This window comes from Apodemus sylvaticus, chromosome 16 (assembly GCF_947179515.1).
Source record: "Apodemus sylvaticus chromosome 16, mApoSyl1.1, whole genome shotgun sequence".
In the NCBI taxonomy this organism is placed as follows: Eukaryota; Metazoa; Chordata; class Mammalia; order Rodentia; family Muridae; genus Apodemus; species Apodemus sylvaticus.
In genome coordinates, this window is record NC_067487.1 from 40,690,766 (window position 1) to 40,753,897 (window position 63,132).

At 43.6% G+C, this 63,132-nt stretch overlaps 2 protein-coding genes across 3 annotated transcripts; one reads left to right on the forward strand and one right to left on the reverse strand.

Moving 5' to 3' along the window:
- The first annotated feature begins 13,856 nt into the window (after nt 1-13,856).
- Nim1k (NIM1 serine/threonine protein kinase) lies at nt 13,857-28,046 on the forward strand. Its single transcript, XM_052159587.1, has 3 exons — nt 13,857-14,284; nt 25,110-25,378; nt 27,228-28,046. Exons 1-3 carry the CDS (start codon nt 13,993-13,995, stop codon nt 27,975-27,977), a joined length of 1,311 nt encoding a protein of 436 aa, XP_052015547.1. The 5' UTR covers nt 13,857-13,992; the 3' UTR covers nt 27,978-28,046.
- Nucleotides 28,047-32,531: 4,485 nt separating this feature from the next.
- Hmgcs1 (3-hydroxy-3-methylglutaryl-CoA synthase 1) lies at nt 32,532-51,411 on the reverse strand. 2 transcript variants are annotated; one of them, XM_052159757.1, is made up of 11 exons: nt 51,289-51,411; nt 46,512-46,570; nt 40,984-41,441; nt 40,477-40,602; nt 39,772-39,936; nt 38,275-38,440; nt 37,116-37,286; nt 36,466-36,572; nt 35,474-35,599; nt 35,147-35,310; nt 32,532-34,267 (listed from the first exon to the last, which is right to left on the reverse strand). In XM_052159757.1, the coding sequence occupies exons 3-11, from the start codon at nt 41,429-41,431 to the stop codon at nt 34,178-34,180; spliced, it is 1,563 nt and encodes a 520-aa protein (XP_052015717.1). In that variant the 5' UTR covers nt 41,432-41,441; nt 46,512-46,570; nt 51,289-51,411; the 3' UTR covers nt 32,532-34,177. The 2 variants fall into 2 exon arrangements, with proteins under 2 accessions (XP_052015717.1, XP_052015718.1); XM_052159758.1 differs by lacking the exon at nt 46,512-46,570.
- Nucleotides 51,412-63,132: the final 11,721 nt, after the last annotated feature.

Consider the following 63,132-nt stretch of genomic DNA (forward strand, 5'->3'; position numbering starts at 1 on the left):
GCTGCAAGGTTCTTACAGAGCACTCCTTAGCGTTTACTCTTCTAATTCCAAAACAGCGAGGGGTGGGGAAGAGGGCAGGAGGGAGGCAGTGACCCCCCTGAGATTCCCATCAGAGCACCTCACCCCCCCCCCATCCCCACCCGACTCCCGAGCCTGCCCCGGAGGCTTGCCGGAACCTTCCGGAAAATGCTTTCGCATTTAAATAATGATCAGTCTCCAGGGCTCTGCGCTCTGCTCCTGCACCGCCCTGTGAGATGAGAGATCCTCATTATCTACTTTCATTTGCCTCCTTGGGGACATTTTTTTCAGTCAGAAATACAGGTCAATTAGCAGGCTCCGCGGAACAGTGTAATTCTTAAGAGCTGGCTGGGAAGCCTCCTGGCTCCCTGGCTGGCGGCTTCTAAACTGTCTCTCCAGCAGCGCAATCGCTACTTCCCTACTTCCGTCAGCCCCCTGTTAGGGACCACTCTTTTTACATTTGCCTTCTCTTTCCTGCCACCGAAGCCTCAGCATAGCTGCCTATGCCCAGAAGTTGGAGAAATAAAGATAGACAGACACAGCTCTTTCTTCTTCAGTTTTTGGTTATTGTCAGTTTTGTTTTTGTTTGTTTGTTTGACATGGCTTGGTTTGTTTTCTGAGACGAGGTCTGATTTTGTAGCTCAGGCTGGCCTGGAACTTTGCGCCTCAGCCTCCTAAGTCAGGATCCTGACACGGGTCCTAGCATCTGAACTCCAACCCTCTGCGAGAGCAGCAAGGACTCTGAACCCCCTCTCTACCCCCTTCAGAATCTTTTCAAAGAGCAGTTCATTTTGCTCTTTGCAAGTAAAGCATGCCTAGGCTAGGGATGTAGCTCTGTAGGTAGAGTGTCTGCCTAACATTACAGGAAAGCCAGGGTTCGATCCCCGGCACTGGTTACATCAATTAGCAATGGTAGCACTTGGGAGGTGTAGGTAGGAGGATCACGTGTGCTTCTCCAGGCCATGATTAACTTCTTCGGTGGCTTGGCATCATTTGCTGCCTTCTTGAAGTTATAAAGGGCAGCTTGGTTCGGATATACTTCCTCTCTGTGTGGAGTTCAGCGCGGCTGCCTATACCGCTGTGAGTTCTGGGATGTCCTGTATCCTCGGGTTTTCCTATACTCACAGGTATATCCTAGGATGATGAATATTCTTTTCTCGATTCCTTAATTGAACAGTGATTTAAAACTATAGAATCTTTGGTGGATATGAGCAGAACAGCTTGCCTGTTTCTCTGCGGACATCGGGACTAATTTTCTGTGAGATGAATTGAGAGAACGTCCTATATGGCAGTGGATGAGGGCTCCCCCCCCCCCATGTTTGCTCGTGGCCTTTTCTGAGAGGGAACTGGGCTATGCACATCGTGAACAGGTACAAATAGCCTCTGCGTGGGAAGAACGGGGATTTATATGACTGAAAATCTCTTCCTTCATTCTCCAAGATCTGTAGCAACCACAGGATGTGTCATTTATTCGAGAACTTTTATTATTTCGTTCCTTTCTTCTCTTCTTCCCTCCCCTCTTCTTCCATCTTTTGATAAAGCCTTCCAAAGTTGCCTAGTCAGGCCTTGAGCTTCTGTTCATCCTGTGTCTGCCCCATGAGTAGTTGGGATTTCAGGCCCGTACAAATAAACCTAATTTCAGCCTCTGGGAAAGACACAAATTGCTGGGGATGTAGTTCAGTGGGTAGGCCTGTTCCCTAACATGTGAGAGGCCCTGGCTCAGTACCCAGCACCACAGCTAGGCCGCCTTCCCCTGTCACGTCATCAGTCTGAGGTACAGGTGACAGGACCAGAGTTTCAAGGTTGTTCTCGGCCACTTGGCAAGGTCCTGGTCTGCATGGACCCTGTGTACCAACAACCAAATACACAAAATTATATTAAAAATAATTAAAACAATGAGTTATTATACTTGAACCTAGACATTAGCACATATAATAACATGTACAAATAGATGGAGAAAATGGAACTACAAAGGAGGGAAAATTTATAGGTATCACCACAGTTAACAGAAATTTAAAGCAACTTCTGGTAAGTTACAATGTGGATTTTAAGTTCCTGAGAACATTAAAAAAAAAAAACCCTACAAATTTGTAGTTAAAAGAAATAAAGAGCTATCCACCACACCAAAAACCAAACCAAACCAAACCAGGGTTATGGGTTATGAGTATATATAGTTTTTTGTTGTTTTATTGAGACAGGATTTCACTATATAGCCCTGGCTTTCCCTGAACTCACTTTAAGGCCAGGCTAGCCTTTAACTCACAGAGATCCACCCACCTCTACCTCTCCCATGCTGAAATTAAAGGCCTGCTCCACTACCACCCAGCTCATAAAGAATATTTTAAAAGGCTTATCTTTCCCCATCCAATTGACGTGGACCTTGGTAGAAGAGACAGTGTGTGAGTGAGTTTCTGTCTTCTATTTTGATCTATGTATCCCCTTGTCTATCCTTAAAACTGTGTGCTGGCTAGTTCTTAGTCAACCAGAGAGACTAGAGGTATTAGAGAAAAGGGAACCTCAATTTTAAAAGTGCCCCCATCAGATCGGCCTATGGGCATATTTTTGGATTAGTGATTGATATGGGTGAGCCCATCCTACAAGGGGAGGTGTCACTCCTAGGTGGCATTAATAAAAGCAGGCTGAAGGACAGGCCAGAAAGCACCACTCTGCCATGGCCTTCACTACAATTCCTGCCTCCAGGTCCCTCCTGACTTCCTGCTCTGCCTTCCCCTAGGTAATGGACTCTAAGCTATGAGATCAAATAAACCCTCTCCTCCCTAAGTTCCTTTTGGTCATGGTGTTTTATTACTGTAATCAAAACCCAACTGAGACACCCTGTGGAAATTAGAGCAGTTCTTGGGCAGGAAGTCTAAATAAGGGAGACATGGTGGCAACCCTTAAGAAGGGTATGATCCGATTGGAGAGATGGCTTGACGTTGTGAGTCATGACTTTACAAGCAGTGAGGGGAACCATCCTCCTGGTGTCAGGTGTTCGAGGTACAAAAGAGAAGGTTGGTTTGGGATGAGTGGGAAAACTCCCGAAAGCGGTAACCCAGAAATCAGGCCCACAGAGCCAGCAGCTGCTGCGGAGAGAGGTGACAGCTCTCAGTGTGTTTAAGAATGCGGAGAGCTGCGTTGGGGTGCAGGTGAGTGACGGGGTAATTAGAGGAGGTGACCTCAGAGGGGACACATGGGGAAGAGTCTTGGACAACACTTTAAGCTTTTACCACGAAGAAGATAGAAAGCTATGGAAGCATTTTAAGAAGTGACCTGATTTGATGTCTTCTAGAAACATCTTTCTGGATCCTTTGAAATTTCTAGAGGGTCATGAACATGCAGGGAAAGAAAGAGACCCATGTTTCTGTACAATTTCTAGATCTAAATGTATTTATTTTGTGTGTTATGTATGTGGGAGCTGTCAAGTTTGCTGACAAGTGACAAGTGACTGAGTCACCTCAACAGTGGGTAAAAGAACCAACCAAAAGCTGGTAGTGGCTTGGGCTTGGTGGCAAGTAGCTGTTTTCTGGGTGTTCTCTGACAGGCCAGTGGGACTGGCTGACAGGCTAGATAGGAAATGGGGGGAAGAGAAAAGTCGATGTCTATGGCTCAGTAGAAGGAGGTGCTGCCATTCACCAAATGGGGAAAGTTGGGAGAAGAACAAGTCTGAGGAAATAAAACAACCAACCAAACAAAAAACAGAAGTAATCCAAGTATAGATCCTACTCCCTGCTCTCCAGGCAAGCGCTCCTAAGGAAGACCTAGTGTATGGTGCGAATTAAGGCGGATGCGTCATCCGAGTTGTCAGTAAGATGTTCTCAGGATGGAGCCAGAAGCACTGTGGTGATGGGTGGGCTGTCACCCAGGAAACGGGTCTGCTCTCAAGGACTTGGGAGGGGGCTTGACCCACTCGAACGACAGGGAAAGTATAGAGTCAAAGACCAGATGCTTGCTGGTACATAGATCTCAAGCACCATCAATTAGTAGCGGAGGGAACCGTGAGGATGGGTTGGAGCGGAGGGAATGAGCCATCACACCGCATCAGGGAGACTCCGGGAGGGCAGAATGAGTCACTGAGGTCGTGGGTCTTCCACATCTGGCAGAGGACTTGCTGAGACGATGGAAAAAGGAAATAGAAAGGAAGAAGGAAGATAGGAGAAACCGCCAGGGACAGGGGTCAAGGGTAGTGTTTCTAGCACGTGCCACATATTAGCTAAAAGCCAGGTGATAATCTTTCTTTTTTTTGGTAAAAGGAAGTAAAATGGTAAACTCTCCATTGCCTGGCCTCACCTTTTCTGATAATACCTATCTCTATAAAATTGTCTTAATTAAACTTTTATTTGTTGATTGGGTGTTGGAGCAAGTACTTGCATGCTGTGATGCAGGTGTGGAGGTTAGAGGAGAAATTGTGGAAGTCGGTTCTCTCCTTTTACCAAGTGGGTCCTAGGGATGAAACTTGGGTCATTAGGTTTGGGGACAAGGGTGGAGTCACCTCGCCAACTCATGTGTAAGAAGTAAGTCATTATGGTTTATTCCTGGTGTGAGGTGCCTTTAGAGCACATTAGACAATCACAGTTAGAAGTCCTGGGATCCTGTCTTCCCTAGCTCTCAACATATCTAGACCCTCTCAGGTCATCCTAGGGCTGAAAAGTTTCAGGCAATCTGATATGTGACTAGACCCAGGAGCCAGAAAAAAGAGGGAATCTCAAATCCCGTGATACAGATTAGAACAGACTTCAAACCCAGAATCAATAGGATGGGGAATTTGAAGACGGGACAGAAGAACCCAGCCAATTCTTCTGAATTCAGAGGGCAGGGATGCCACTAGGAGTATAAAAACGAATGCTTTGTACAAAATCAGCGGGGGCGGGGGGGGGGCTGCGATGTGTTCGCTTGCTTACCTTTTTCTCTAGGCTGACAGCCGACTTTGCAAGGTCACAAAGCAAAGGCTTTGCTGTCCACACTCTTGAATCTTCCCACTCTCATTATGAAATGAGAAATACTGTCTCTCACAGCTTGAGAACCTTCCCTCTCAAGCTTCCTGACACCTCAGAATGCATTCGAGCCTGCCTTCTGATTGTTTAGAGCAGAAAAACACGACTGGGCTACACAGGGTTCCCGCATGCGCAGTGTGGGGTCTCTGCTTTTACTAATGATCCTTGTGAATGCCTCAAAGGTCCAGAAGGGGGCAATGTGACATTAGGCCTTTTATGTCTCACCAATGGTTTGGACGTTCTCTAACATTACTAAATCCAGAATCCCGTAAGGTCTGGGCTCGAGCGAGGTCTGAGACGTCGTGGGTCCAGTGTTCTCTCACTTGGCCAGTAAAAACCCTGAGAGAGGAAGGACCCGGTCCAGAACAGAAGCCGAGGCCTGCCCTAATTCTGACCCTAAATTTAACATCACACGCCCCTCTTCGGCGGTTTGATTTGGAAGAACTACCTTCAAAGTAGTGTTCCTCAGCTTGCATCATCCACTGGGAACGTTTAATGAAAGGACACATTTACAACCCTCTCTTTAAGACCTACAGTATTTTTTATAAGTGAGTAAAAACAGTAATTTTGTATTAAAGATACAGAGAGAGAGAGAGAGAGAAAACGCAAAGCTTTAAATTCCTTTCCCCTAAAGCTTGTACACTATAAAGCAAAAACTCACTGACCAAGTACAGATAAAATTTAAAGTCAATGGAATTTGCATCATTACCAAAATTTACAGTCTTACAGGGAAAGTAAGATGGCTGGCCCGGCAGGATGGCTCAGTGGGTAAGGACACTTGCTGTGTCCTGAATTCAACCCCCCAAACCCATGTAGGAGAGATCTGAATTCCCAAAATCATTCTCTGCTCTCCACATATGTCCACTCATACATATCCTGTGATAAACAAAATTGTGAAAAAAACATTTAAATCAATAAATTGATGATATTGTTTTGTTGAAACTAGCTTTTTTCTCAGAAGTTATAATGGCATTCTTTTCTTCTTTCTTTCTTTCTTTCTTTCTTTCTTTCTTTCTTTCTTTCTTTCTTTCTTCCTTTCTTTCTTTCTTTCTTTCTTTCTTTTTCTTTCTTTCTTTCTTTTTGAAATAAAGGTATAAATATTTGAATTATCCTGCAGTCCTAGGTAATTGAATTTTGAAGTCTCTGCAATTGGTTGTCTGTCCTTGGCCCCCCATCTTTTGTCTATTGTCTTTCTCTATCCAGCCCCCCCCCCATCTATCTCTGTATAAACAGAAACATAGATGTAGACAGATACAAATATTTTAATGATAGAAGTAGTTAATAGGTGTTGTAAAATGATGGACAATATGGAATCTGAAGTCAAAAATCAAGGCATCTCCTTGTATAACCATCAGGTTGCTTAAAGAAAATGGAATCTGAGGCGGTCGGCTTCCTGCCTCCCATGTTTAGGGAGAGGGGATATGTGCGCGTTTTTTGAGATAGAGGCTTGTTATGTAGACCAGACTGTTACAACTGACCAACTTACAATGCTTCTGCCTCAGCCTCTTGGGTGCTGGAACTGTAGGTGTGCAGCACTAAGCCCCACCTTTCTGCTTTCCCTTGCTATGATAAAATACTTGTGGTAAGTAAATTAATAGGAGAAAAACATTATTTTGGTTCACAGTTTTGGGAGGAGTTTCGATCCATGATTGCTTGTCTGTGTGGCTTTGGGCCCGTGGTACTGCACAGTAAGTACATCATGGTGGTGTCTGATCCTCTCTGTGTAGCTCTGACAGCCACAGGATCCGGCTTCCATCTTGGTCATGTCTATTACACTATTATGCCCACATTCCAGCCAGCCTGAGGTAGAAAAAACGTAAGAGAGCCGGGCGGTGGTGGCGCACCCCTTTTATCCCAGCACTTGGGAGGCAGAGGCAAGCGGATTTCTGAGTTCAAGGCCAGCCTGGTCTACAAAGTGAGCCGCAGGACAGTCAGGGCTATACAGAAAAACCTTGTCTCAGAAAACAAAACAAAACAAACAAAACAAAACAAACAAAAACCTAAGAGGATGGGGCATGCCTCTCACTCTCTTTAAGGCAGTAGCTTAGCAATCACATTTCTTACTTCTGCTCAGAGTCCAGACTAAAACTCAGGCACACAGCCAAACCCAGCTACAGTGGAAATTGGAAAGAGCAGTCTTCAGCCGTATAGCAGCGTGCCCACCCAAAGTGTCTATGTTCTAAGACAGTGGTTTTCAAAACTGGCTGCACATTGAGTCACTCGGAAACCCTAAGACAAAGAGCGACTGCAGGAATAACTTGCCCGGCGTGCCCAAGGCCCTGGATTTCATCTCCAGCTCTGGCCTCAAGGGTGTGGCCTGTTCTGTGTGTAGGGAGTCTCATCAAAGTCTCAAATGCACCTGAACTTTCTGATAATGGAAGTCTTTGCTCTGCAGTACTCTTTCCTCACACAGAGCAGTAACCCTACAGTCTGTGGACAATAAACTTGCCTTAGTTTGGTTCAAATAGAACTAAATTCCCTAATCCTGTTATTCCTGTTGTTCTCTCTGTCTTTCCAGAAGATATCCCACTAGGATCAAGTGATTCCACAGAATACAAAAAAGAGAACAGTTTGGGCTTTGATGTGCAAACATTTGAATCCCCTAAAAATAAACTGTGAGTTGCAAATAAGTATGAGTGTTCCCACACTGCTTCCTAAATTAGCCCTTTCTGGGGACATGGAGAATGTTTTTCTGCCCAGGGCTTACCTGCTTGTGGTTCAGTGCCTGGCTGGTTCAGGTTCATGATATATCTTCATATCAACCCCACCCCCCCTGCTTGTTTGAAGGCAATTGCTGTCTTAAAAAGATGCTAGGAGGGTTTATGTTTTGGAAATGAAATTAAAAAAATTATATGCAGCATCCAGGAGCCTGAAATACTTCCGTTGGATCGTGGCCTTTTCTATTCTTGTTTGAAATGCTTAGTTAATAGCTGACTTAGACACTCAGTTCTCGCCCTCAAGAAGTCAACAGTGGAAAACTCAAAGGCAACTTTGTTAACTTCAGTTCTCCTTTGATTTTATTTATTTAATCCATGAAAGGGGACTGAAGAGTGTTCACTTCAGAGTGTTGTCAGGGTATCCATTCCTGGGGGATATGTCAGAGGCTGAGGTGAGGGGTTTGAGGCTGAGGTGAGGGGTGAGAGGCTGAGGTGAGGGGTGAAAGACTGAGGTGAGAGGTCAGAGGCTGAGGTGAGAGGCCAGAGGCTGAGGTGAGGGGTGAGAGGTTGAGGTGAGGGGTGAGAGACTGAGGTGAGGGGTGAGAGGCTGAGGTGAAAGGTCAGAGGCTGAGGTGAGAAGTCAGAGGCTGAGGTGAGAGGCGAGAGGCTGAGGTGAGGGGTGAGAGGTTGAGGTGAGGGGTGAGAGGCTGAGGTGAGAGGTCAGAGGCTGAGGTGACTTCCTCCAGCTCTCTCCATCTCATGTTTTTCCAAGACAATGTCTCTTACTAAACTTGGTTAACTCTCTTTGGTTGGCTCTCTGTTTTGGTTAACTGGCTGGCCAGAAGACCTCCAGGGTCTCTTTCTCTGCATCCCCTTGCTAGGGGCATCCAGCCTTTGCTCAGAGGCTGGTAGTCCAGGCTTCGTGTCCTCACGCTTTACCCACTGACTCATCTCCACCGGCCCTATACAATATAATTTTTAAACAGTAGCTAAATTTTGCTCTGTCAAAGAATAGAATCTCGGTCTGTGATCTCGATAGTCGTGGGACTCTCTCCTGTGGTAGAACTCAATACTGAAGAGAGCGATGTAGGCGCAGCCGACTGAGCGGACTGGCCACGGACTGTGAATGTGGGTGGATCCGGTAAGACCTGGGATGAGCATCCTGGGAGAGCAAGTAGGGAAGCAGCGGTGTTACAGAGAAGCAACGTTGCACTCACACGGAAACAGTTTATACTGATTTTACATTTGCTTCAGAGCGTCCTCACTGCTCCCCTAGGGGAATCTCAGTGCATATGTTGGGAAACAGAACCTCAGGCCAAAATAACATTGGCTCAAATGATTTCTAAATGCTGAAATAAACTTCCAGGTGGACTATATTTGTTAACGATCTCGGTGAGGGTGTAATGTGTCTGAGAAGGCTTACAACCACAGTCTGACATCACCCAATCTCCTTGCCACATATAGAATAAATAAATAAATAAACACCCAGATTTTCCTTTAAGCAAGCCTGACCCTGCCAACCAACAAAAGAATTGTCTCAAAGCTTTCCTCAGAAGTTTTGAAATGGAGACAAAGAGAACAAAGACAAGATGGCTTCCTTTGATATTATTTTCACAGTGTGTTTCAAGTCAAGAAAATAAATTACTAAGGAAGCTCTGTTTTCTTTCATCTTATTTAACGCATCACTGTGCGGCAGCAGCAAGCTAATAATTAAGGGGCATTCTGCCTCCTCCTCGGATACTTTGATGTGTGATGACTGACTCCATGGATTTGTCTGGTTGAGTTTCTAAGCTCTTATTAGCATCCATAAAAACTGGCCAAAATCAAAGGGGTGAAAGGCAAGAACAGCGGAAATGACCTGCATCTGAAAAATGGGAGACTTCATCCGAAATTAATCAGGTCTTAACTCCATTAGTGTGTCTAATTTTTCAACATGATCTAGCTTGGTGTATGGGGATACTAGTAAAATGCAGTCAGGATATTACTGCTGGTAGTGGTTCTTTAAAGACTTATTTATGTATTATCTGTAAGTACACTGTAGCTGTCTTCAGACACTCCAGAAGAGGGCATCAGATTTTGTTTCAGACGTTTGTGAGCCACTATGTAGTTGCTGGGATTTGAACTCAGGACCTTCGGAAGAGCAGTCAGTGCTTTTAACCACTGTGGCATCTCTCCAGCCCAGTAGCAGTTCTTTAAACTCTCCGTAGGATTTCTATTGACAAGGACCCAGTGTAAGTCTGGGGGTGTGTGGATGGGACAAAACTTTGCAAAGTGAATATGAATTTTCTCTGGACATATACAGCTACGAAGATTTACGATTCCTATGCTCTCTCTCACTCAGATTTTCATTCAAGTAGAGTGATGAGAGTGTGTGGAGTTTCTCTTCATTCATAACTGTTTTAGAAAAGACCAGAATTTATTGGCATTTCAAGTGTGATGTATGCTTGTCACTGTTGAGACTGTGAAAGTGTGACAGGAAATTCTAATAATTGGATGTTGGGACTTCTGATTTGATTATTCAGACTCTTTTCTACTCTGTTGTTCATCTCTTTTAGATTAAAAAAAAAAATCTTCAAGTAAATACTTTACCAAAAGAGCTCTTGCTTGCTGAGTGGTTTTTTGTTGTTGTTGTTGTTGTTGGTGGTGGTGGTGGTGGTGGTGGTGGTGGTGGTGGTGGTTTTGTGTGTGTGTGTGTATATGTGTATGTGTGTGTGTGTGTGTGTGTGTGTGTGTGTGTGTGTGTGTGTATGTGTGTGTGTGTATCCATCTCTCCGTGTGTATGCATGTGTGTCTGTGGCACTGGCATCCAAGGATTGTGCAGTGGCAGCCAAAGAGCTTTTTGCATTGCACAATCTCCAAATGTAGGTTTTGGGAGGCTGTTTTCTCCTGAGTTAGACCAACCAAAGAAAATCCCCTGCCTGGAGGTTTAAATGGACGGTCCACTCCTTTCCAGAAATTGCAAGTCCAGGAAGATGAAGGAACAGGACTGCATAAACGACTTTTTTCTAATGTTCTCTCCTGCACCCAGGGTCCTTCCTGAGCTGTCACAGGAAGGCAGAGGGCATTGCAGCCTAGCTTTGGAGAAATGAAGGCTTGGTTCTAGCTCTCTTTCACACTCAAGTTAATTAGGTTAGTGACGCCCCCATGATTTTGGCTCTGTAACCTTCAGCCTAACCACTGAGATACGCACCCCGTGTGTTATGCTCTTTTTTATTTATTTATGTGATTTATTTTGAAATAGCAAAATGTTCATTTCCCATCTAATTGGATTATTAGCATTACCAATAAGTTTCACATCATCTTCCATACAAACCTCACCTTATTCTTGTAAATTTGTAAAAAAGCATCTTTATCCGATTTAAATAGAAGAGTGACTGTTTCCCTGGCTGTTAAGAGAATCCATTTAAGACCACATCACTAGAAATCTAGCTTGAGGGTAAACCACTCTACCTCGGTCAGCAACCATATCTGACCTCTCTTCCATGTGGAGCTGTCCCTAGGAGGCACCAAAAGTTAATTAGGTTAGTGACGTTAAAACACCATTGTAATTTTAGGGCCTGAGTGGAGCTCAAGATACAGGGCCCAAATTGAGAGCTTTGGGGAGCCAGGGAAGCAGATGATGAGTAATGGCGTGGCCAGCATTTGTGTAGGAGCCAAGGTGGAGCAGGGGCCTGGAGTCCTGAGGTCTTGGGAAGAGTGGAGCTCTAGGAATGAACAAGGACAAGGAGATGCCTCTATAAGGAGTCCCGCCACACTTCCCCACTGGGCGATAGAATCGCCGTGAAGATTTTCATCTACACCAGAGGGTGGGGTCAAGAGTCCTAACACGCGGTAGAGCATACACCAAGCTTTGGAAAGAATGTGTTGGAGTTAAGTTTTCTGCGATAAATGAAAGTAAATGTTGGGCTAGTGTTATTAATGTGTAAATAAAAAGATATGTACCTCTGCTAAATCATACCAGAGTCAAACATTGGATAATTTGGTGCTTAGTTGATTTCTTCTTCAACAAATTTATCAGATGAGTGCCGGGCATGGTGAAGGACCCTGGGGCGCACACAGAACAAAGCACACCTTCTTTATTTAGCTCTGGTAAAATAGGCCACTGTCAAGAGCAGCTGGGAGAGGGGAGCCAGGCCAGGAGAGCACAGGCAAGGGTCTTCATGGGGACACCAAGCTGTAAGTGACTCACCGCACCCCAGCCAGCCCTCTCATTTGCATAGGTTAAGCTAAAGTTTCTTTCAGAATTACAGTGAACATTACTCCTGTCTCTCCTGAGCTCTGTTTTGCAAACCTGATGACACCTAGTGTCACCTGACCTTCGCTTAGCCAGACATACGGAGATAGGTTTCAGGGTGTCTGTGAACTCTCTAACACTGGATATGCAAATTGTGTGGCTGTGCTCTTTCCTGGTCATAGATTTTGTTATCCTCTCAAAGGAGCCTGTGAGCCCAGGACAATTACTAATTAATGTCTTAAGTTTCCCTAATCTAATAAAGGAACTTTTGCCTTAACATTTAAAAAAAAAAAAAAAAACAATGGAATCACTCTACTTTAGAGCTCGGTTAGTTCCTGCTATGTGGCCCCTTTTAAGCTTATGTTCTTACACCTTCATGCCCTCAAATCCAGAAAAAGGAGGCATGCTGGGTGCAAGCTTTCTAGCCTTTTCTGTAGCAACTGCATATTTAACCTATAACAACCATAAGGCAGTCCTATTCATAACGAGAATATGATGTTTTCCAACAGGCTGTATTTCCAAGGTAATCTGTTAGGTTGGATTTTGGGATTGGTTGGTTGCTTGCCAAATTTTTAGTTTGAAAAACATGCTCAAGTTCAAAAACGAAGTACAATATACAGTTAGGGTATGCTCATCACACAGAGACCGCATTCTGTGCTGTGGGAGAAGTGGGGGCAGGATGTGTTTCCTCTCTCACAGAGAAGTGATGTTTCGGAAAATATTCAAAGAGAAGGCACTTAGTGGTGTTTTGTTAGCGTCTCAAAGGACTCTGTGAACCTAGGACAGCTAACAGCATAGAATGCAGGCAGCCTGGAGTGCCCACAGGGCTGCGTCCACACTGCTTCGCAAGCTGTTACCCACACGCCCTTCATGCCCTTTGAGCCCTTGTCTCTGTCTCTCAATAAAGGGCTAGGCTCGGAGGCTGGCGACCCATTCAGAAATATAAAGGGAAAAAAATACGCATAGTGGAGAAGTTGCCTTTGTCCTCTGGGAGACAGAAACAATGAAATCAAGTGAAGGAGAAGCTGTCCTGGAATGTGAAGGCATTACTGGAGATAAAACACGTTCACAAAAACGCGAGGCAGTTTGAAAATTGATAACCTTAGTCATTATCGCTGTTGCAACTTTTTAAAAAAATATGTATTTTTGAACTAAACTACTACAACACAAATAGTTTCCTAAACTACAAGTAATACAATTGCCTTGCTTGAGGGATACATGGACCTATAAAGGCTTTCCTAAAACATGTATTGTGGGCATGGATACATGTTGACTTTTCTTTTTGTTCAACAATATGTAATTTAGCATAGACTATTAATATGACATTTGTAGAGTACTTTTATGAAAATGTTTGTGAAATGGTGTCACATTCTCCTGTGCATTACATTAGAATGGACTAATAATGATTTTACTCTCTGTCCTTAGGATGAGCTGTCATCCGCCAAATTTTCAGGACAGCTCAGGGCTTAGAAGAGGGCTCATCTAAATAAAGACCGGCTAAAGTGACATTGTGGAGACTTAATCCTTCTCTGGCTGCCTGTGTGACCAAAGGCTGATTTACAACTCTTCCTTTCTGAAGTTCAGTTTTTCAAGTCCCCAGAGTCTTGCGACTTGACAGCAAGAGGGGGAAAAAAAACCAACGAAATAAGGTCAACGATGAGCCCCAGCTGCAGGGACTCGGGGGCCACCAAGGGACTTTTACATTCTGGATCACAAGACTGCCTGGTCACACGGGGAATTAACAGAGTGGAGCCTTTGTCCCCTGTCGCAGCCATCTACTGCAAAGCATCCGGTTCCACCGGAAGGAGTTATGCTAACTGAATGTGCATCTACAGCTAGAGTCTGGAAATCCGAGGTGAGGGAAAGCGGGGAGGGCCTGCAGTGAGGCCCTGCTGGGCTGTGTGGGCTCGATCAGGTCACCGAGTCTCCACAAGGACTTTTTGCTCAGCTCCCCCCCCCCCCCATGGACGCTGTGCTCCCGGAAGTCTCAACTCAAGCTTGCCTCACTTGCCTGTCTTGCGCGCCTGTCTGTCCTGCAAGCTGCCCTGACAGTGGTTCTGGGCTGAAATGGAGCCATGAGCCTGCATAGACGATGACTGCAGTGTTTGTGAATGGAGGCGGCCTGGTGACCACACACTGTGACAGGTGGGACCGGAGGGACAGCGTGGAGAGCAGCTGTCAGACCGAGTGCGGCAAGGAGGGCGAGGAGGACCAGCCGCGCCAGCTGACACCCTTCGAGAAACTGACCCAGGACATGTGCCAAGATGAGAAGGTGGTGAGGGAGATCACGCTGGGGAAACGCATCGGCTTCTATCGAATTCGAGGGGAGATCGGAAGCGGAAACTTTTCCCAGGTCAAGCTGGGAATTCACTCCCTAACCAAAGGTAGGATGGGACTTCACATAGTACCTGTGAGGTATTTGGGGGCCTAATTGAGGGTGGAGTTAGAAGGCCATTGACGCCATGTTCGCAGCTTCGGTTTGTACCGGTGTGTCGTAAAGAATGGTCTGGAATGTTACAGAAGACCTAGACTACTATAAATGATAGGTTCCAAGGTCCCCTCTAACCCACCAGACAGACAACTCCTGTTCCTTTGGGAAATGGAGGGCTTGGTCTCGGGGCCTTTTCTGCCTTAATCTTCTTTGTAGATGTTCCCAATGCCACTTGAATCTTCCCTTTACACTTGGCAGCTACAGGTCGCCCTGGGACTCTGGATCAATAGTGCTCACCACTAAGGGCCTAAGGGAGGAACGGTGTGGAGAGCACAGGGTGCTTTTGCTAGCCTACCCTAATTAGGCCTTTTCCCAAAGTTAGCCCAACTCAGTTAATGCTAGGATTTGGCTTAAAGGGGAGAAAAACGCTGGCAAATTAGCATGCTGAAACCACCCTCTGAAGCTCAAGGGTATTTCCCTCTCCTGAGAGACCCTTCCTGATGTCTCCTTGACCTATCCTGTTATCACACCCCCAAGGTCCTGCTTTTCCTCTATCAGAGATATCTTTTGCTTTCTGTTTAGCCCAGCCCCAGTCCCGTGACCTTTTAATCTGTTTCACTTGGACAGAATAAGTTACAGGTCTAATAGCACAGTGGTAGGAGACTTGCCCAGCATATGCAAGGTCCTGAGTTCAATCGCCAGCACAACCCAATAAAAAGCATCATACGTGTGCACACCCCCAACACACGTGTACACCGGTACACACACTCAGAAGTCATTGGAGCATCAGATCTTCCACCCAACTCGGAAGCCTCCTGGGTGTCTGGGTTCACACTTCTTCATCTGGATGGTTTGGCAAAATGCATCCAGAAACAGTGCTTGCCTCCTTGGGTGTCAGAAGGAAGGAGTAAATGATCAATCAATACTGGTTATTGGGGCTGGAGAGTGGCTCAGCAGTTAAGAGCACTGACTGCTCTTCCAGAGGTCCTGAGTTCAATCCCCAGCAACCACATGGTGGTTTACAACCATCTGTAATGGGATCCAATGCCCTCTTCTGGTGTGTTTGAAAACAGCTACAGTGTACTCACATACATAAAATAAATAAATAAAATCTTTTAAAAAAAATACTAGTTATTGGTGAGATTTTCCAGGTACATCTATCTTGCCTTTGCGTAATCAAAGATAAATTGAAGTCTCCTTTTCAAAAGAATTTCATTCCTCATACAAACCAAGATCAGTTCTCCTGTGCTCCATGGACTGTGATTTCCAGCTCTGCTGTTATGTATGATGCTCCAGAGAATTCATCTTCCCAGACATGTTTGGGATGCTAATTTCACCATTTTCTCCTTTTGAATCAGGGTCTCCTTAAGTTGCCAAGGCCAGTATTGAACTCGTTCTGTAGCCCAGACATACCACAAACTCTTTATTCTCTGGCCTCAGTCTCCTACAGGCCTGTGATACCAGGTCTAATAGTTAGCATTTCATGTATTTAAACTCATATGTACAGAGTGTCTTGTATGTGTGTGCATATGGTGCTGAGAACCAAACTCAAGCACATTGTAATTGAACACTCTACCCCTGAGCTACGCCTCAGCCCTGGAGCGGTTTTAAATATATTCATTTTCTCTGTGAACACCATGGCTTTTTCTTATTTTAGTTTTTTTTTTTTTTTTTTAAAGATTTAGTTTTAGACAGGAATGGTGGTGCACGCCTTTAATCCCAGCAATGGGGAGGCAAAAGCAGGCAAGAGCTCTGAGTCTGAGACCAGCCTGGGCTACAGAGCGAGTTCCAGGTCAGCCAGAACTACACAGGGAAACCCTGTCTTGAAAAAAAAAAGAGAATTACTTATTTTTATTTTATTTTATGCAGATCAGTATTTACTTACATGTATGCCAGTGCACCACGCGTATGCCTGATCCTTACAGAGGCCAGAAAAGGGGGTTGGATCCCTTGGAACTGGAGTTACAGATGGTTGGTAGCTGTCGCGTGGGTGCTGGGAAACAAATCTATAAGAACAGCCAGTGATCCGAGCCAGCTCTCTGGCTCTTTTCTTTTTCTTTAAAAATACACTTTAACTTTGTTACACAATAAGTCTACATACTTTTGGGATGCAGATAACACACACACACACACACACACACACATACATCTGCACACACATACATACACATATATTATGCAATGATCATACAGGGACATGGTGTATGTTTATCACCTCAGGTGGTTGCCATTTCTCTGGGTTAGGAACATTCAACATTGTCTCTACATGTATTCCAAGGCATTGGTTTTCTTACACAGAAAACACACAATGGAAAGTTTCAATACACAGTGCCAAGCTTCAGGGACAGATTTTAAAACTTTATTCCTAAAACTATATCTAGTCTTGGTTTGGGTGCTTCTGGGTCCAACTCTGTCTTCCCACATGATCCTAGCCTGTGTAATGTTAACAAAAAAAAAAAAAAAAAAAAAAAAACCTAATCAGAAAAATATGCTACCTACCATACGCTGGACAGAGCACATGGGACACCTTCATTAAATGATAGCATTAGACGTCTCTCAAAGCAGTGTAGATTCTTCAGCCCTGAGTCATTTTTCATGCATAGGTCTGTTCAAACTCGCTCACATGGAAAGGGGTGTGAGAACCTGCAGCAGAGGCTCAATCTTGTCACTCACGGGATCTGAAATCTTCCTGGAATTTCCCGGCTTCCCACGATAACATTTTGTCTCTGTTATCATGGTATTTGTCATCATGATAAATATCTCTCTACTTGAGCAGAACGACACTTAATGTTTATTGCCCATGGTGCATCTTGGCCAGGAATCATGGTTGCTAGTTCAAGTTGTATAACCTCCCCTATATTGCCTGTCACCATTCCACTAGTCTCAGTCTATTGCAGTTCCAAATATGTTTGCTCACTGGTCAGCTGTGATGCCTACCTTGGAGTGAAGGCAGTTACGGTCCTTAGTTAAGGCCGCGAGCCCACTCCTCTCCCAGAAGAACTAAAGGTCAAAGTATCTCTAAGGAGAAGAGAGAAGGTACCATGCTGGTCAGTGTAACTACCACGTATAGAATAACCAGCTAAGCTGTGAGAAGCCCACGAGGCTGGGGTAAGGTGATTATATAGACATTTCATAGACAGGCTGTTAGTTGAGAAAAAAGTGATGACTAGAGTTTATATGAATTGCATCACTTCCTGTTGATATATCATAAAGTTAACTTCATGCCCATATGCCTGGGTTTCAGAGAACAATCCCCTGCTGTGTACATAGGTGGTGGTTTCTGGGGCTTACATGCCCTCCCTGTGCCCAGTCACCATAGCCTAACTCTGTTATCAAAGGTACAATGTCACCTCTGGTTATGGGATGGCATGTGCAAAAGAGGCCAGGGCAATGAAGAGTTACTTGCAAAGATATGGTCCCCGTACAAAGCCAGAGTTGTTATGAGGTTTTCTAGGAAACATGCACCATCTGGGTAACAGAATATGAGCATTTTGGTGTCCTAGAAGTTCCCAGGACAGTGGCTAAGGATAAAACAATAACAATAACAACAATAAAGACACCAGCTGCTCTGGGTTTCCAGAAAGAGGATGACCTCTCCTCTGGAGGTTTATTTTCATAGCTGACAGTGTAGCTTCTCTTGGGATCTGGAGGGAGATGAGGTAGGCTGAGAGCCATCATGAGCCCCCTCTTAGACTGATTAGAAATTTCTCAAAAGCAATGCTGCCCCAAGCTTCTGAATGTCTTATGACCCATCTGTTGTGGACAACAACAAAAAAAAAAAAAAGAAAGAAAGAAAGAAAGAAAGAAAGAAAGAAAGAAAGAAAGAAAGAAAGAAAGGAAGGAAGGAAGGAAGGAAGGAAGAAAGGAAGAAAAAAGAAAGAGAGAGAGAGAGAGAAAGAAAGAAAGAAAGAAACAAAGAAACAAAGAAACAAAGGAATAAAAGAAAGAAGCCAGAAGTGCCTGAGCCTTCCTTGGCCCCGGCCCTTCGTGACCTCCTCCTTCCTCTTCCTCTCCACTTTGCTTTTTCTCCTTCAGTGTGTTTACTCATTGGTCTACTCGTTTATCTTTATTTATTCTTGTGATTGTTTATTTGTGTGTGTTATGTACATGTGTGCACATGTGTGTGTGTGTGTGTGTGTGTCTGTATGCTCTCACCTGTACTTTTGTGCTGGGCTGGAAGTTGACACTGGAATCCCTTCCTTGCTCTCTCTTCCCATTTAAGAACATTTAAAATGTATTCTTTGGTAATTTCATACATGAATACAATGTATTTATTGTATACACACTGACTCCTCCTCCCATTCCTCTCAAGCCCCACCCCATTTCTTCTTTTTTTCCCTTCCTTCCCTTCTTCTTTCTTTCTTTCTTTCTTTCTTTCTTTCTTTCTTTCTTTCTTTCTTTCTTTCTTTCTTTCTTTCTTTCTTTCTTTCTTTCTTTCTTTCTTTCTTTTTCGAGACGGGGTTTCTCTGTGTAGCCCTGGCTGTCCTGGAACTCACTCTGTAGACCAGGTTGGCCTCGAACTCAGAAATCCACCTGCCCCTTCCTCCCAAGTTCTGGGATTAAAGGCGTGCGCCACCACTGCCCGGCAACCCCTTTTTTTTAACTTCATCTCCTCCTCTTTCTTTTACAAATCATGAATCCAATTATTGCTGATCGGAAGTGCCCACGTTAATTTTGTTTACATTGTCCACTCTGTCAATAGACCTGGAGCTCACGGTTTTGGCGAGATTGGCTTCCCAAGAGGCCCAAGGGGACCCACCTGTCTCCTCTCCCTGTAGCATGAGGCCTAAAGCTCTCACTTGGCTGCTGGGGATACAAACTTGGGTCCTCATGTGTCCACAGCAAGTGCTTAACCCACTGGCCCATCTCCCCAATTACCATTAAAAACAAGCAAACAAACAAACAAACAACATATACTAAATGTCTCCTGAGTGCACACTTTGTTCTGAAGTCTACAGAAATGGTGCATCTCTTGTCTTATGGGTTCTAACAGCTATTTAGAGGAGACTGGCTGAAACAGTTAATCCATGAGGTCCCAGAGGCTATGAGAGTGGGATCGCTGGGCCCCCGGAAGAATCTAGAAAGGCCTGCAGTGAGTCCCGAGATGTGTTTTACAGGACGCAGTGGGAGAAGCTCCAGGAAGAAAGACCCGTAAAGTGCCTGCAGGTGAGAAACCATGAGGGAAGTGCAGAGGTGGTTCCACAGAACTGGGCAGAGGCGCCTGCAGAGTGGCAGGGCAGATCATGGACAACGATGATGTAAGCACTGGCTTGCCCACGAAGACTCTTGCTGGACTGAGCTTTGTCATTTAGGATTCAGAAAACCACTAAAGAGTGTGAAGGAGTGATTGGTGTGACGTGACTTCAGGGAGCAGGGTGAGCTCAAGCCAGTCAGACGATCCAGATGAATGAATGATGGCGCACACTGAGACCAAGGGAATGGCACGGAGGATGGAGAGGAAGGGTGTGGTTGAAAAATGGCTTAGAATAATCAAAGCCAGGCTGGTGTGGTGGTTCACTGGACAGAGTGCTTACATTGCGAGTGTGAGGACCAGATCAGACATGCAGGACTCACATACAAGCCAGGTGGGTCAGTCTGTAATGTCAAGAAGCTAAGACAGGAATCCACAGAGCAAGGTGGCTGATTAAACTAGCTGAATTTGTGGGCTGGGTCTAGCAAGAGACCCTGCCTCAACAAAATAGAGACAGATTGAGGGAGATACTTGACTCAACCCAATTTGGCCTCCAACCCCTCCCCACACACATATATACACACCCATATGCACACACACATGGCATCCATGCCCATGCATGAGAGGGAACATATATACATATAAAATAAGTAGAAATTCAAACAAGAATATTTTAAATCTCTGGGCCTTTGGATGGGCAAGATCAATGAAAGAATGGGAGAGGGATACATAGAGCTGACTATGTTTTCTGAAGTAATGACTTAACAGAAAATAGTGCCTTGCATGAGACAGAACTGATCTGCTAGTAAAGATTTGAAACACTGACATGAAAATTCAAGGAGGTGATAGCTGAGAAGGAAAAATTTTAGGCTTAGCAAAAAATCAAAGTCTCAGGGGAAACCCTCGGGTTTTGTCTTAGTCACTTTTCAGTTGCTGTGACATTACTCCATGACTAAGGTGACTTATAGAAGAGTTTATTGGGACTTACAGTTTCAGGGAATGAGTCCATGACCATCGTGTCTGCATGCGCGACTGGGAGCAGGACTGCAAGCAGGCAGGCAGGCAGGCAGGCATGGCGCTAGAGCATTAGCTAAGAGCTTGCATCCTTATCCATAAACATGAGGCAAGAGAGAGCTAACTGGGGATGGCCTGGGCTTTCGAAATCTTACAGCTCACCCTCAGTAACACACCTCCTCCAACAAAGATACAGCTCTTAATCTTTCCCAAATGGTTGTGCTAACTGGAGACCAAGCATTCAGACACAAGCCTATGGGAGCGTTCTCATTCAAACCTTCACAGGGTTTTAGTTTAGAGCGCCTTGGCACCAGATATAGTACCATGCTATAACTTTTAGTTCCCCTCACCTTTATTATAAATATGAAACATTAGGCAAATATTTAGTGAATTGAATCAGCACACTAGCTTCTCACGGCACATAGCGATGATGGAGAAGACCTAGCAGAGCAAAGGTGCTCTGTGCTGTCATCCCCAGGAGGATGGAGCTAGGGACTGACTCACGGTCAACCTGTCAAGAAAGCTCGTTGGCTTTTAAGAGAGTAATACCTCCTGTAAAAAGGGAAGAGATGATACAGGAGGAAGAAATCTTGGAGGTATTAGTTGTGGATACTTAATAATTTGAAGCCTTCCCATAGATGTGCAGATTTCTGGCTTCTCTTGAAAAAAAAAAAAACAAACAAACAAAAAAAAATAGTAAAAATCTAACAGCAGACCTGTGGTGAAGACAGCAATGACCATTTGGAATTGAGCAGCAGTGGCTGTCCTTCTGTTTCTGCTGCCTCGATGACCTACCCTTTCTCCTTACCACCATCTGTCTAGATACATCTGGAGATACCCCAGCTTGTAAATCTAGGTTAAAAGAATGTGTTACCCACGAGGAGGGGCCCCTTTTAGAGGTTTCTCTTTGTTGGTTTGATTTGGTTTGGCTTTTCAAGACAAGGTTTCTTTGTGTAGCCCTGGCTGTCCTGGAGTTTGCTCTGTTGCCCAGGTTGGCCTTGGATTTATAGCAATCTGCCTGTCTCTGTCCCCGCCTGAGTGTTGAGATTAAAGGCAGGAGACACCACCGCCCAACCCATGTCAGAGTTTGTATCAGCCATGGAGAAAGAACAGTTTGTCCTCCCAAATCTCCCAGCACCAAGAGGAGCCAACTGCTCCTCTGCACTTTCCACACTGAAGTCAGACCACTCTTTCTACAACTGGAGTCAAGGTCATGACACGCTTCATAAAGCCTTTGGGTTTCCCAAGGCTGCCTTCCCTAAAACAGGTTCCTGAGACTGTGTGGTTTACTTCACTCTACTAATTCTCCTGGATAATTTAACAATCACTATCCATCACTCTCCATTTCTATCATAGAGGGGTCCCCTCAGCCTCTCTAGCACAAATGTTGCATCTCGTGTAGGCCAACACACGCACCATCCCCTGGGCTTCCCCCTTGTCTCCTAAGCTCTCACTCAGAGGAGCATGTCAGTTTTTATTCTGACCCCCTCCTAATGTTAACCACACATATCAGGACTATTTGCAACATTCTTCTCCCTCACTGTAAGAACAGTTCTTGTCTTCTCCATGCTTAATGCCTAGCATGTACTTACTCCCTGAACATGTGTTTAAAGAGGAGATAGGGGATGGGGAGCTGGCTCAGCTGATGGAGATTTGCCTCTTCCAGGTGAGCACCTGAGCTTGGATTCCCAGAACCTACCTAAAACACCAGCCAACAGTGCGCCTTGGTAAATACCAGGAGTAGGGGTGGGGAGGTGAAAGGCAGAGATTTGGAGATCCTCGGAAGGAAGATCCAGCTAGCCCAGCCTATGTGGCAAAGGTACAAGACAATGAAAGAAGGTGAAAGGAGTCTAAGAAATGACATCCAAGCATCCAAGGTTATCCTGTGACCTGGACATGCACCGTCTGTGCATACATGAGTGCATATGAAATCTGAGTTCCTTAGGGGACAGACATTTCTACCAGCGAGCAACAATTTGGAATAACAGAGCTTGAATTTTTAAATTTTATTTACATTTATTTATCCATTGATTGATTGATGGATGGATGGATGGATGGATGGATGGATGGATGGATTGAAACAGGATGGCTCTATGTAGTCCTGTCCATCTTGGTACTTTCTATGTAGATCAGGCTAGCCTTGAACTCACAGATATCATCCTGGCTCAGTCACCACACCTGACTTTAATAATGATTTATTTCACTCTCCATTTGTGTTGTGAAGCAAAGTGCAGGTCCCATGTGCTTTATTGAACGTGAGATGACACAGTTAATGATGGAGCGGTGTCTAAAGAGGCACTCACCCCCACAGCACTTGCCCTGCCCTACACTAGTCCTGTGTCATCTCATGTTAAATCACATGGGATCTGCATTTTGCCTGGAGGGCACAGGGGGGCTTCTATCAAGTGGAGACTGACATCCCACCACCATGTGTTGTTGGATGCTTGAAGTGTGTGGAGGTAAAGGGCCCACAGAGATGGGTACTGCGACATGGAGGGGGAGGACGCAGGGGGAACGTCTTCTGCAGACTGTGAACCTGAAGGGTCGAATGTTAGCTCTCACATTAGCAACTCATCTGATAGACAGTACAGAATGTTAGCTCAGGGAATCAGCACAAGACACTTAACACTAACCACTGAACTGATAAAGAGCTGAGACCAAGGAAGAAGGATGCCCAGAGGATGGGTAGGAAGGCCATTCACTGGGCTGATAGCCTGTAGAGATAGCCAAACTGGGACGTAGTTATTTATGGTTTGCACCCCACACTTTAGACACCATTACTACCCACGTCCATTTCAGAAACCTGAACTGACCTTTAGCATACTAATAACAGTCGTGCTTTGAGTAAGTAGCATCTATTTCATGCCAATAACACTGGACCAAAGTTCTCCGAAGCAGGTATGTTCCAAGTAGGTCAAACAGCCAGTCTGTCACCATCGCTTCCAGCCTGTCTGCTAACCTCTTTCTGGATAGTCTGGCCAAATTTGTACAATTACACAATGAGGTTTTATTACGAACTCAAGATTCATTTATTTTTTAATGATAACCATGTTCATCCTATGATCTATTTTGTAGAAAGAGTACAAGTAACAGTAATCAATACAAAATATATAGATAAACTCTCTGTGGTTCCCCAGTTAGAAGATAAGTCTTCTGGGGTTGGGAGGGTAGGTCAGTCAGTAGCCAGAGAGCATACAAACTCCATCTTAAATCCCAGCCCTGCAAAAGGCAGGCATTAGTAGCATACACCTGTAAACTTAACACTTGGGAGATGAGGTAAAAGGATAATTCAAGGTTATCTTTGGCTGTGTAGTTAGTTCAAGGCCTTACTGGAATGCAGGAGACCCTTTCTTTAAAAAAAAAAAAAAGGTAGCGAGTTCTTCTAAACATTTTTTTCTTTTGAGACAGGGTTTCTCTGTGTAGTCCTGGCTGTCCTGGAACTCACTCTGTAGACCAGGCTGGCCTCGAGCTCAGAAATCCGCCTGCCTCTGCCTCCCAAGTGCTGGGATTACAGGTGTGTGCCACCACTGTGTGGCTCTTCTAAACATTTTAATTAAATGTTTCACTATATTTTTCTATACAAGTGAATATCTGTATTTCTCTTGTGTCCTATATATTCAACATAAGCACAGATAAGTGCAGATTGACATCATTTTGGGGTATATCATTATAAACAAAGATGAACCATACTTTAGCCATCTCTGGCTGGTTACTTGCTGTTCTCTGTAGCACAGGCACCCTTGTACACATATCAGGTTATTCCGTTAACTGCAAAAAGTGAAATGGCTGGATTAAAGTATGTAATCATCATTAAGATTTCAACACATCATGCCAAGCTCCTGTCCAGAACTATTGCACCAGGCAGTCCTCCCTCCAACAGTACAGTCCTCTCCCCAGCCACACAGTGACGGGCCTATTTCTTCAAGCTTTCGCCAACACAACATAGACAGAGTGTGCCTGCGTCCTTGACTTTATATGTCAGGCATATAGATACAGTGAAATAAAACGCAGTCCCTGTAGGAAGGGTGAGAATGCTGGGGAAGTAGTGTGTTTATGCTAGCGAGATGAGCTGTGTGCTCTGAACACCCAGTGCCTGGGTGTTGTGATGGTCTCCAGTGGGTGCCGTGGGTGGCCTCCTGGGATAGCTTAATTATAAGGCTAGCCTTGCAAGATTGTGAGGGTTGAACTAAGCAAAGAGGAAAGCCTAAGTAAAGTGTAAGGCACCAGAGTAAAGGGCGAAGTTAGACAGGGACCACAGACATTGACACTGAAGAGACAAGCCAGTCCTGACCAGGAGCGCTTTCTGAGCTCAGCAAAGGAGTTTTAGCTTTACCCGGTGAAGATTCCAAGTAAAAACTCCTTTGGAAGGCAGGGGTTGGTGTCCCCTGTGTGTAGATATCGATACGGACTTGAAGCTTATTTTTCCATTTCCATTGATTTGAGAACTGCTGACCCTCTATGTCTAATAGAATAAAGGGACCACACAGAACCTTTCCAGCTTCGTACCTACTTTCCTGTTAAAACAAAACAAGTCAACAACAGGCACCAACCCTTATCTTCTTTGTCTTTCCAGAAAAGGTGGCCATTAAGATCCTGGACAAAACCAAGTTAGACCAGAAAACCCAAAGGCTGTTATCCAGAGAGATTTCCAGCATGGAAAAGTTGCACCATCCCAACATCGTCCGTCTTTATGAAGTTGTGGAGACCCTGTCCAAGCTCCACCTAGTGATGGAGTATGCGGGAGGTGGAGAGCTCTTTGGGAAAATTAGCACCGAGGGGAAGCTTTCTGAACCAGAAAGCAAGCTCATCTTCTCCCAGATCGTGTCTGCCGTGAAGCACATGGTAAGCAGGGCCTCCCACTTCGCCTGCCTTGGGAACGTGAGGTTTTGGTTCATTTTCTCATCATCATCATCATCATCATCATCATCATCATCATCATCATCATCATCACAGAGAGTGTTGGCGCCTCGATAGCACAGCTGCCTGTGTGAGCGTCAGGGTCTTGGTGCACAGCAGGCCTGCGGCTTCTCCAGCAGTCCATAGAAGCCACCCAAAGAAACCAGATGAGCATCCTTCTCTTCTTGGCCACACTCATGTCTCCAGACTCATATTGTACCTCTTAGAGGGCCTGTCATTGCTCCCTGGCCCTTCTTTCCTGTTCCAGAAGCCTTTGTCCCTCACACCATGACTTACATTTTAGTCCTATCCACAGTTCATGACCAGCCCGGTTTCCCTCTCCCTCTCTGAAATTTGCTTCGGTCTGAGGCAAGGTTTGATACCAAACCTGTTGTCTTCAGTGAACACCCCAGCTCCTACTGACTATGTACCTCACATATTAACACTCAATCAAGTAATTCTTTAGTTCCCGGGTTGATATCTATATATATCTATGTATGTATGTGTATCTATTTATCATTTATATATCTATATATCTATGTCTATATGTCTCTCTATATCTATATGTCTATCTATATGTCTATCAATATGTCTATCAATATGTATATATGTATATATGTATATGTGTATATGTGTATATGTGTATATGTGTATATGTGTATATGTGTATATATGTATATCTCTCTCTCTCTCTATCTCTCTCTATATATATACATATATAGAGAGAGAGCGCTGGGTTTTGTGAAGCACACTATCTCCTCCAAGATCCGTTCTTCTTGTGTGTTCTCCAGGGCCAGCCATACTGCTGGGCACACAGAAAGAACTTGACTTGTGAGCCTAACTGCCAGCTACCAAGGGGAAGAGACAGTAGAGTCTCCAGCAGGGAGCACAGCTAAGGGTCTGTAGACTGTAGAAGCCCTGTGGCCTACCACTTCTCCCTGCACTCTGGTCTCTGAAGAGAGAAAGGCTGAATTGCAATCCTGTGCAAAGGACCATGCTAAGCACCGCCCACACAGTGGCTTATACAGTTCCCACAGTGGCCAGCAGCCTTATGAAGCAAATGTCAACATCTCATTTAATGCAGACGTCTCACTCATTATCACACCTCTTATTCATAGAACTGAATGTAGATTTGACCGGTACTAGCTTGCGAAGCCTGTTTTGAACCCCAAGGGTTCATTAGGACAAATGGCATTAAACCTTTACCCAAGCCTTTAAAACTAAATCAGTCAAAGTTCCCCAGACTGTTGCCTGAATTTGGAGCGTAAGGGCAGGAAAGGACACGTACTAGAGACGTATTGCAGACTCTGTTGCAAGAAACCTTCCAAACTCAGCCTCTTCCTCCTTTGTGAAATTATGTGAGCCCACCCAAAGGAGTATAGCCAGGTGATGGGAACAGGCCCCAAGACTTCCTGCTCCCCGTCTCAGGCAAGGGGGCGCTCAGAAAACTCAGGTTAAGACCTCAAAAAGCAAGGCTTATCATTTGATTGCGTTTCAAAATTGTGCAGTTGTGTAAGATCTGGGTCTTTTTTTTTTTCTGGCATTAAATCCAGAGTCTATGTGACACAAATTCCAGTCTTCAACCCCACAGAAGACCCAAACCTTTGGTCTGTTTGTGGGGACACAAGCATCGCACTGGGTTAAAGGTTGCGGTAGGGTTTGCTAATATGATGTAAGTTGTTTTCTATTGAACTCCTGAGATTGTTAGCATCACTCGCCTCTCTGCAGAGAAACAGATATTTTCTACTTTGTCAATTTGCCTCTAAAGTGACCGTTCTCCCATGTTTCTTCACAGCATGAAAATCAAATCATCCACAGAGATCTGAAAGCAGAAAATGTCTTTTATACCAGTAGCACTTGTGTGAAGGTGGGAGATTTTGGATTCAGCACCGTAAGTAAAAAAGGCGAGATGCTCAACACTTTCTGCGGCTCCCCGCCCTACGCCGCACCCGAACTCTTCCGAGACGAACACTATGTCGGTGTTTATGTCGATATCTGGGCCTTGGGTGTCCTTTTGTACTTCATGGTGACCGGGACGATGCCATTTCGAGCAGAAACCGTGGCCAAACTAAAGAAGAGCATCCTCGAGGGTACCTACACCATACCCCAGCACGTGTCCGAGCCTTGCCACCGGCTCATCCGAGGAGTCCTTCAGCCCACGCCCACAGAGAGGTATGGGATCAACTACATCCTGAACAACGAATGGCTACGAGGCGTGCCCTACCCAGCCCCCTTGGAACCTTTCCAGCTGGATCCGAAACATTTGTCAGAAACCAGCACCCTCAAAGAAGAAGAAAACGAGGTGAAAAGCACTTTAGAACACTTGGGGATTACAGACGAACATATCCGGAACAACCAAGGGAGAGACGCCCGGAGCTCTATCACGGGGGTCTACAGAATCATTTTACATCGAGTGCAAAGAAGAAAAGCACTGGAAAGTGTGCCAATAATGATACTACCAGAACCGAAAGAAAGGGACCTAAAGAAAGGGTCTCGCGTCTACAGAGGCATACGACACACGTCAAAGTTTTGTTCAATTTTATAAATTTTATCAGGCAGCTGGGAGCTAACCATGAGCCCAGTTGCTGCTTTTAACTTTTCTCATACACAATTTGAAAACGGAAACGTTTTTGTAATTTTTAAATAAATTTGAGATATGTATACTGTCGGCTTCAAAGTCTCTTAGCCTAGAAGCTGGTGTGTCTTGAGGGTTTTTGTCATATTGTCATACTTTAGCCTTCATTTATTTATTTTTTTAAAGATTCATTTATTTATTTTGTTAGTTTTTTTTTTTTTTCCGAGACATGATTTCTCTATATAGCCTTGGTTGTCCTGGAACTCACTCTGTAGACCAGGCTGACTTTGAACTCAGAAATCTGCCTGCCTCTGCCTCCCAAGTGCTGGGATTAAAGGCATGAACCACCGCTGCCCGGCAATATTTATTTTATCTATGTGAGTACACTGTCACTCTCTTCAGACACACCAGAAGAGGGTATTAGAACTCACTGATGGTTATGAGCCACTGTGTGGTTGCTGGGACTTGAACTCAGGACCTCTGGAATAGCAGTCAGTGTTCTTAACCACTGAGCCATCTCTCCATCCCCACCTTCATTTATTTAAAGGAGAAATACATGGATTTAGGGCTGCGTGCCAGGCACTGTTTAAGCACTGAGGAAACAGCTGAGCCAGTCCCCTTCTCTTGTGTGTAGAATATTCTAATACACAACATGGACACTGGCTAGCAACTCTTTTTATTTTTAAAAGGAAGATGGCAAATACAGGGGATGCCATGCAGACTCCCCCACAGGGTTATCTGATGTTCGAAGCTTGCTACTTTTGGATTAGATCTTTAGGGCAGGCCACTTTGAGTGCATGGCAGTAGGCTGAGAGGGATGAGGGAGTAGTAATAGCGAGTTGAAGAAGGTAAATATGCTGGGCAGTGGTGGCGCAGCCTTTAATCCCAGCACTTGGGAGGCAGAGGCAGGCGGATTTCTGAGTTTGAGGCCAGCCTGGTCTACAGAGTGAGTTCCAGGATGGCCAGGGTTATACAGAAAAACCCTGTCTCGAAAAACAAACAAAACAAAAACAAAAAACAAAAACAAAAAAGAAGGTAAATATTATGCCCAACAGCCAGGGTTATAAATTAGATTCCTCCAAAGAGCGCCAACAATGAGGGCTTTCATTTAGCCTCTGTCCCCTGCCCTCTGCATTTCCAGATGATGCTAAGTGAGTACCAAGTGGTTTCTCTGTATTTCTCAGGGCTTTGTATCATAAAAAAAAAAAAAAAAAAAAGTCTTAGAGCAAGAAGGAAAAGGTCATTGGCTCCAGTGTACTGCGAATAGGACTTGGTACAAACCTTTCACGTTTTCATGGAAATGGTGACAGCGTCAGTGGCTGGGGGAAAGAATATGGCAGGGAGGACCCGAAGTGGGGCACAGAAACTAACAATCTATCTGGACCCACTGCTCCACTTAAATCCCTCTGTTAAATATACTTCTTGGAGTGGGATTGAGACCAGGAAGGACTCAGCACAGCAGTTTATCAGAGCTGTGACTGTCAAGTTCTAGCCACCAGGATAACATTTGTTTTACCAGACCAGGGGTTCTGCCCACAGGTCTTTGGATTCAGTGAATCCTTGGGTGGACCAGAGCAGGTACAGTTTAGACAACTCTCCTGCTGATGCTGATGCTGTAAGTTAGGGGCCAGGCTTTGAGGCACAGTCAGGTCACAGTCGTGACTGCAGACAGCCTGGAGGCTGTAACTGGACCTCTTTCCATCAGCTACCCTAAATGTTCCTTACCTTAGACCAGCATTTCAACTGGTTTCCACTGAGTAGTATGATCCAAACTGTCACCATGAAGGGATTCTAGTCCTAACTGCCTTATTCTTGGTACGCTGTAATTGCTGTCACTGCCTGTTCACCGTCATCACAGATTCCAAGAGTAATATACCACCATCCCTTGGGGTCCTGAGAGACCTTTTATAGCTCCTTATTACACTTAGGGTCAATTATCTTCATCAGTACCTGCTGTATCTTCATTCTTACCCTGTTTGTCCACCGGCATGGGCAGCCTACAAGGCCATGCTAGTCTTAGGTTAATAAGGGTTAGGGTTAGGGTTAGGGTTAGGGTTAGGGTTAGGGTTAGGGTTCCTAATGAAAACATTCTCCTTGTCTCCTGAGAACCCAAACTGCTCATCTACTTCAGCCTAGAAGGTAAGAAGAAATTACAAAACCTTCAAGTCATTGATTGTGCAATGAGTCTCTCTTACTTCCAGCCTCTGGTTCCCACACCTGTGAACTTAAAATACCAAGAGCAATCTAAGCCATTGTTTAAGCATGCACGGTGATTGCTGGAGAACAGCACACCAACCAACCCTGCAGGTGACTAATACATCTGGTGCCTTAGGCCATTCATGTTCTATTTGTACTAGTTGCTTGCAGCATCGAGGTCTATGCTAATGCAAGGGGATTCCAACACAGAGTTATAAGATATAATGACATAGAATCCAGTATTCTTACTGTTGGAGGGACACAAGGTGGGCAGGAAATGCAGACATAGCCTGAGTACGTGTTCAGTTCCAATGAGGATAAATCGCTGTTATGCTCATGCGAGCTGATGTCATTAATGTTCTGGTAATATCCACTTCACAGCATTGTGGTTCTGTTTGCTTGTGACCCAGTGCATTTTGGGTGGCCTTAGTGAATGAAGGCACTATCCTTGGGATGTCTGTTCAGTCTTGCGTAATGAATCCAAACATTTATATCTCCCGGAGCTTCTAAGCGTTTCAATTCTGTGCTAGGGTGGTTCTACCAGGGCCACCTCGTGTAATGTTTGCATGTCCGAGCCATACAGCCACTTAGCAGTATCCCAAGACCTGCTTAGACACCCCTGTCAAGGTCATAGGTAAATGCTCTCATGATAAACTCTCTCATAGCTGTTTTATAATCTCCCTGCCACCTTTTCTGACACAGATAAGATCCACTTGCACATGTGTCCAGATTGACCGCATTTATTAGCCAGCTTCTACAGTTCCTTCAGTGTCTACTATTTCCACAGATGGGGTTATGTGTCTCCATTTGGGCTGTGCTGAAACTTCATTTTGACTCTCCGTTTGGAGAACAGTGGAAACATCAGGGTAGGACCTGGAGGTCAAATTACACTGGCATGTCTTAGGTGTCCTGGCAGCTTTCTGACAAACTGTCCTTCCCACCGGAGGAAGCCTGTTTTGCAACCTTTCCACCCTTGCCCACTGTGCTAATTTCACTTGGTCTGACCGTCTCTCTCCTAACCAAGCCCCAACTTTCATAAAACATGAGAACTCATTTTCTAACCTTCAGATAAATTTGGGCCTTGGTGTAGCTCCTCTCTGGAGCAAGAGATGAAGCTTCAATGATGCCTTGTTTTCAAGACTCTGACTTTCAGTATGCCTTTAATTGGTGGTTGACTGACTCAGGGCTATCATGTTATTTCCCTGGTTTCATAAGTAGGTAGTAAACGCTGACCAGACCCAGTCTTTATCTTGGGCCCTACATCTTGTTCAGGTAACCACAGAACGCAATGCTTTGTCTTCCTACCCACAGATGACAAGTATTAGTTGTGACAATTGATCCTGCATGTCACATGGTTTCATAACCCTGCTTGCCAACATCAAGAGTGCTCTTGGGGTTGCAACAATCCCTTTGCCCGGGGGATTCGAGCCACTGTCTTACTTCTCACAGAAAAGCTTGTAGGGACAAGATGCCACAGGAATTCACATGCCAGTGCAGCTGCAAAGTGTCCTGGTAACTGAACTAGTGTTCTGCTTTAGGGGAACAAAACTATTTTATCTGTAATCCTCTGCATCAAATAACTGCCTCAACAGAAATAAAATTTGCACTACGAATCTCAGGTTGGCTACTTCTCCCTACAATCAGTTAAGGACAAAACAAAAACCAAAGAGGAACCTTTAACCTAAGAACTCACTTGACATTAAGATCAAGTGATACCTGCCTTGGGTATGGTAGCACATGCCTGTGATCCTGGTTGGGGGCAGGGGAATCAGTCATTTGGGCTAGCCTCTGTGAGATTGTCTCAAAAGAAAACAACAAAACAAAATCTTGTAATTTTACATGAGCCTGCTACAACCTTTGCTTTATCAACGTCTAGTTCAGTGTTTTCAGGAAACTCCAAGTAGCAGACAAAAGATGTCAATTATGTCACAGGAAGATCACAAATGACTGTTTCCATATTTAGTGTGGACAAAAAAAAGACAAGGCAGATTCTGGACAGGACCCACAAAAGGTATAGTTCTTAGGATCGCAGAGAATGATTGGGGGTGGGAGGGTGGGGGGTGGGGGACACCTGAAAGAAAATTATATTAAGACTGTGCAATGGGCCACCGGCCTAGAATCCAATTGATAACATGAGCTATGCTATATGACAGGGGTAGCACGACCACATACAATATACTTTATTTCTGGGATAAGGAGAGTGTGTTGCTTACACTGGGTCTGGAAATGTTTGAAGACTAAGCAACTGAATGGCGGACTGAAGGCTCGCATTTAAAATAGCTTTCTGCTGACTCCGCGAACAAGAAAAGAACGCTCAAGGAGCTGAAATATTTGTCTAAAACTTTATTTCAAAGTTATTGGCCTTGCTATTAATAAGGTGTGGTTAACGCTCCGTGCCAGTCAGCAGGATCACCAGGCTTGCCCACTGCAGCCAATGGACTCTGAGAAACCCCACTTCTTGGCACCCAAATGCTAAATTACTCTTTTCAAAACATACAGAACTCTTAATACTTGCAAAAAAATTACATGCACCATTTCCCCACCAATTCATTAAATCTGAACTTACATTATTCATCTATAGCAGTGGATGTTAAAATGAGATCATTTTAACCAATTAAAACTGTACAAATCAAAATCCTACTAGTTAATATTGACAAGAGTATCTTACAAATGCTACATTACATCACCTTGCAGTCTGAAACATTACACATTTATGCGTTTATTTTAGATAACTGAAACTTCACAGAATTAAACGCGAATAAGGTTAAAACAATTTAGTTCTGTCCATTAGTTCCAACTGCCTCTATTTTACAGTCTGTGAGGCTCATGCCATTGTTCAGCACCAAAAATCACCCAGAGAACTTTCTAGTGAATTTTCTTTTTCATCTCATGTGGTAGTTTTTGTTGTTTCAAAAACCAAAGTTTAGGGGAAAAAAATGGTATGAGTTCTACTTCTAGATCTTGAAGTGAATATTCCTTTTTGGCTAATCAGACTATGTGAAATGTTCACTGTGTGAAAATGTGGGTTAAATTTTCTTATTTTTATCGAACAGATACAAAAACAAACAAAACACAAAAATACACAAAGCACAAAGGAAGAAAGGTGTCCGGTGAATTTAAGCTGTCAGTCTATACTGGACCTGTAACACTGTAACCTAATGCCCTGCCCCATCCTTCCCACTTTACATTTATCCTGCAGGTGAGGTGCTCGGGTCGGCAGCGGGCTCTGCACAGCAGCCCCACCGCAGCTATCTCAGTGCTGCTGAGCCCAACCGCGCTGACCTGAGAGTCCCCTGCTGCGTCCACCGCGCCCAGGTGTACCCTGCTTGCTGTGACGGAGGCCCACTCAATGCCAGCATCTTTCTGCTCACGTGATTACGGCTAACCTTTCTCACTGATGGTTCATCCAGATCCTAGAACCATATACCCTCTTTTTTTTCCTGTTCAGGATTTACAAATCTTCGAAAAAGATACATGTTCACCTTGCCATATTCAAGCAGGGTTTTGTGTGTAACATTTAAATTCCACAATCCCCAACCTAGAAAAGTTTTTTTTTTCCCCCAAAAAGCTACAGGTACTTTTTTATTAAGTATAAAATTCTTACACATAAAAAAAGAAAAAAAACTTTAAAATTGGACACTAGTACCTCCGCTTTCTGCTGTCAGAAGCACTCGGTTCATACCACGTTTGAAAACTAAACTGCATGCGTATAAACATCCAGAGAGGTATAAAGTTCTACAGAGCCCTTTAACATCATTGCAGTGCATTCACCACTGGCCAGACCACAACAGGAAGCATGTTAGCAAGTTCAACAGAGAGACTTTTCCAAAAACACAATAGTTTTCTGGGCTCTGTGTCAGTTACATTACATTTTAAGTAACACGTAATCTGTAAAATTGTCCCAAGACATCCATTCCTCCAACCGTTTCCGTACCCCATCCCAGCCCCCAGCCTCTGTGAAGGCCACAGACAGCTCAGTGCTCCCCGTTACTGATGACAGCTGATTCAGACTCGGCTGAGGTTGCAGGGAGCCTTGGCACTTTCTTGGCAGGGCTTGGAATATGCTGAAACAAAAAGAAAACATCATTGGCTTTTACAGTCTTTGTTTCTCCAAGAACCACAGGACTAAAGTACACAGAGAAGCTAACACAGGACAAATTCAGAGAAGCTGACCCTAACATACACTATAAAAATGTCCATGGAGAGAGCTTGACCCAGGCTTGACCTTACAGGGAAATGATTATGCAATTCCTCATGTAGTGAGTGAGGAGGGCCTCCCAAGATTTTGCTTGTCATGACTTCTTACAACTCAGATACTACCTCCACATGCTCCAGAGTGCATGCATCAGGGTTGTAATAAACGGAGAAATTAGGAACTCCAAGCTTAAAGTTCTTGGTTTGAACCTGGCTTTCCTACTTACCTGTATGTATGGTTACCCTATAACCCTGAGTGACAAGACTTCCTGGGCACCCCCCCCCCTGGAATTAGTACCATTTGTAACCTCAAAGAGGTTAATATAAGGTTTATAAGGATTATAAAAGGACATGTAACTGAAGTGCCTAGCATATCACAGGACTCAATCTATTGTCACTTCTGAAGAAGTCTCAGAGAAATATGAGGGGCTCTTCTTCCTCCTCCTCCTCCATCTTGTTCACCAGCCCCTAAGACACAAACGAGCCTGCTCTCTAAACCAAACCCCCTCTCATCCGGTTCTTAATAAATCTATACTTGGCATGTGCCTTCTGCAACTGGCAAGGGCACAGCTGCATTCTGAGCCGGAGTCCAAGAGGAAAGCGAGTCACAGAGCCCTGCTCTGATTCACTCTGTTTCAGGGACATTCAAGTTGCTACATCCGTTAAGGCTCCCAAAACCCAGCCATATGGCAGTGAAAACTCCCACTAGCCTGCCAAAGAAGAGGATCACCCCAGTGAGGTTTACTGACCTCTGTTGCTGTGTTTGAATGTACAAGGCCTACACCTTCATCCAAACTGTGGTCATTCGTGGAGGGGCGCCGGGCATAAGTTCTTCTGTGCTTCTCGTCCACTCTGACTAGATACCATGTTCCTTCGAAGAGTGAGTCTATTGAACACTGGGGAATATAGCTGGCTGAAAGGCAAAGCAGAGCATTACAAATGACTCACGATATGACCCAACTGGCAATCAGACTAAACTTTCGCTTACATCATACTAGTACTACAGGAAGCCTTGCTAGCCTTGCCCGATACGCTTATGTCTAACATGACTGTAGGTCTCTAACACAGTATTTTACCTAAGTGATGTGTGTCCTCTCTGAGCTTCATGTTTTCAGCAAAGACATCCGGCGCCACGCAAGTTCTCGAGTCGAGCCTTGACTTAAGGTCACATAAACTTGCTGTTATTTTATCAAGAGCAGATCCTAAAATAAAAAAGTTAAGTTTAACATTAAAAGACCAAGAATAGCATCTCTCAAAGAAACTTAAAACGCTGCCAATTGCAAGTAACTTCTTACCTCTTTTAAAAACTACTGGCCAGTGTTTAGCTAAAATTAAAATATATGTGGTATCCTGAGACAGCTTCCCACCACTCTGACTGGTATTATTTAGTATCAGCTAACCCACAAGAACAGAAACACGTGGGATTAGAAACTGTAACAAATTTTCTTTTCTTTTTTTGTCTTTTTTTTTGTTTGTTTTTTTGTTTTTTTAGAGACTGGGTTTCTCTGTGTAGCCCTGGCTGTCCTGGAACTCACTCTGTAGACCAGGCTGGCATCAAACTCAGAAATCTACCTGCCTCTACCTCCCAAGTGCTGGGATTAAAGTTTTTTGGTTTTTTTGAGACAGGGTTTCTCTGTATAGCCCTGGCCATCCTGGAACGCACTCTGTAGACCAGGCTGGCCTCAAACTCAGAAATCTGCCTGCCTCTGCCTCCCAAGTGCTGGGATTACAGGCGTATGCCACCACGCCCAGCTATAACAACTTTTCTATGGTCAATTCTCAATATAATTTTCAATGATGTCAAGTTTCCCCTCAATATTTCTGTTTCTTCTTTCTCAAGGAAAAGCACAAGTGTTTGCTTCAATACAGGGTTAGGGTTAGGAAAATTCAATCTGCTATCTATTGGGGCGATTTGTAGGGTAGAGAGTAAAAATTCTGTGGAAAGAAGTAATGAGACCGAGAATGGAATGACCTTCCGACTGACTGATGTGCTCTTCTGAGGAGGGGCTGAAGCGACCTTACTGCAGTAGACCCGCAGTGTGTCCTCCCTGACGGAGCCAGCCCTTACCTGGTGTGGCGTCTTGTGTGACTTTAAGGGAGTACAAAGTGGCAGCCAAGCCAGAACCGTAAGAGAACACGCCAATCCTCTTCCCGGCCAACTGCTGCGGTGAGTGCCTGTGCAAGGAAAGACGCACGCTTAGCAGACACAAACAAAGTGTCAGGAGCCACATACGCAGCTTACAGCAACACAGGGTCTAACCTGAAGCTGTTTACTTTGCCTACACGGCCCAGGCTGGACTTGCACTAACAATCTTCCTGGCTCAGCCTCCTGCATGTTGGGATTAGAGGGGTGCCACCATTCCCTGCTTACTATAATGCTCTTGAAGACCTAAGAGTTTTAACTCTTACTGCAGTAAGCAATCTGACTTGAGGCTTAGCACTAGGGACTGCATACTCAGCTTACGTCTTGTAGGAAATGAGACTCAATAAAGCTATTAATGCACTCATAAACTCTCACCATTCGAGACTTGTGGTTCAATTATAAGTAAAGAATAATAATAAAACAAGAACCAGGAAGGTTCTACAAGATATTAACAAATACTCAGGGAAGAGCTGCTGCTTTCCCTGTCCCTCAAGTCAGTAGATGGCAACGGACCAGCCCTGAAGACAGAATGTCACTTATAGAAAAGGGGTGTCAGAGAACAGATTCATACTTACTGTGCCAGGACAGAAGCCAGAGAGCCATACACAGAGGATGTGTACATATTTCCATTTTGATTAGATACAAGCAAAGATGCCTTTGTTTTCTGGTTGAATAGCTCAGAACTAGCCTTCATAAATGCCTTTTCCACATCTCTGTCAAAGTAAGTATCTTCTAATTTAACGTCCCTGAAAGAATACATTAAGAGACATGTTATGAGTAGTTGTCCTAATTCATATTCAAATCTGTGTATAGGACTTTGTTTTGCCATTTTTAAAAGTCAGGGAGCAACACTCTAAAAACAGCTAAAAACAGACATCAGAAACCTAAGTAGAAATGACTAATGAATTTGTGCTCATAAGCCAGCTGCTACCTCTCTAGAACTGTGCTTTCATTAAGTAAGTTTCATTAAGTAATTGTATAAATGGTGTTATCCAACTGTATAGGTCTTTGCCCACCTAACATTGCTATGGTCAAGTAAAGACAACTAGATCCTGATCAGCAGATAGACTAACAGACCTCCTGAAGCTTTCGAGCCACTAAACACAGCATACAAGTCTTTTGGATCCAGTTACCTCTGTCCATCTGGTTTAAAAAGACGTGACATAGGAACAGAAGCTCATAAAACAGAAGACACGAGTGAGCGCAACCTGTGCAGCACACCAGCAGTCTGAACCCCGAGGACAGGCTCACTCCTGCTAAACTGCAGGCCGACCCAGGGCTAGAGGACGACGGAGAGGAAGGGGAGTTATACGGAGAGGAAGGGGAGTTATGCAGAGAGGAAGGGGAGTTATGCAGCTGTGGCGAACACTGGTCTGTCTGTGATCACATTACTGTGCTGATAACAAGGAGGCTGGAGCTAAAAACAGACATCAGAAACCTAAGTAGAAATGACTAATGAATTTGTGCTCATAAGCCAGCTGCTACCTCTCTAGAACTGTGCTTTCATTAAGTAAGTTTTTTTGTTTTGTTTTGTTTTTTTGAGACAGTTTCTCTGTGTAGCCCTAGCTGTCTTCAAATTCAAAGATCTGCCTGCCTCTGCCTCCCAAGGGTTGGGAGTAAAGGCATGCACCACCACAACTCAGCTAGAATAGAATGTTTTTTGCCTGTATTTTTAGGTCTATCCATACAAACACTTATAGTATAGAAATAAGCACATAATAACAGCTCTCTTACCCAAAGGCTTCCAGCCCACTGTAAATACTGTTTTTATCTCTGTTTTGATCGTTAAGAAAGTCATTCAGGAACATCCGAGCTAGAGATTTCTGCACCAGTTTACAATATGGTGAGTGAAAGATCATGAAGCCAAAGTCGTTCAAGGTAAAATCTTGATCCTTTCCCTCTGAAAGAGAAGACCAAGAAATGATGACATCCACAGAAGCCAGGCAACTGTACCTTGACTTTGGAATAGGCTAGGCTGTCTGTATCTTTATTTACTTATTAATTTTGAGAATTAAAACCAGTTTATGTACTACACTGCAAAGAGAGCAGAGGGGATGGCAACAGAAGAGACACCTGCCCCATGTTCTTAAACAGTGACCCAAAATCCTGCCTAATGAAATCTCTCAATGTGCACCTGGACACTTGGCTATATATGGCCGCATCACTGACTTTCAAATATGAGTCATAATATATTAGCAGATCAGTTGGGTCAGCATTTCTTTTACTTTTCCTAAATCATAGAAAAAAATAGTAAACTGCATTGATTTGCAGTGTGGGTAATTTCATAGCACTTCTGTTTCTGATCAGTATATACACATAGGAAGTACACTTACTCTAATCAAAAGGCTGCAATATCACTGGCCTGTTAAAAACAGACTGCTAAGCCCAATGTGGACATGCCTGAGGTTCCAGCACTGGGGAGCCTGAGGTAGGAGGTTCCTGAGTTTAAGGCCAGTCCAGGTTATAAAGACAGACTCAAGAAACACTATTGTTAAATAATGACATTTAAAATATACTCCTAAGTAAGTACATTTAAAATATACTAAGTAAGTACAAAGAGCACTGAACTGTTACATATTTAAAAACCCTAAAACAGTGCATTTTGTATAGCACTAGAACGCTTTTTTTTCCCATGGCTCCTACATTCCTTAATATTTGATGTGAGTACTATTTTTTAACCCTTTCATCTCTAAAAAGCCAATTTTTATTTTATTTTATTTTAGTTTTTGTTTTTTTCAGACAGGGTTTCTGTGTAGCCCTGGCTGTCCTGGAACTCACTCTGTAGGCCAGGCTGGCCTCAAACTCAGAAATCCACCTGCCTCTACCTCCCAAGTGCTGGGATTACAGGCGTGCGCCACCACTGCCCAGCTAAAAGCCAAACTTTAATAAGGAAAAAAATAAAACAGTTGCCTCTGAAAAATGGTTGAAAACTAAAACTTCATATAAATACTTATCTCAAAAAATTAACAAAGTTCAAGTGTCTTTTGTAATATCATTGAAAAGTCAACTCACATTTTAAGAATAGCACAGTGGAATTACTTGTGTCTTTACCTAAATTACACATACCCAGAGACCATGGGAAAAGGATATTTAGCTCATGAAGAAGTGGTAGGAAGACATTAATGAAGGTTGTTCACAAAGAGGGTTCTCACTCACTCCCGTCACATTGTGGCACTGCCCCACCCCCAGCCAAGACAATCTCACACAAGAGAAGTGGTTGGAGGAACCCACCTTTCTGCCACTGGGCACGGATCTTTTTGCGGTAGACAGAATAGCAGCGGTCCAGTGCGCTGAGGTAGCACTGTATGGAGAGCTTCCCATCGACCACAGGGTATTCAGAGAGCATGTCAGGCTTGTAGAAGTCGTAGGCGTGCTGCATGTGTGTCCCACGAAGCCCTGTAGAACCCAAACAGAAGATGGATGACACGGTCCTGCTTTGCCATTTTAGTCGTCTACCAGTCAACCCTTAGCACCTCAATACGGGAAGTGCAAGGTGAAGCCAATATAATTTAAATACAACCTAGCAGCATCACAGGCACCGAGCCTCCTGAAAGTTTCCTAACTGACTCTAACTCAGAAATGCTGCCAGTATCCTGAAGATAAATGACCTTACCAATGGCCTACCAATGGCTTACTAATGACCTGATACTACTCTTATTCTTCAACTTTACCTCAGCCTATTTTACAAGTCTACCTTGGGCAAAGCGATACACAGAAGGCCCCTGGCAACCAATAAACATTCAGCAAGCAGTAGCTTCTAGTACTGTATTCAAACTTCTCAGAACTTTGTGTGGGCTGGGGATAAAGCTCAGACATAGACTGCCTGCCTCACAGGCACGAGGCCCAAGGTTCAAACCCAGCACTACAAAAAATTAAAATAAAATAAAATAAAATAAAATAAAATAAAATAAAATAAATGGCTTCTCAATTACTCACCTCGGTCAAAAATTAAAGGAGCGTTCGGCCCAATCAGCAGGGCCACAGCTCCGACCCCACCGGTGGGTCGGGCATTTCCTGTGGCATATATGGCAATGTCTCCTGCAACTACCAGAGCGTATCGTCCTGAAAAATGCAATTCAAAAGTCATTAAAATCTCAAAATCATGCACTGTGAACTCAAATCTGTTATATTTCCTCCAGAATATGCTTTCCATGAATTAGTAAAAAACAAAACAAAAAAGCAGTCTGTCTAAATTTTAAACAGATCATTTTTTCCAATTCTTATGCATTCAAAGTGAGTCATCTTTTAAATGTATTTGGACTACTATAACTAGTACTAGCTTGCACACAGCACAGACTGAACAGCCACCGGAGGACTGGAATACTACTCATTACCAGAGACCCTGGATTCTACCCTCGAGGAGGGCTTTATGCGTGTGCATGTATTCGTGCACATTGTCTGCTTGCTTATGTTTCAGAATGCCGACACTGACACTGAACGTACCATCCCACGAGCTGGATTCGATCCAGTTCACAGCATTGAAGACCGCAGCTGTGCCCCCATAGCACGCATTGGTTGTATCTATCCCTTCTATATCTGTATTCCCAGACTCCTCAAACAGCTGCATCAAATTAGACTTCACTGATTTTGACTTGTCGATGATTGTCTCTGTTCCGACTTCCAGCCGCCCAATGCAATCATAGGAAAGGCTATTTCTCTCCATCAGCTTCTGAACCACGGTCAGGCAAAGAGAGTTGATGTCTTCTCGATCCGTGCAGAAGCCCATCCTGGCCTGACCCAGGCCGATGGTATACTTGCCAGCATCTACACCATCGTATTTTTCCAACTCAGCTTGATCAACATATTGAGAAGGAAAGTAGATTTCAAGGGCAACGATTCCCACATCTTTTGGCCAGCAAGCTTCTGCATTCAAAGGAAGTGACCCAGGCATGGTGAAAGAACTGTACAAAGACAAACAGAAACATGGCTTTAGATCCTAAGTTGCTGACTTACCAAGGTCAAGGCTGCAAAACAGATCATGAGAGTTCAAGTCCCCTGGACCACTGCAGCCTCCCTAAGTCTAGTGCTCTGCACTGGGGGTAGTCAGCTCTTAATACGTTAAACAGCAACTCCATGAAAGGAATACAATTTGTTTGAATTATAACCTTTTAGAAAGACTTCCACCATACTCAAAACGTATCTCAAGAGTCAAAACATGATTTTAAGGCAGGGATGTAGCTCAGTGGCAGAGGCCTTGCCTAAGAGGTATAAGACCATGGGTTCAATCCCTAGCAACACACGCATGCATGCAACCTTGCCATAAGATTTTTCCTTAAAGAACGATGAAATAAAATGATGACTCAAAAGTATGACTACAGGGGCTGGAGCGATGGTTTAGTGGCTAAGAGCACTAACTGCTCTTCTAGAGGACCTGGGTTTCATTCCTAGAACCCACACCAGCTGGCTCACAACCTCAGGTGGCTCCAATTCCAGAGACTCTGCCGCCTGCTGGCTTTCCCTGAGACCTGCACTTCAGTGGTGCACAAAAAACCACATAGACAGACACATACACATCCTAACAAACAAATAAAATCTTTTTAAAAATAAATGAACAACCAACCAAAAAGACTTTATTTTGACACCATCAAAAAGGATAAACAAATCACCCACTGTCTAGATTTACTTACTGAAAGAAACAAAAATTACTAATTCTTTAGACCACTGTTATCTGTCCTGGGACTAGTCATTTAATTGAGGAGCCTCAAGGCCTTTAGACACTTTATTCATCAAGAAATGAAAAAATTAACCTGGATGTCTCCAGCTGGGTGTGGGTGGAAGGCTTGTTAGTTCAGGAAGTGGTTACGAACCTCCTGGTTTGGCTGTGGGAACAAAGGGGAAAGCCATTCTTCAAGCCCCAGGAGACTGAACTCCTATAGCATCCCAGTGCCCATGTTAGGCATGCAATAACTGGGCAACACTGCCCAAGAGGGCGACTTTCAGCTCCCCATTCATCTACCCCACAGGGTGCCAGCTCCTGGGCAAACTGCTTTGTACATATGACCTGTCCTCTGCTGCTCTAAAACTTCTGGTTAATATATATTTTTTGTTTTGTTTTGTTTTTTCAAGACAGGGTTTATCTGTGTATCCCTGACTGTCCTGGAACTCACTCTGTAGACCAGGCTGGCCTTGAACTCAGAAATCCACCTGCCTCTGCTTCCCAAGTCCTGGGATTACAGGCATGAGCCACCACACCAGGCCTATGTTTTGCTTTTAAACAATTCTTTTTTGTTTGTTTGTTTGTTTTTTAAGATTTATTTACTTATAAGTAAGTACACTGTAGCTGTCTTCAGACACTCCAGAAGAGGGAGTCAGATTTCATTACGGATGGTTGTGAGCCACCATGTGGGTGCTGGGATTTGAACTCAGGACCTTTGGAAGAACAGTCAGTGCTCTTGACCACTGAGCCATCTCTCCAGCCATACTTCTGGTTAATATTAAAATAGAATAAAAGGACAGGCTATTGCTACAGTGAGTTAATTTATTGAGATATTGGGGGGAATATCTAAAATAGAAAAGCTTAGTCCTTAGAACATGAACTATTTTTATAGCACAAAAGTTACTAAGAATATATTAAAACACACACAAAAAAGCACCTAGCAGCTAAGTTAAAAGACTCTGTGTTTTTGATAGGCTCTTATTCTCTAACTCAATTTGGCTGGGAATTCAAAGTCATGAAGACGGGACCTCTCGATGGGTTGGTATTTCAGTAGGTTTGAGTGTAGGCTCCAGCATGGATTGGTAGTCTTTCAAGAAGACATCAGAGAGCTGGTTCAAGTCTGCACGCGTGCATTCTGTCTCAGCTGTGTAGGGCAATGACAAGAAGGTAGCCATTTCATGTCTACAAAGGAGCCTTAACAAAGAAGGGACCATGTATCTTGAATTATACTCTCTAGAACTTAAAAACAAAAAAACAAAAAAAACAACTGTTGTTTGTTTATTGACTCTGGTTCAGAACTCAATATATTAAAAAAAAAAAAAAAAAAAAACCCGCCATCAGCAACAGTTAGATTCAGAATGTATTGTAAAATCAAGGGGTTCATTCTAGTGATAGCATAGTAAGAGAGAGGGTAAAGAACCTCCTAAATCTTCAGCTCCTTTTCTGTGTCTCAAATCAATAGGTCGAGCTACTTTAGAACTCTCTTATCAGTTCTGTGACTATCTAAAGTTGGTCCCCACTTCACTAACTGAGGTTGAAATGAAGACATAAAGGAGCTGTTACTCGGCATTGATTCTAAATTACCTCTCTGGCATAACCGGGAGCAAAAAGGTCTAAAACTAGCATTAGGACATATCTGTAATCTTAGCAATTAGGAGTCAGTTAGGAGGTGGATCTCTGAGTTTGAGGCCAGCCTGCTCTACAGAGTAAGTTCCAGAATAGGTAGAGCTGTTAAATACAAAGAAACCTGGGTAGAAAAACCTCAATAAATAAATGAATTAATTAATTAGTTAACTAAATGACAAAAGACCAACATAGAGGGCACTGAATTCAATCTCCAGAATTTCAAAGAAAAGTAATTAGAGAAGGAAGCCAGCCCACACACTTATGGACAGCATGTAGTCCTTCACAGGAACATAGGTTATCTCAAACAGCCCACAAGGCACAGTTCACGACTCTGATTACGTGTGGAGTGGATGCGTGCAAAGTTGTGCGTACATGCTGTCTAATTTGGTCAATATCATTCATTCTCAGAGATTTCCAGTAGGTAAGATGTTTTCAGTGTGTTCCTGGTAAACAGATATCCAATTTGAAATACAACAGATGTTAACTTGGGGTGGGAGGATGGAGGGGAACAAGGAAACAAAACAAAAATAAACCAACCAAGCGACCAAACAGCTAAAGATGGTGAAGAATACAACACAGGTGAGAAGAAAATGAAGCCATCTCTTGTAGTATTTAGAAGAAGAGTTGCTTTAACTTTGCACCTAAAATGTTCCTGTTGAGTCTATTACCATATCCTCCCACATGCTAAAATAGACCATTTATAAACTGGTGGTGGGAGGGGCTCACCAAATAACCAAAACCTAGACAAAGGTTAAAGCACTTACATTATATGTGTTTTGAGATTTGGTCTTTTGCTCTGCTAAATACTGGTTGATTCCAGAGACCTAGGTGATGCTATGTGACCTTGTCCCCCAAGTTATCCCTGACTGGCGAATAAAGATGTTGACAGCCAATAGCTGGGCAGAAGAGACAAAGGCAGGGTTTAGGGTTCCTGGGCTTGGGGCCGGAGGAACACCATGAGGGGGGAGAGAAGATAGAGAAACCACCATGGGGTAAAAATTTTAAAATAATGGCCATGTTGGTTAGCTAACTGGAGCTAAAAGCAGCTCATTCAAAACATGACAAATTATATAATGGAATTGTTGTCTGGAAAAGAGACTAACATAGAGGACAGACTCTGCCCAGCTCTTGTGCGGATTAAGGCTTCTTATAAATTAAAGGTCATATGTGTCTTTTATCCAGAAACTAAATGGTGAAAGGCAGAGTAGAAACCTTGGATTGGGATTAATTTTTTTTTTTTTTTTTTTACAATAGTGTGTTGGTTCTTAGTCAGAGAATGAGATATTCTGCTTAATTAGCTATTCATAAACATATACTTTTTAAAAAAGAACTCTGAAAATATAACAATTAAAAACATAGCTTAAATTTTTGGAAATAAGGTAGATTTATCTTGGGGCTGGAGAAATGGCTCAGCGGTTAAGAGCACTGACTACTCTTCCAGAGGTCCTGAGTTCAAATCCCAGCAACCACATGGTGGCTCACAACCATCCATAATGAGATCTGATGCCATCTTCTGGTGTATATAAAGTCTACAGTGTACTTATAATAAACAAACCTTAAAAAAAATAGAGAAAGGTATATTTATCTTTCACAGTATTGAACTTGTAACTATAAAAAAAGTAGCATAGTGAAGATTCTGTATTTGTAAAAAAATACAAAGGTTTCTCCTTTCAGTCTCAACTTTATTAAAGGTGCATGCTTCCCCACACAGCTCTGGTGAGCCCCCCAAGTCTTCCAGCACCCTCACTTCCCTATTAGTCTTCCACCTCCTCCACTCCCTAGAGAGACCACACCCCTTCACTACAAGTCCTAACAAAGTCAGGTGAGAAGTCTTGTTACTACTTTCATCAGTGGCTGAGACTGACAAGCTCCGTGCCTTGGGCCATTAGGACAGTCTCCTAAAAGAGCCCTGCGCTCCACCCTGGGCTCGGGCTGTCCTAAACTGAACTATGCCTGGCAGTGTTCAGCAGCTGCAACTTCTCAAGCTTTTCCACTGTTGTTTAGGGTCAGCATCTGTTTCTCAGAACAGGTACTAAGATTCTGCATCTAACTAGGGTGTTGATCTAAACAGTGCGGCTCCCGTCTGGTCTCAAGCATCCACAGACTCGCCCAGAGCCAGATAAGTGTCTTCTGAAACTGTAATTTAAAAAGCATCACTGACGGAGAGTGTGGCGTCAAACGACTGAAGTCTTAGCATTTGGGAGGTTGAGGCAGAAGAACTGAATCAGAGCTACCAAATAAGATCCTACATCAAACTAACAAATGGCGAATGAATGAATGAATGAATGAATGAGCAAGCCAGCCAGCCAGCCACCCTGTGATTATTTATGATTAAGTTATATGACTACATTTTATTACCTATATTTTTCATATTACACGTAAACACTAACTTTTAAATATAAAATTAGAAAGTCTCCAGACACATTTATAGCATTAACTAATTTTTTTAAAGGTAACATATAGCTTTAGGAAAATATTGCTCCAGGCGCGGTGGTCCATGCCTTAAATCCCAGCATCTGGGAGGGAGAAAGCGGGGCCCATCATTCCAGCCAGGGTGACACAGTGAAGAAAGAAAGGAGGGGGAGGGGAAAGGAAAAGTCTATATGGCACATACAAACTGTTATTAGCTAGGATCAAACTCGCACCCCTTAGAGAGAACACCTTCCTTGCGAAGCACGGGGTGCCATACCTGTGTGAAGGACAGAGAACTGTAGTCTCCAGGTCTGTCACCGCTTCCTCCTTCAGGCACTAGGAGTTTCAAATGAGAACTTCTTTTAAAGTCATATGGCACTACACAAATCAATGGCTTCAATTCAAAGAGTTAAAAACGGGGACTTCCTTATCTATATTATATTAAGCAAAAACAAACAAACAAAAAAAACACCAACAAAAAAGCAATTCAACGAATATAGTACTTAAAGTTTATGGACGCTTGCCCTTCATCAGTCCTTGCAGCAGCAGGTTGGCTCTGCTGAGAAACCAACATCACATCACCATTCAGACTACGAATGGACAAGCATCTGGGAGAGGGCCATTCCTCTCTATAAACATGGGTCACCAAGAATCAGGATGAAGCAACAGAAGCTTCTAGACTCAAGGGACCTGCAGTCTCCAGAGCTTACACTACACTAAGGAGTTTTAACAGTACTTTATGCCTCTTGGAATCTCAACTTCCTCACCTGTAAAATAAAGGACATGCCCCTCCCTCCTCTTCCCAGCTTACTCTAAAGGTCAGCTGAGAAGATAAAACTTGTGGTACCTATTCCTGTAGTGGTGATGCAAGCCTTACTCCCAGCACTTGGGAGGCAGAGACAGGAGGATTTCTGAGTTCAAGGTCAGCTGGGTCTACAGAGAGAGTTCCAGGACAGCCAGGGCTATACAAACCCTGTCTTTAAAAAAATAAAATAAAGTGGGACCTGTTTTTTTAAGATAAGATACCACTACTACCCCCATGCAAGGCAAATACTCTAAACCGATGAGCTACATCTATAGTCCTAGACTAAGTAAACTGTGAATTTGTAAGAAAAGAGATTACTACATTGGGGGGGGGGTTATGGGATAGGGGGGCTTTGATTACATGATTACACATACACTTTCAGAAAATAACTTACTGTTTATTCTTTGTCTCAAATTATGTTATGGTCTCTGTCAATTAAACAGGCCAAATCAGATCATTTCTTGGTAAGGTAGAAAGTAACATTCCTTCCCTGTGTTGAGATAAAGGAACTTACTAAGGTCTTGAAGCCAGGACTGTAATTTGCATCAAAGGTATTTCCTCTGAAATGTCACTATACACCTTTCCAAGGTGTTTATTTTTGCAGTGCTGGGCTGGAATCTAGGGCCTCCCATGAGCTAGTCAGACACTGGCCATACCCTTAGTGCTCTTTCTATTCTGATTAAGCTAGAGGGAAGAAGTAGGTGGGGGGAGGGAAGACACACAATGCACACAGAACTAGAGAGTGTGCGGGGCTAATTACAGGCCATACACGCGACATTCACACGATCTGAAAGAGAGAAGACAGGCAGTAAGTGGCACTTTGGAGAAAAACCTATCAGAGAGGTTTGAGCTTCTCATCCCGTTCTACAGTTGCTGGGAGGGTGCAGATCTGCATTTTCAATCTGGAAAGCTTGAAACCCAAACACACGGGAAGTCCAATGTTTTGGGTGCTGAGTGTGGCACACTCACCTGAACTCATGTGACATGTCAGTCAAAGTGCATGCAACACTACAAATATTGTATCTTCAGATTTCATGTGTAAGGCGCCTAAATTTCACTTTTAGACTTGGGTCTTGACTACAAAAATCTATCCGCAAATGTTTTAAAACATGAAACATTTATTCCAGATCCAAGCCTTTCTGATAAAGAATACACAACCTGTACTGCCAAAGTCTACAGACAGACTGTAACAGCTTTTCAGAGCAAGCGTTAAAAGAAATGGTCATGGATCAGGAAACAGTTAAAGAACTGTAAGCCACACATGCCACCACAAAGGCTCGGGAGACCCGCAAATCACAATACAGGCATTCTGAATGTGATGAAGATTAACTAATCAGACTGTCTAGAGTTGATACTACTTTTTTTTCCGGAAATTGACTCAACAGGCTTTCTCCTTTTAGTTCACGTCTCAGCTTTGATTCAAACAAGTACACAAACTAATCTAGCATACCCTGTAATAGATTAGTGTAAGCAGTTAACTTGGTGACCTATTGCATTGTTACTGGAGAGAAACCAGGATATTTAGAGCGTTCATCTTTCTTTAGGAGCATATAAGCAAAAATTGTTAGAAAGTCTTTAATCTCAGCTGTACACGTATATAGCTCTCTTCTAAGTCATCTTTTCTATAAAACTTTCCTAGATAAATCAATTTTCTAATTAAGGACCTGTATTCCTAACAAAAATGTCATTCACACTGAAGTCAGCACAGCCTATGCCACTGAAATATTAGTTATGAGGAGTCTTTTTATTTGCATTGGACAGTGTATTTTGATTCCTTTTTGTTTGTTTGTTTCTTGAGACAGGATCCCTGTACATAACTCTAGCTACCCTGGAATTCACTATGTAGACTAGGCTGGCCTTGAACTTGCAGAGATCCAAGTTCTCTTAGAGGTATGCACCATGTCCAAATAGCTGCTTCTTTTGAACTATCCTTTTGAGCAGTGGTAGAGACTTAAGAGTAAAGAATACTTTAAGATTGGGTGAATTTGGAATTAGAACAATTCCAGGACTTCTTTTTAGAGTCAGTAAGTCTTGCCTTGCTTTTGAGATAAGCTAATTGTATAGGGCTAAACAGTACCTAGGAGTTTAAGGAAATTGGCTTCCTACCACTACTGTTCAAAGGGTAGGTTTGAATCATGCCCAGATCCTAATCTCAACATTGTAAGGAGCCCAAACGGAATCAGAGCATCTGCCAGTTTTCCATACATTCTCACATGAACCCACATAACCACAAACCCTACAAAGGGTGAATTTTACAAGGTTAGTTTCTCTTTATTGCTTAGTTGACAGACATTAAGGGACCGTCAACAAGTGGCATCTGGGTGAACAGATTAAGACTCTGGTGCTATTATGTAGCCATTCATTAAGGTAACATGCTTCTCAGCCTTTCTAATCTAAAACTGACACAGTTGTCTGCTATATAGCACTCTCAGACCCACCATCAAGTACTAGGCTTTATTCTAAATGAAACAATAGTCACTTCTGACCTCTTTGCTTACATAAATGTAAAAGTGCATAAACAGATTCTGACACACAGCTCATTATCTCCTTCTACCACCAATTCAGTTCCCCTGGATAAGGTCTAGCCAGGTATTACATCATTCTAGAAGACCGAGAAAAACCCATGTTCCATCAATGTCTTGGGACTTTCCATTTCTTCTTGAAACAATGTATCTAAAAATCTCAGTTAAAAACAAAAACAAAACAACAAACAAAACCCTCAGAACTAAAGTCCATCAGTTAAATGACATAAATAACCAATCAGGAGGGATATTTGTGGGGAAAAAAAACATTAAAATCAAGACCCAGATGACTTCAAACATAATCTTTATACTCCGGATTCCCCAGTGTCAAACAAACCTGAGAACATTACACTAAAGGGAAATTTTGCTAATTTAGGAGAGAAACTTCCACAAAAAGAAGGCAGCCTCTCCTTTTCACACAGGCTATCCTTACTCTCCATCTCCACACACACACAAAAAATAACTGAAACTTCAAAGTCTGATCAAAGAACAACCACTGTTTTAGAAGTCTCAACCTGCAAAGAATCACTTGCAGATATCCACGGAGGACTTTCGGTCTGTCTCCAGTCTGCACAATAAAAATTTAAACTACAGTATGGAAGGAAAAAAATCTGTAACTATAAGTAGTCTAATTTGTTGCTTAGCATGCTGTTGCTTCTCATGAGTCAACCCTAAAATGCAGCAAATGTTAGCAGCTATCGGAACTCTCCCGGGTGTTCTGCCTCATCATAAGCAGGAGGGAGGCTGCAGTAAGAGGTGGGTAGAGAAAGCAGCCAGAGATGGCCTGAGGCCAAGGCCACGGGGCAAGCTTGGCAAGGAGGACAACCTCCTGCCACCTACTCCCCAATTCCCTCCTCCAGAATGCTGCCGAGCAATTCTTTCTCTACCAGTGGTCAAAAGAAGGTCACGTTTCCAAAGATTTCCATACACCTCGCTTTGAAACTTCCATGACTTAAGCCAAAGTCTGTGTCCCGGTAGGGCCATCACATCTTTATAACACTTAAGGCTAGTTGTTATTAACAGTAGTAGACTGTGAACATATTAGCAGGAAGGGAAGGGGGGGGGAGAGAAAAAAAAGAGGGAGGAGAGGGAAGGGGGGAAGGTGCCGAGCTCGCTAATCTTAGATTTTAAGCAAGCCACGTACCAAAGGTGTCCAGAGCATCAATTCTTGGCTAGGTCTAAATCACAATTGTGATGTCTTGCACCTGAACTGGGGAGAAGTAACAGTGCCCACTTCCTCTCATCAAGGCTGTAAGTGGAGGCAGGACACACCCCCTGCCAACCTACAACCCTCCCTCTGAGCCTGAGCTTCCCCATCCCTTGGGGGTCCACCATCAACCCGAGGATCGCTCTGACAGCCCGGCTCCCTTCTCATCCCCTGCTGACGCCCCCACTTCGGTGGTCACAGGCACCTCTAAGGCGACTCCGACTTCTGACTATGTCATCAGAACACCGGGCCCTCAACGCCCTTTACCCTCTCTCCGCGTCCCGCCAGCCCACAGTGGAGTCCGGGTCCCCTCCTCCACCTCTCAGCGGCCCGGGGTCCCCAAGCCCTCGGGCTACCACACAAGCTCGTTCCCTGCGTCCCATCCTCTGGGACCCTGCTCACGCCTTAGCCCTGACCAGAGCGCAGAGCTTTCCGGCCTAGTCAAGGACACTGCCTCTTCCCCGCACACGCTGCCCGCGGCCTCGGCCATCGGCTGGCCAGCATCGCGCGGGACACTCACCCAAACGCGACAGGACCCTAGGCGTAGAACGGGGCAAAGCACGGAGGACTGTAGACTGTGCCTCCCGCCCTCTGCAGCTTTATAGCCACCGACCCACCCGACTCCGGCACTGCCGGGAGCGGACAGAGGGCGGGACAGTGGCTATCTTAGCCAATCACGGGACTCGGAGGCGCTTGGGAGCGCCCGCCCCTCGATCCGCTTTCTGCCAATGGGAGGAAAATAAGAGGCGGTGACTCGCTAGGGTTTTCCCCCCGCCGCTGGAAGGGCGGGGTAAGGGGTGGGAACAAAGTCGGAGGACCTGGGAAGTGGGGTGAGACGGTGACGTAGGGTGGCCCGAGAACAAGCCTGCCAATGACGGGACGGCGAGAGACGGCGAGAGCCAACGGGAGCAGAGTGAGAGGTTCTCCGACCAATTGAAGGTCAGTGAGAGGAGCTAGGGACCAATGGCGACTCCGCGTCCCACTACTCGGGAGAGATGGTCAAGTGTGGGAGGCGAGTTGGTCCCTGCTTGGGAGGCTGTCAGGTTGCCTAGCAACCACAGCTAGGCTTCACCTGTAAAATATTTGAAATACTTAATTTGAATTCTGTCTTGACTCTAAGTTTCCAGAGCAGCAAAGTGCGTCTGCATCACAGGTTATAGCATAATACTTCACCAAGAATTTCTAAATTTGTAAGTATTCTAAGTGTCCAATTTAAAACCTTGCCTTTTATAGAAACTGCAAATGAGACAAACCTAAAATACGGTATTTTAGGGTTTAGGAGTCAATGAGAATGATGCAGGTCTTGTCTGAGAAGGGAAGTCGATATAAATCAGTGTTTTGTTTTGTTTGTTGTTTTGGGTTGGGGTTTTTTGGTGTTTTATTTTTTTTTAATTGTTTTGGCACTGGGTCCAAACAGAAACTGTACTGCTTAGCTTTGGTGAGGTTGAATGAAGGAGATTCAGAACTGTATTAGTAACTCTTCTTATCTTAATTCCCTTACCCATCCAAGAACTGTTGATAAGGGCTATTGTAATTCAGTGTTCCAAAGTACTACCGCTGTGTGAAGTTTATTGTACACTATAGCTGCTAACTTGCTAAGCAAAACAGGCCTTGCCCTAAAGGGAATGAGAGGTATTATTGTATTTGTTTTGTTTTATCTGAGCTAAAGATGAGCAACCACGGCAGGAAACATGGGTATGTGTCTACCTGGAAGACATGTTCCACTACAGAAGAAGCCAAATGAACTGTTAGAGCTTTAGAGCAAAAAGAGGGAATGAGTTTACGACAGACAGGGTGGTGATGGCAAGTAGTTACTGCGTTCAGGAAAAAAGGTTTGCAGAGGCTACATATGCTGTGTGATGACATTTTTCTTCAGGGTTGGTGTTATTAATACACGCCGAAGCTGTTATCTGATAGCCAAAAGGAGGGCAGGGCAGAGATTCAGAGGAGAGTGGTGAGGAGCTATGAGTGAGGAGGGATTGTCTGAAGGTCCTTTTGGCCCTGGGTCATACAAGGCTAAAAGTCCAAGTCCCCATAATCACAAAGTTCTAATCAGCTGGACTACAAAATCTTCAACCATAGCTCTTTTCAGGAAACTCTGGCCAGGCAGTGGCGGTGCACACTTTTAATTCCAGCACTTAGGAGGTAGAGGCAGGCAGATTTCTGAATTTGAGGCTAGCCTGGTCTACAGAGTGAGTTTCAGGACAGCCAGAGAAACCCTGTCTCAAAAAACCAAAAAAAAAGTCAATATTTTATAAAATATTATATTAACTTACACTATACTAAGAAAATTATCAACTATTATCTTATAAATGATGGCAAGATATACATATATTTATTATGCAAAAGACCTTACATTTTCCTTTTTAAGTTTTCTTCCAGAAATATTTTAATAAAAGTTGGACTTATCCTTTCCAAGACACACCTACTATATGTTCATCAGTAAATGAGAACTGGAACAAAATAGAAAATTTACCATATGGCTATGATTTAGAGAGGAAAAAAAAAAAAACGCAGACCCCGGAGCAAACACATTAGCCAAGTCTGATATTCAACTAGATCTTCTTTTTTAAAAGATTTATTTATTATTATATCTAAGTATACTGTACTGTCTTCAGATGCACCAGAAGAGTATGTCAGATCTCATTACAAACATTGTGAGCCACCATGTGGTTGCTGGGATTTGAACTCAGGACCTTTGGAAGAGCAGTCAGGACTCTTAACCGCTGAGCCACCTCTCCAGCCCCCAACCAAATCTTTTTTATGGACTCTATCCGGGACCCAGCTAGACAGCAGAACAGAATGTGGCACAAACAGGTCCACTGAGATCAAAGGCCTTGCAGCAGCACCTTCCTCAAAAGCATTCCAGGTCTGAGGCATGATTTTTAAGATAATGGAGAACAATGGGGCTGTGGTGGTGTATGTCTTTAATCCCAGCACTTGGGAGGCAGAGGCAGGTGGATTTCTGAGTTCAAGGCCAGCCTGGTCTACAGAGTGAGTTCCAGGATATCCAGGGCTACACCAAGAAACCCTATCTCCAAGCAGAAAAGATGATAATGCAGAACAACCTTAACATGACATGTATACATGATCAATAAGCATCCTGAAGTCTCCCACATACTCTGAATCTGAAAACAGATGTAGACTCTTTATTACTTTTCTTTATAAACAATAGACAGAACCAGAATCAGTGATAAAGTGAAGGTAAAGTTTTGGTTGGTTTTGTTTTGGGGGACTGTTTTCTTGTGGAGGGATTTTTTTTGTCATTTTTTCCCTTTCTTTCTTTCTTTCTTTCTTTCTTTCTTTCTTTCTTTCTTTCTTTCTTTCTTTCTTTCTTTCTTCCTTTTTCTTCTTCTTCTTCTTCTTCTTCTTCTTCTTCTTCTTCTTCTTCTTCTTCTTCCTCTTCCTCTTCCTCTTCCTCTTCCTCTTCCTCTTCCTCTTCTTCCTCCTCCTTCTTCTACAAATATAAAGAAAACATAAAAAATTCTAAATAAAAAAAAAAATCGCCGGGTGGTGGTGGCGCACGCCTGTAATCCCAGCACTCTGGGAGGCAGAGGCAGGCGGATTTCTGAGTTTGAGGCCAGCCTGGTCTACAGAGTGAGTTCCAGGACAGCCAGGGCTATACAGAGAAACCCTGTCTCGGAAAAAAAAAAAAAATACAAAAAAAAAAAAAAAATTCGAGCCGGGCGGTGGTGACGCATGCCTGTGATCCCAGCACTCTGGGAGACAGAGGCAGGCAGATTCTGAGTTTGAGGCCAGCCTGGTCTACAGAGTGAGTTCCAGGATAGCCAGGGCTATACAGAGAACCCTGTCTCGAAAAAACAAATCCAAAAAACAAAACAAAAAAAAAAATTAAAGCTGGGCAGTGGTGGCACATGCTTTTAATCCAAGCACTTGGGACATAAATAAATAAATAAATAAACAAATAAATAAATAAAATTGAATAGTTCAACAGAAGTCCTTTGCTGTGTTCTAGACATTTACAGGCTATGTCACAATTTAAAGTCCAAGGGTAAAAATGGAAGTTCAGAACTGTTTGGTAATCACATTTCAAGAGAACAAAGTTCTGAAAACACCTTTTGTTTGGTTAAGACTTGAAGTTTTCCAAGTTTTGACAAAGTTTTTGACAAAGCATAAAGGCCAATACCCTGGTTATAACTTGTTAACATAATGTTCTATTAAAATGTTCTAAAACTCAGTGGTAAACATTGTTGGTTAAACACTGTAGATGCTCCGGGCGATGGTGGTGCACATCTTTAATCCCAGCACTTGGGAGGCAGAGACAGGAGGATTTCTGAGTTCAAGGTCATCCTGGTCTACAGAGAAACTCTGTGTCAAAAAACCAAAAAAAAAAAAAAAAAAAAAAAAAAAACACCCACAAAAAAATAAAAACAAAAACCACAAAACCAAAAAGGATCCAGGAGACACAATAATAAAGTTGAGTATTATAAATTCACACTTTGAGTTTACCCTTTGTTCTGTGGCAGAAACTGCGTAAGACCTATGCTGTTAATAAGGCAAGCATTAATTACGTAAGATATGCTGTAAAAGCCATTCCAGATGCTAACCTGATCTCGAAAACTTGGTACACACACACACACACACACACACACACACACACACACACATAGAGCTAGAGTGGGATGTGATGGTTAAATATCGCAATCACTTAAAACTGGCTATATATTTTACCATAAATATTTATAACATATAAATGTTATAAATTGTAATAGTAACATTTTGGTCACCTTGGGTAAAATAAACATATTATTGACAATTTTTTTGAGTGTAGTTACTATAAACTTTAAAAATATGCCTAACTGTAAAAATATAGCTTCCGTTGTGACTCCCATGTGTTCTAAACACAGGAAAAAGAACGGAAAAATACAGATTCTGTGCCCAAAGAGTATGTAATAAAGGGTAGAAGTTGGGGAAAGAGAGAGAACAGGGCAGAGACTGGGTTTCATTCTACAACACAAAGACAAAAGGTAAACGATGACTTTTCCTCTAAGAAATCTGGGCTTTCTGGTTTCTACCTCAGGTAACATGAGTAGGAAAGAGTAGAGTCGGAACCTTCAGGTTCACCAATGAAGGATATGTCTGTCTCATCTGCTTTAAGAATATAGTCAGGGACTGGAGAGATGGCTCAGTGGTTAAGAGCACTGTTCTTCCAAAGGTCCTGAGTTCAAATCCCAGCAACTACATGGTGGATCACAACCATCCGTAACAAGATCTGACGCTCTCTTCTGGTGTTTCTGAAGACAGCTACAGTGTACTTAACATATAATAAATAAAAGGTAAAGCAAAACAAAACAAAAAGAAAAGAAAAAAAAGGAAGAGGCTTGGAGCGAGTGCTGACACCCTTCCCTCCCCTCAAAAATATAGTCAGTTAAATGTTTATTCTCACATCAGGGCTCCTCCTCCTCCTCCTCCTCCTCCTCCTCCTCCTCCTCCTCCTCCTCCTCCTCCTCTTCTCTTCTTCTTCTTCTTCTCCTCCCCCTCCTCTTCCTCCTCCTCCTCCTTCTCTTCTTCCTCCTCTTCTCTTCTTCTTCTTCTCCTCCCCCTCCTCCTCCTCCTCCTCTTCTCCTTCTCTTCCTCCTCCTCCTCCTCTTCTCCTTCTCTTCCTCCTCCTCCTTCTCCTTCTCTTCCTTCTCCTCCTTCTCCTCCTTCTCCTTCTCTTTCTTCTCCTTTTCCTCCTCCTCTCCTCCTCCCGCTCCTTCTCCTTCTTCTCCTCCTCCCCTTCTTTTCCTTCTCCTCCTCCTCCCCCTCCTTCTCCTCCTCCTCCCCCTCCTTCTCCTCCTCCCCCTCCTTCTTCTCCTCCTCCTCCTTCTTTTCCTCCTCCTCCTCCTCTCCTCCTCCCCCTCCTCCTCCTCTTCCTCCTCTCCTCCTCCCCCTCTTCCTCCTCTCCTCCTCCCCCTCCTTCTCCTCCTCCTCCCCCTCCTTCTTCTCTTCCTCCTCCTTACCCCTCTACTTGGTGAGATAGCATGTCTGGAGCTTTCTGTTGATATTCCATGAGTAGAGGGTTCAGTCCCAGTTATGGGTTTGTGTATTGGGTCTTCATCCTAATTCACAGACTCACTGTATCTATCTTTTGCTGCCCTACCTAGCAATCTACCCTCAGCAGCCTCATAATGACACTCAACCACATTTCCTCTCAGTTTTGATTTGTTTTGTCTTGTTGCATGCCACACCAACCCCAGTAGAATCTGTGTGGCAAGTTCCACAGACTGAGACAAAAACTTCAAAAGAAGGAGGTCTCCAGGAACTGGCTGTGGAACTCTTGCCCAGAACAACATATTGAGCTGTAGTTCTCGCGGAAATTTATCTATTTTGTTTTCTTTTATTCCTTTTATTTACAACATGTTCCTGATAGCTTAGGCCAAGAACTTAAGCAAGAATAATGGGTAAGAAACCATCACTTGAGATGGAGTCACTAACATGACCTTATCTCTGAGGAAACCAATGTTTTACTTTATAAATCATTTACAAAATTATATAATAGTATTATGATAGATGAAAACTTTCCCAACAATAAAATTTCATATGGCTACATGTGTGTCATCAGAGGTAGGCTTTGGTATATGGTAAAGAAAGCCTTAAATAAAAAGAATGAAAATAGTTTAAATTTATGTGTTGAAGATTTATAAAAAAATCAGACATTAGATGTTAAATAATAATTGATTATAAGGACTTATTAACTTGCTTTTAGAACTGCCCCACTGAAAACCTCCTTTCAGAGTTGTAATACTTGGATGATTTCTATTGTGCCAAATAATAATGATGTTACCTGTTCTGTTTGTGATTCACTGGATACAGCTTTTCAGAGTTGTAATGCTTGGATGACTTCTGTCCTTTACTGTGACAAATAATAATGATATTCGTGATTGCTTCACTGAACACATCTTCTAAGAGTTGTAATACGTGTTTTTTTTTTTTAAGTATAAAAACCCTTGCTTGAGAGATGCAAAATACACTCAGATTCATACTGCCTTTGTGTTTGTTTCTGTTTGTCACCGCCAAATCCTTACCCACCTAGCCTTTGAGGATCCACATCCCAGGGACCCCCATACCAACTTGTGGCAGTTGCAACAAAACCCTCAATCTGACCAACTAGAATTTCAGCTCGGGGTTTCCTAAAGAGCTTCTAGAGTCAATCCTTCTGCATTACCCAATGTGAGGGAGCTGTAGGCCTTCTTACTGTCCGATGGCCCAATAGTCTTTCAGGCTTATTGCTAAACTCCAAAGTAGGCCCAAGGTCCCTAAGGAGATAATCTTCCTTCCACAGGCCCTGGGAGAATTCTTAATGGGAAGTGAGCTGAAAACTCAATGGCCTACGCATGCCCACCAACAACTCAGTGTTGTCTCTAACATTACTTCTCTCTAGAGTGTTATAACTTGTCCTTCCTCCTTCCTTATCCTGTCCTCGAGAGCCTCGCTACCATGGAAGCATGCATGAAAGGTATTTTTCAAATAGTGCAATTATCAATGACCGTCTATCTCATCTGCTGCAGGAAGCATGGCCAGAGGACAGTAGAATTCACAGGAAGAGTATTTAACCCAGCTGGGTAGTTCAGGCTTTCCGGAACAGATGGTACTCATTATTTATCACATTCATAAATCTTTACAGAGGTCTGTTGTGTGTCAAGTGCAGGAGTTTTGTGTGGGAAACAGGAAAGATGGAGTTTCTGACTTTATCCAGGTTAGTGACTGAAGGCAGAACATTATGTGAGAAACAGTAAATGAGTTGAGTTGTCTTCCAGTGATACTCTGAGGAAAATAATTCACAGCGCTAACACAAAAGATGGCTGTAAATGAGGACATACAGGAGATGGTTAGGAAAGATCTTTGAAGTGGTGACACTTACGGTGAGTTCTGTGGGACGAGAAGTTGCCAGACTCTATTCTATAAAGCCCTAGGGACAGAGAGATGGCAGGAGAGGGCTCAGCACAGGCTGAGGCGCTGAGCTCTGTGTGTGTGTGTGTGTGTGTGTGTGTGTGTGTCGGGGGGGGGTGTCTGTGTGTCTGTCTGTGTGTGTATCTCTGTGTGTGTATCTCTCTGTGTGTGTGTATACAACAGCAAACTGAAGCCCATGTGTAAACTGCATTTTGAAATACTAAATAAGTTTTCCACACAGTTGCTAGGGTAGAAGACAAGACAGAGAGCAAGAGAAGTGGTTATTTCAGAGAAAGGGATTCATAAATGGCAGAATGTAGGAAGTGACATTTGAACCGAGGTAAAGTAGATCAAGTTGCAATAAATAATAAGGAATGCTCTGTTGCGTTGGGTTTGTTGTTGTATTGGCAGTGTGGATAGGACCAGATGCAGTTTTCCCCTGTATATCATTGAGAAGAGGAGTCCAGTGTTGGGTCCTCCCCACGCTGTAGCCTTGACAATGCTCTGTTATTGTCAGCACCAGTGTTTGCCAAGTGCCTGCTGTTTCCCAGAGCTTGTAACAAGTGCCTTCCATAAATTGGTTCTCCCATTTGATCCCAGTGACACCCAAAACCCATGTTCCTTCCACTATTTTTTAAAAACAAAACGGCAATTGTAGAGTGTAAGTGGGAATAGTAGCCAGTGAATGAGGGATGGTGGATCATTTCTTGGGACAGGTCTCTGAGCACAGCATTCCTCATCCTGGAGAATCTTATCTTGTAGAAGGACAGTGCTTGTGTCCTGAGCTTGGAAGACTTCATTTGCCATATGTCCATCTTTGAGGGACATGCCTTATTAGCCAAGATAATGATTTATAAAATCAGAATGCCAGTTTACCGTTTAGAGTACAAAAAGAGACTCAACCACCAAAGCCTACATGACTCACTTTCTAGGTCCACCTACAAAGAAAGCCAAGTAATTATCAAAAATATTGGCTAGACATCAAATTGAAAAGGGAGTTAGAGATAACAAAGTGAATTCATTTTTCAATACAATCATCTTCTCAATGGAGTAGATCTATACCAGCCCATAGAGCTACCAAATTAACGAATACCACTTTAAGGCTAGCTCTACAGTGAGTTAAGAGAACATTTGAAGTACACTGCTAATTACCTTTCTTCTGTGGACCATATTGAACTGCTCACTGTCAGCATTTATAGCTATGACATCCTTAAATGTTAATCAGTTCCTGACCAGCCATCAGTATATCTAGCCTAATTCTTAATATCATTTCTCATTATCAGTCGTGTTAAAGTCTCATCTTAATGCCTGGGCAACTTTTGGTTTCTTCAGAGTGACTTCCTTCTGGCTCCTCTCGAGTAGGTGTCAACTTAGTCTTTATGATAATCAAGTTCTCAAGTCCGTCCGAGGCACCTCACTGTAGATTTTATGATCTAAAAAAGTACACACTACTTCCTGTAACTTTTTTTTTCTTGTTGCCGTGACAAAATACCCCGACAAAGCAACTTAAGAAAGGAAGGGTTTGTATTTTGATCACATCTAAGTGACAAGTCCATCATAGTGGGGAGGGGAAGGGTGAAAGGGGGAGGGAGGTGGCTTGTCACACTATGTGTACAGTCAGGAGGCAGAGAATGGACAGACAGTGAGACCAGGCTACAAAATCTTGAAGCCTGTCCCCAGTGACCCTTTTCCTCCAGTAAGCCTCTACCCACTGAAGTCATCAGGGCATCTCCAACAGCACTCAGCTTGGAACTAAGCCAGTGTTCAAGCCACAATATTATCCCTTGCTTATCATCTATGGAAGGGGAATACATTAGGCCAGTAGCCAATCCTGAGTAGCTTCACTTACGAAGTGTGATTTCAAGTGAGTTCTTCCTACATTAGTCACACCACAAACACACATGAATGTTAAAAGTCTGGGGAATAAGACATTAAATACCTTAAAAGAACAAATGTAAGGCAAGATACGTTCCATAGAGATCCAGCTGACCTGACTGTAGCTACTTTGTTCATAAAAAGCACTTTATCCACCAGGTGAGTCTTGATACTCATTCCAAATCCTATAGGATAAACGAAGCCATTCATAAATTCAACAAGCCTCTTAATATTGACTGGCCACTAATCCTAGGACTATTTCTTAATAGAGATTTGATATTTTCATTGTTTTTGAAAAATCCCAGGGTACGTTTCAGGAAGCTGTGACCCCCCTTGGCCTATCTTAGCACGTGAACTGTGATGTGAATGAGAATAGCTTTTGCAGGCTTCATTGGAATGTGTGGTTCCCAGATGGTAGACTGTTCAAGGATTAGGAGGTGTGGCCTTGTTTGAGATTTATCAATGGGAGTTGGCTTTGAGGGTTCCTCTCTCCCCCTCTCCTCTTTCCCCCCCTCTCTGCCTGCTGCCTGTGGACCAGATATAACCTCTCAACTACTGCTCCAACACCAGGCCGAACTAACTGCCTGCTGCCCAGTCCCTGCCCTGACAGGTATGAACTCAGCCTCTGAAAGGGTAAGCAAGCCCCTAATTGCATGTTTTCTTGATATGGCATCTCTTCCCAGCAATATGAAAGTAACTAAGATGTAAACCCTTCCTTCTGCCTTGGACATAGGTGTCTTCCTGCTGTACTGCTGTCCTCAGAACACAAATAACTGGCTTTGGCTGGCACTTCTTACAGTCTCTCTACACCTTCCCCATTTGGCTGCCAATTCTGGAACACTATGTTCTACCAAAACACCTTCAGAAGACTTTTGAACTAGTAAAGGAATCCTTTTCATCATCAACCATTTACTCTTCTCCACAATCTAAAAGACGGGGTGAAGGGTCAGAGTCCATAGCTGTGTGGGGGTCTGGTACTCCTGGGAAAGGATAGCCACTTTCCCTGAAACCCGGTGAATGTGTTTCCAGCAAATTCCAGAGAACAGGACACCACAGCGAAGTCTGCGTCTCCTGTACTCTGAGCCGGCCTCAGCCTGTGGTAGAGGACCCTCTTCTGTTGCTTGCCACCCTTGGGGATAGCATCTGCTTTTTAGATTTGCTATTTCTGCATCCTCTAAAATCCACTTCTTGACCTATCCCCTCAATTAGTTAAGCCTCTTCTTTATCTCATTCTTTATGTTGAGCTTTTCTGTTTAAATGGCTCTGTGTTTTCTGCTTTGATTGGGTCTAGATAGAGAGAAGAAAATATGTTAAATAAACAAAATATTAAGCGTTTAGAGTATTTTCCTGAAAATATCCATGGAACAATTTTCATGAATCTTTCAGAGCTTAAGCCCTAAAGGAGCAGTCCTGTCGCGTTCTGAAACAACTTGTAATGGGACAAAACAGTATTGCCTTTATTGCTCCTAAGAGTCAAGATAAAAACCACAGTCTTCCTGATGCCAAGTGTCAGAGTGACAGGCTTGTCCTCAAATGCAGGTAGACCAGCTCTGACATCTTTCAGGTCGGGGGGCTGATGCTGGAGGAGGAGCTGGCTGGGTCACAGCTACCTGCCCGAGTTCTTCCACCTAATTAGATGAGTCAGTCTTTGTTCCCAAGAAAGAAGCCTCCAGAAGCCGGAAGCCGGAAGCCAGGCAGTGGTGGCACATGCCTTTAATTCCAGCACTTGGGAGGCAGAGGCAGGCGGATTTCTGAGTTTGAGACCAGCGTGGTCTACAGAGTGAGTTCCAGGATAGTCAGGGCTACACAGAGAAACTCTGTCTAACAGAGAGAGAGAGAGAGAGAGAGAGAGAGAGAGAGAGAGAGAGAGAAGCCTCCGACCAGGTAGCATACAATAATGCCTCTGTGTGGCTCCCATCAACAAAGTTCACTCCATTTCTGTATTACTTCTGTGGATTTCACAAAGACCAAACAAAACATAGACGTAATATTTTTTTTTAATTATTAAATCACATTTAGTTAGTTAGTTAGTTAGTTAGTGTGGACATGTATCTATATGTGTGTGTGAATGTTTATGTATGTACGGGTCAGAAGACTGCTTTTACCATGTAGAACCTGGGGATCAAACTTAAAGTTGTTAGGCTCATTGACAAATACCTTTACCCTCTAAGTCTATTTTGTTTTGTTTTTTAAAAATAGACTACTCTTTATACAGTTTTGTTATTTTCTTAGTTATATGTATGTATGTGGTGTGAAGATGAACAAGCAGTTGCTCTCTACTCTCTTGATACGGGGTCTCTCCTTGAACCCCGAGCTAGACTGCAAGCCCCAGCAATCCTCCTGCCTCCCTCCCACTCCCTCAGTGCTGGGGATTCAGGAGGAAGTGGCCTTGATGCCTGGCTTTTTAGCCAGGTGGTCAGGATTTGAACTCAGGTCCTTCTGCTTGTGTAGCAAGCATTCTTACAGCTGAGCCATCTCCCCTTCCCTAAGACAGGCTCTCCTGTGTATTCGCAACCTGTAATCGGCCTCAGATCTACTGTTCTCCTGCCACAGCCTTCCAAGTGCCGAGATTACAAACGTGTGTCACCGCTGCTGG

Bases quoted from the DNA above. Each gene is read 5' to 3' on its own strand.
- Nim1k (XM_052159587.1), top strand. From the start codon at position 13,993: ATGACTGCAGTGTTTGTGAATGGAGGCGGCCTGGTGACCACACACTGT. The intron at 14,285-25,109 runs GTAGGATGGGAC...TTGTCTTTCCAG, and splicing joins AATTCACTCCCTAACCAAAG to AAAAGGTGGCCATTAAGATC. The intron at 25,379-27,227 runs GTAAGCAGGGCC...GTTTCTTCACAG, and splicing joins TGTCTGCCGTGAAGCACATG to CATGAAAATCAAATCATCCA.
- Hmgcs1 (XM_052159758.1), bottom strand. From the start codon at position 41,431: ATGCCTGGGTCACTTCCTTTGAATGCAGAAGCTTGCTGGCCAAAAGAT. The intron at 40,603-40,983 runs GTACGTTCAGTG...TGCATTTTTCAG, and splicing joins CGAATCCAGCTCGTGGGATG to GACGATACGCTCTGGTAGTT. The intron at 37,287-38,274 runs GTAAGAGAGCTG...GTATTCTTTCAG, and splicing joins AGTGGGCTGGAAGCCTTTGG to GGACGTTAAATTAGAAGATA.